The 72,089-nt window shown below is 39.5% G+C and overlaps 2 protein-coding genes and 1 non-coding gene across 3 annotated transcripts in view; 1 reads left to right on the forward strand and 2 right to left on the reverse strand.

The window, feature by feature from the left end:
• Positions 1-8,731: 8,731 nt before the first annotated feature.
• On the reverse strand, positions 8,732-8,863 carry LOC126024843 (small nucleolar RNA SNORA51). The gene has a single exon (XR_007500942.1). It is a non-coding gene; the product is annotated as a small nucleolar RNA SNORA51 (small nucleolar RNA).
• A 5,197-nt stretch (positions 8,864-14,060) lies between these two features.
• On the reverse strand, positions 14,061-44,253 carry SUCLG1 (succinate-CoA ligase GDP/ADP-forming subunit alpha). The gene is made up of 9 exons (XM_049784938.1): positions 44,151-44,253; positions 38,470-38,573; positions 32,554-32,670; positions 28,897-29,109; positions 28,692-28,749; positions 25,519-25,602; positions 22,574-22,725; positions 16,277-16,465; positions 14,061-14,290 (listed from the first exon to the last, which is right to left on the reverse strand). Exons 1-9 carry the CDS (start codon positions 44,239-44,241, stop codon positions 14,264-14,266), a joined length of 1,035 nt encoding a protein of 344 aa, XP_049640895.1. The 5' UTR covers positions 44,242-44,253; the 3' UTR covers positions 14,061-14,263.
• Positions 44,254-64,899: 20,646 nt separating this feature from the next.
• DNAH6 (dynein axonemal heavy chain 6) overlaps positions 64,900-72,089 on the forward strand; it is a 234,817-nt gene continuing 227,627 nt past the window's right edge. The window contains exons 1-2 of the mRNA XM_049784607.1: positions 64,900-65,129; positions 67,090-67,315. Coding sequence (XP_049640564.1) covers positions 64,900-65,129; positions 67,090-67,315 — 456 coding nt within the window. The remainder of the gene's footprint in view (positions 65,130-67,089; positions 67,316-72,089) is intronic.

Genomic DNA, 72,089 nt, shown 5'->3' on the forward strand with positions numbered 1-72,089 from the left:
AGCTCTTTTGTCTTTCTTTTTTAAAATAATTTTATTAAGACCAATGTGAATTACAAGTCTTTCACAGTTGTATTTCAGGTACCTAATGACAGTGAATTAGGGCCATTCTCACCACCATTGTTGACTTCTCTCTGCCATGCAGAGTTCCCAGCATGCATCCTACCTCCACCCCTTAGCTCCCTGGACTGCTAGTGTAACAGGTCTTTTTTGTGTATAGCTTGGTGTATTTTAGGTCTCTTGATTCTATTAAAATTGACTTTGATTTGGGTATTTAGGTTTGACCATTTTTCATTTCCACTCAATGCTCCTCAGACTGCTTGGCCCCTGGTCCCTTCAGCTATTTTTTTTCTCAGTTTGCAAATTATAAACTTAATTATGCTAACGTTAGAGGAACGATATAAAGGCTAAATATTTAAGAAAAAGATAAGATTACATCTACTCAGACATCACAATAAACAGTAAAATGTAGTTAAATTCCTTTGTGCATATCTCTAGATATTTATATGTTTATGCTTATAAATATAATGCATTTATATATAAATTTAGTTATACAATTTATATATATTTAGTTAACTATATATACATTTATGTATACTTGGTTCTTAAAATTCTCCAAATTCAAAAAGAGAACCTGAGTTTTATTATGTAAAAGAGTTACTCAAGACTCATGAAATATTTATAATTCATCCTCTCCTCACTCCCCAGGGAATGATCCTTCTGTTAAGTTTTATTGGGGCAGGTGAGTTTAGAATTTTATGGCTTTCTATCTGATGTCTGTGTAGATTATAAACAAAAAAGTGGTTTCAAATCCATGATGCAGAAATAAAAATAACATTCTTTTTAGACATAAATACTGTTATACACACTTCTTCATCTAAATAAAAACTTTTTATTAAAAAAAAAAAAAGAAAGAAAATGTAGGCAAAACCTTGAGACTAAAGGCATATTCAAGGAGGAAACACCACTGTCCAAACAAATGAAAGCAAAGATAAACAAACAGAACTACTTAAACTGAAAAGATTCTGCACTTTAAAGGAAACAGTGACAAGGATACAAAGGCCACCCACAAAATGGGAGAAAGTAAAATATACAAGTTACTGGCAGCACTTAACAAGAAAAAAAAACTAACACAAACCAAAAAATGGGGAGAAGAAATGAACAAATATTTTCTCAAGAAGATAATACAGATGGCCACAAGGCTTGTAAAAATTGCCTCCACATCACTAATCATCAGGGAGTTGCAAATCAAAATAATAATGTGGTATGATCTCACACTACAGACTGGCACACATCACAAAGAACGAGAACAACCAGTGCTAGCAGAGATGAGAAGAAAAGAAACTCTCATTCACTGCTGGTGGGAATACTGTCTAATCTAGTCTTTCTGGAAAACAATGTGAATATTCCTCAAAAAACTGAAAATTGAGCTCCCATATGATCCCAGCAATACTACTCAGAGGGATATACCCTAGGAACACAAAAACACAATACAAAATGTCATCTGCATTTCTATGTTCAATATTGAACTATTTATAATAGCCATTAATTAACCCAAGTGCCAGAAAACAGATGTGTTGCTAAAGAAACAGTGGTACACCTACACAATGAAATGCTACACAGCTGTTAGGAAAAATGAAATCATAAAATTTGCCTATACATAGATGGACATGGAGACTTTTTTGCTGACTGAAATGAGTCAGGAGGAGAGAGATAGACACAAAATAGTCTCATTCATCTGTGTGATTTAATAAAAAATAAAAGAAGTATGATATTAATACCTGAAGATAATATAGATGAGGGCCAGAAGGACCAGCCATGATATGAAGCTTACCACAAAAAAAGTGGTGAGTACAGTTAGAAAAATAACTACACTGACAACTACTGTGACAATGATCATGAGAGCGAGAGAAATAGAGTACCTGTCCTGAAGACAGGCGGAGGGTGGGGGAGAAGGAAAATGGGGAAATTAGTGGTGGGGAAGTTTCACTGGTGAAGAGTGATGTATGTTCAATGACTGAAATACAACTACTAGCATATAATAAGAGTGCTTAAATAAGTAAATTATTAAAAAAATAAATCTTGGTTATGATTTTGAGTATTTACCTACATACTTTACAAAATAATAAAAGCACGTGATTTCTACTCACTGAGAATATGAAATGTAATCGTGGATTCATCTACTAGTGAAATATTAATGTAAAAACATTACAATATGGTCACTTTGTGCCTATAGAACACCTACTTATTCATTAGACACTCTAATAGGTCCTGCATATACAATGCCAGACAGGTGAATACAACACACTAGTTCTATGTTCATCAAATCTACAGGAGAAATAAATATCAGTTATATATGCCAAAAATATTTAGAAGAAGATACATGATTATGTCAAGATTAGGAATAGAGGGCTATTAGGAAGAACTGACAAAGAGAGGAAAGGATACAGACAGAGAGATCCAAAAAGATAGATCTAAAGGAGGTTGCATAGAACCATGTCAGACTAATAGTATAAGGTGAAGGGGTAGAGAACGCTTCTAGAGAAAATAACACTGGATATGTCCACTAGTGCAAGGATATTTGAAGTACACGGAGACTGTTATGAAAACCAAAGGCAGAGGGCCAGAGAGATAGTACACAGGGCAAAAGAGCTTCACTTGCATCTGGTTTGAGTCTCTGTACCCCATATAGTCTTCCAAGCACTGTCAGGTATGATCCCTGAGTGCAGAGACAGAAGTAAGCCCAAGAATGGGCCAGAAACAAAATAAGCAAGAAACAAAATATGCAAAAAACAAAGGCAGGTGAGTGTGGTTGTAGTGAGTGAGCTGTTTGTTGGAAATAGACCAAGGAGTGAAAAGAGTCTGGGGAACAACCATGTAAAATGGAACCTTTTAAACTGAGCTTGAAAACACACAATGTGAAACCAAAACAATAGCACAGCTGTAGGGTGTTTGCCTTGCATGTGGCCAATCCTGGACAAACTCCAGCTTGATTCCTGGCATCCCATATTGTCCCTGGAATCTGCCAGGAACGACTTCTGAGTGCAGAGCCAGGAGTACCCCCTAAGCGTGGCAGGGTGTGACTGACAAGGAAAGAAAGAGAAGGATGAAAAGGAAGGAAGGAAGGAAGGAAGGAAGGAAGGAAGGAAGGAAGGAAGGAAGGAAAGGAAGGAAGGAAGGAAGGAAGGAAGGAAGGAAGGAAGGAAGGAAGGAAGGAAGGAAGGAAGGAAGGAAGGAAGGAAGGGAAGAAGGAAGGAAGAAGAAGGAAGGAGAAGGAAGGGAAGGAAGGAGAAAGGAAGGAAGGAAGGAGAAAGGAAGGAAGGAAGAAGAAAAAAGAAAGAAAGAAAAAGAAAGAAAGAAGAAAGAAAGAAAGAAAGAAAGAAAGAAAGAAAGAAAAGAAAGAAAGAAAGAAAGAAAGAAAGAAAGAAAGAAAGAAAGAAAGAAAAGAAAGAAAGAAAGAAAGAAAGAAAGAAAGAAAGAAAGAAAGAAAGAAAGAAAGAAAGAAAAAAGAAAGAAAGAAAAGAAAGAAAGAAAGAAGAAGGAAAGAAGGAAAGGAAGGAAGGAAGGAAGGAAGGAAAGGGAAGGAAGGAAGGAAGGCAGGAAGGAAGGAAGGAAGGCAGGAAGGAAGGAAGGAAGGAAAAGAAAGAAAGAAAAAACACAACCTGTGGCCTGCTGGGACTCAAAGATAGATTCTAAAAACAACTTCATGGGACAATGTAAGTTTTGTGAAATCTGAAAAGTGTGAAGCCTACAGAAACAAATGAAAAATGAAGACATGAAAGACCCAGGATCTTGGAAGAAAAGAAACACATAAAAACTTCAGGAGATTGTGAGCTGGAAATGTCGTACAGCAGGTAGGATGCTTGCCTTGCACATAGCTGACCAAGGTTCAATCCTTGGCACCCCATATGAACCCCTAAACATCACCAAAAATAATTACCAAGCACAGTGCCAAGAATAAGCCCTGAGCACAGCTGGGTGTAGCACAAAAACTAAAAAAATAAGAATAAAAATCTTCAGCGCTTGTTGTTTTCATGATAACCTCCCCTCCAGTCTTGTTTGGGGAGAGTAAGTCTTCCACACCCAAGGAGACATATCTTTTATGTCTTCTATGCAGCAAAGACTAGTATAGAATTCCAGGGATATAACAGTGATGAAGCCAATTATACTAGACCTCAGGGATTGAGTACCTTGAATTTGTTTTCACAATTTTCAAGAGGCCTTACCTCACTCACCCTTGTACATCTAGGCTAATTACCTGGTCATTATGGTTAATGACCTACTGAAGAGTATAAAGTGGCATAAAAGCAGCACAGAAAAATTACCATGTGAGAAAAATGTGTGAGGGCATCTCTAGCATTCTACTGTTAATCACACACACACACACACACACACACACACACACACACACACACATACAGTAATTGGTTAGATAGATTTTGTAAATAGAGATACAATCTGGTGAGGGAAAAAAGAAAGAATGTGTATAGTTGGGTTTCTGAGAGAGCTGCATCTATCTTTCCCAGTAGAAAAGACTGGGAGCAAGATTTGGCTCTGGCATTGAGGAATAGATTTCCATGAAGTAGTTCAGTAGTAATGACTCAGGGCAAAGAGGAAGGTGTTAGGTCATCCCTCACTGTTTCAAGTACTTTTGAAAAAATACACTTTCTCAACAATTATCTTTTGTGAAAAAGCAGAGTGTAAACTAATTTGAGGTCAGAAGGAAGGTCCAATTGATTTCAGATATCCCTACAGTGAAGGTCAAGTGGGTGGTTTATAGATTTAAATACATTAAACTCAGGGTTTGAAACTTTATTTCTCCCCTTTTCTCATTTCCCAGAGCAAAGCAGCATCATAATAGCATGAGTCCAAACTATATAATGTAGTACCATTCAGTGTAGTGCTGCTCACCCTCTTCCCAACTGATGGAATTACATTGAACACACCCCAAATTCCTCATGCCTCTGTCCCTTGCAAATTAACTTTATGATACATAACAATGGCATGTAATAAAGAAAGTTCTATTAAGAAAATGTTCTGGTCTGTCTGTTTTTGAGATTACACCAATAGGCTTTAGTATATGACTCTAGGTGACTGGGGCCTTGTACCCTTTCATGCCACCTCCTATCCATTAGGTATAACAGAAATATAAGGCAATTTGGAGTATATTAGGGGCATAAAGAATCTAGAAAACCACACCTTCGAGACATCATCAAAATGAAGAATGCAAAAGGAAGCGATTTTGCTGGGGTTTGGATTTTTATTTCTCAACTTTGTGCATAAAACAATTCCTTTGAGCCCTGCAGAGTAAGGTCTAAAAAGTACCATTTTTTTCTTGAATATTTATTGAATGCCATGAAGGTGTAGGGCATGACTCCAGGAGACACATAGAGTCATAAAATGTAAGCTTTTGCCCTTCACGATATACAGTCTTCTTAGGAGGCTTAAGACAGAGAGAGGAGTTAAATAAATAACAGGCCCTGCTGAACATCAAGAAGAGCACAGAAAATTGGGGAATGGCAGTCCAACATCAAGCATAGTTTCTTAGAGCTTGAGAAAGAATGAAGGTTTAAAGAATATGGAAGAAAAAGAAAGGAAACATCTTTAGATTAAGTGTAGAATTGAGTAAACATTGTTAGGAGGTAGATTTTAGGCAGCCAAAAGATCAGAGCTAAAGCAGAAATGGGAACAGATGTCTCAGGATTCATAGGTCAAATCCAGTCTTCCACATTTCAGTAAGACCTGCAATTTAAGAATGGTTTCTGTATTTTCTTAATGACTGCAATAGAGTTAAAAAAAATTGTTACATGTAAAAATTGTACAAAACTTCCATTTCAGAGTCGACAGGGTTTGGTGGAAATACAGCCATGCTCACTTGCAGAGTCTTCTCTGCACTTATTTCCTCATCAGAGCAGAAGCCTCTTGTTGGCAAAGTGGGAAATATTGGCTATATGTTCATCACAAAATAAATTGTCACCCTTTGGTTTACCTGAAGTGTGATTACTGTAATGGATTGAAGAAATTCTTGCAATCTAGGTCATGGTGAATCTTACTAGGCTTTGGAGCTCTACCTTCACTCTCTTAATAAGGACTCAGGAGAGATTTTTGAGTAAAACTATAGAATAAGAAAGAGTGGGAAACTAAAGACAGAGAGCAAGTTGAGTCAAGAAATAATCAAATACTTAGCCAAAGTAGGAATGAATGTATTAGTAGAAGGATTGGTGTTGAGATATCTTATGCCTGAAAGCCAACCATGAGTAACTTTGTAATTGCACAGTAACTAAAAAATAAAATTTGTTAAGTGTGAATGGGTGAATGTCTTAAATAAAGCTACTTCATTTATTTCACAGGACCCTAAAGATTTCTAATACTGCACCTACTTGCCTACAAAGCTCTTTCTGTCATTCAACACCACAGATGGTCCAGTAGTTATTAACCATGTTTTTCCCTGAGGAATGATTCCAGTACAGAGTATAAAGCAAATCCACTAGTGTTCCCTTGAGGGCATCAGGTATTGCCCTTAATGTACCCATGCTGCCCTACATAGCACATGACCTTTCATTTCTCCTGAACTTCTTCCCCCATTAGCGTAAATATTGTCCAATTGTGAGAGACAACCATGATTCTCCAGCGACACATTTTCTGACCTTCTCATTCCTGTCCTGTCTTGTCTTGCTCTGTACAGTCAGAAACTGCTCTGTGTACTGCATATGCAAACTGGTACACCCTCCCCCTTTCTGCTGAGTCAGCCAGTCCTTCTGACTGAGCACAAGAAGTTCAAGCATTTATTTCCCTCACTCCTCCCAAACAGATTTTACCTTAAACAATGACTATGTTCCTGATCCTAGGCTGCTCCACCTTGGTGAATATTTTTATCGGACACCACTCAGGAACAACCCCAAAAACTAAAGGGTCAGCTAAGAATAAGTGCTGAAGAGAACTCACATTTAAGCAAGTCCTAATACACAGCTCAGGGGTCAAAGAAGGATTTATGGCAGAACATTCAGAGTCAGAATGTCAGAATCAGAACAAGGCCAAATGAACCCATTTAGCATGAAAAACAAAAGGGACTGACCAGGGCTGTCAGTTAGTCAAAGATCAAATGTCCACATGTGGAGGCCTTGGGGTTGATCACTGGCACTGGAAAAATAATCCAAATACAACTATTCACTAGCTTACTAATGAATGATTATGCTTGTCTCAAGTCAGCAGACCTGACTTGCCTGAACAGTGCAGATGGCTTCAAGGATGAGGTAAACACAAATTTTGTAACTCTCATGTAGGGCTTGGGGCTTTTCCTTACTATGAGGTCAATATTAAAACATATCAGTCTAAAGAGGTAGTACAGTGATTAAGGTGGTTGCTTTGCATGTGACTGTACCAGCTTCAATCTCTGGCACAGAGATTTGATTCCTTTTATTCATTTGATTCCCCCAAGCCTGCCAGGTATGATTTCTGAGCACAGAGACAGGGCTAAGCTCTGTGCACTGTGGGGTGTCCTCAAAAAAATTATTAAAAACTATAATGTACACCTAGAAGAAATTAGGTCAAGGATTCTAACTCTGAAGAAGTTAACTAACTCTAACTCTGACTCCCAAAGTATTTATATTTTGGGATTGATCCATAAAGTTCAACAGATCCAAAATGTATATTTAGAACTGGGCATTTAGAGAGCTTGCCTTACTGGCAAGACAACTATGTTAGAGTGCTTGCAATTCAAACACAGAAGGACCTGGGGTCATAGACGGTTTTAACTTCCAGCTAGTCTAACAATCCATTGATTTCTCAACCCTCTCTCTTATTGATGGGGAAATACAATTCCTTAATTATATTTGCCCATACTAACTTGCCATCCCTCTGCCAGGCCTTGAATTCAAATCAATAATATATACAGCAATGCTGCATGACTCCTAGGAAATCCTCACAGCTCTGCCTTCTGAGAAAAGAAAGTTTGACTTCTGAAGTGCTGATCAGAACAAGAAAGGCCTGCATGATGCCTCCTCATATGTCTTTTTGATGTTTGTCATCCATGGTTTGCAAAGAGGGAATTTGGCACCACATTTTCATAGATGCTCTAAGATTCAAGACACTGCATTCAGGAGTCAAAGTCCAAGGCTGAAATTCTTAAAAATTCTGATATCTTCATCCACAATCAGTTTTGGGAATCTGATCTCCAACAGGCTTTGAATAAAAAAGAAACCTCAAGTCTCTTGGCATAGGATATGTATCATTACTCTGTGTCACTCACTAAGCTGTAGCTCTCTGTAAATCTGACAAGTTCCTTCTATCTTCTCTCCCTTGATGATCTAGTCATTCCAATAACTTCTTTTAATTCCTACACAAAAACAAACCAGAGTGTTCTGGGCTTGCATTTGATATATCACTCACTTATTATTACTTAAGAAATCTCAAGGTCAACCCATCTTCAAGTTTCAACACTTCCTCTCCAGTTTCAGGGTCTCTGTAGTCTGCTGTTGAAGCCAGAAACTGCCCTCTGGTCTCCCCTCTCATCCACACCAACCAGATCCATCACTGGCCAAGCTTACCCCTGACACATCTGTCAAGTCTGAATGTTCACTCTTTTCCTTACCATCATTTTGCCCCAGGAAAGCATCATTTCTCACATGCAGTAAAACCATGGATTTCTGACTAGAATCCTATATCCATATTGATGCCCCAAAACTCTCAAAAATGCACTTGCTGCTACTTGAGGTTTTTGTTTTCTTTCTTTTTTTTTTGTCCCCCAATTTACAGTACAGACCAGGCAAAGGGCCTGTGTTGAGGTGTAAATGGGGTGCATTTACTGTACCTCCTCTTTCTATACAGTCAGGTAAAGAACACAGCCTGTGGTAAGAATTGGGAGGCCTATCTTTTCTTTCCTTTTCTTTTTTTTAATTATATATATATATATGTATATATATTTAAAAAAAACCTTCACCAGTGCTACTTGAGTTTTTAATTTCTTTCACTGCTCTTGGAATAAGGTTTAAAAAGTCATGACTGTCTTTAAGATTTCTTCTCATTTTAATTTTCCAGCTTTGTCTAGAGACACATTATTTTATTATTATTATTATTATTATTATTATTATTATTATTATTATTATTTGATGCTCAGGGGTTACTCCTGGCAAAGCGCTCAGAAATTGCCCCCGGCTTGGTGGGACCACATGGGATGCGCATATGGGGGATCGAACCACGGTTGCGATCTTTCCTTGGTTAGCGCTTGCAAGGCAGACACCTTACCTCTAGCACCACCTCACGGGCCCCAGAGACACATTATTTTTCATCATAGCCCAGCTATCCTCAATTTCCTTTTTCTTTTTCTCCTTAACTTTTCTAGGCTTTTATACATCCTGAGCCCTCTGTCTGAAGCACTCATGAGACTTTGTGCTTAGCAAATAACCCATCCCTGTATTTAGCAGATGCAACCCTAAAATACCATATCGTGTTCTCATGGCATCCTGGATCCCTGTGCTGTAAATTGGGAACAATAACTTGATCATGCTTTTGACATCTTTGTGAAGACCATTATTATACAATTAAAATGTGTAGAGCATTTTAATAATATCTGGTGTCTGGTGTAGGGCAATGAAGGGACAGCTTTCATTATCTTCATCATCTTTACCATAACTACCTCCATTGTTACCATCTTCATCTCATTGTTCCCATTATCATCTTCTTCACCAGGGTTTGCCAACACTTGGCTCTCGAGCCGCATGCAGCTCCGGGCCAAAATGAATGCGGCTCTTTGCCCCTTATCATTCTTTTGTATACTGTGGCTCTTCGCCAAGTTTGGATTTTGTTCTGCTGCTTCTAAAGAGGGACCTCTGAGGAGAGATCTCCGAGCGTCCCGTCTCCCATTCCTCGGAAACAACTCATGTGTCTCATATTGGGTCACATCTTGCCGTTAGTTCTTAGTGTGGAGGACGCAGCACACCCTCACCATCACTGCAGGATTTTGACCTTCACTCAAAATGGCAAAATGCAATATGTGTTTCATAGATTATTTTTAAAAGTAGATGCTTTTGTGTGAGTGCTTGTCTATTTTGGCAGGTCACTGTGTGGTTTGGCTCTCTGACTCTCACGGTTTAAAATTTTGGCTCTTGTGTCAAACTTGTTCGCCACCCCTGTTCTTCACCAACATCATATGTATGATCTTGCATGATGGCCCATCATCCCTGGGTATTGAAAGTGCCTTTCTTCATCTTATTCTATCATTAAATCTACATATCTATCCGAAGTATTTGGTAGTTTGCAGTTATGCATATTTTCAATAAACATTTGTTGTGTCGTGAATTATGCAAGACTAGAATTTCCTTCTAAAGTTCCTAAGTCCAAGAATGTACTTTATTAATAAATAACCTAGAATCTTAGAGCCCTATGCTGATAAAGATTGAAACTATAAAGATCCGTCACTACCTCATTCCTGCATCTTTGCTGTGGCTTTCTCATTTCAATTCAAACTATTTATTGAGCATTAACTATGTATCAGACATGGTTGTATGTGCCAGGGGTATACAATGAGTAAGATAAATTCTTACCTGCAGGGGACTAATTATAAAGCATTTACCAAGCAGAAGCAGGGTACAGTTCATCCATATATTTACTACCTTAGGGAGGCCCTATAATAAGATAAAGAATGAAACACTAGCAGCAGATATGTTCTTTCCAGCCTTGAGATATAAAAAGAAAAAAAAAAAGACAACCTGGCATTGTGAAAAGGCAGACACTTTGGATTGCAATTAAGAACTTGAAACATTCAAATAAAGCCCTCGGCAGTGTCTGTCACATGGTAGGTGCTCACTAAATGAGTACAGGGGCTGAAGGGACATGGAAAAACACTGCAAACAAGCATAATAGGCCTTTATCAGAAAAGCTTTAGTCTTTCTCAAATTCTTAAATTTTCAGGTCCCTGGAGTCCCAGTAGAAGTGATGCCTGAGTAGAGTGTTAGAAATAAGCACTAAGGACACCCAGGTATGACCCAAAATGTATTTATATGTATATATGCATACATATATATTTATACACATATATGTATATAGATGTATATATTTGGAGGGGGCATAAGATATGTTGTCACTGATTATACAAGTGAACCCAGAAAAAGAGAGACAAATATTCTGCTCAAATATGCCCAGGTACCTCAGAACAGAGGTGGTCATGGTTTAGGGATAAAACAAAAGTGGGTGGTTTTAGAAACTATTGTGACGAGGAAAAAAATAGAATGGAGATTAATAAAAGGACAAATGAAATAATAGGGGGCAGAGGTCAAGGTGATTCAGATACACTGGTGGTGTTAAGAAGGGACAGAGCTGTTTCCAAACCATAGGATAGAGTCAACACTGAATTCATGAGACCCAAACTTTAACAACCAAACTTTAAAAGGTGCCTATCAAGATGGCAGGCTGAGAGGAGGAGGCGCAGAAAGGAACCTGTGAGCAGTTGATGGAGGGAGGTTGACATTGGTGGTGGGATTAGTGCTGGAACATTCTATGTCGGGAAACTGAACTATGAATGATTGTAAATCAGTGCTCTAATTGAAATTTTTTTGGTTGGTTTGGTTTAGGGACCACCCCAGTCACACATAGGCATTACTCCTGGCTCTGTACTAAGAAATTACTTATTTCTTCCAGGCTCAGGGGCCTACTTGGGATGGAAGATCAAACCCAAATTAGCCATGTGCAAAGCAAATACCCTAACTGCTATGCTATAGCTCTGGGCCTGTGTTTTGTTTTTTGTTTTGTTTTGTTTGTTTTTTAATACAAATTCTAGGGGCCTGGAGTTATAGCACAGCAGTAGGGCATTCGCCTTGCAACATGGCCGACCCGGGTTGGGTCTGAGCTTGATTCTTGGCATTCCATATGGTCCCCTAAGCCTGCCAGGAGCGACTTCTGAGCACAAAGTCATGAATAACCCTGAGTGCCACTGGGTGTGGCCCCCAAACCAAAATAAACTAAATAAATAAAATAAAAAAGTTCTAGTCAGGGAAAGAAAAAAGAAGTGAATAGGAAAGAGCAGATGGACTAGGAGAAAGGATCGAGCTGACTCTTTGGGTTTAGATATCAGATGTGTAAAAGAATAGCTAACTGCAATGGATGCAGGGGACAGGCTATCAATGCCCTGAAATCAGGGTGAGGCATCAGACGAATCCCCTGTCTGGGTCCTGCCCCTCATGCTAAAGGCACCTCTGTCACAAAGCCTGTTAGACCAAAGGATCTATTTGCTTTATAGTGACGTTATTTGCTTTATAGTGCCTTCCTCCCGGCCATCAGTGACCTTCATGGCATATATCCAGATATGTCCAATCATTTTATCAGAGATACATTTATCTCCAATTAGTATAAAATAATCACCATTTATGCTAGGTGACTTAGTGTAGTAGAAGGCAAGTTGAGAAATAGAGCAACAGCAATTCACAGCAAAACCCATTATAGGGATTATCTTCTCATGCCCCAAATTATCCTAGACATGACCTGTTGGAACAGGGCTACTAGCCCTGCTTTCAACAGAAAGAACGTTTTGACCAAGAACTACTAACCCCAAAGCCTCTCTCCCTTAGCCTGCATGGAATCCTTTGGGCTGTGATTCCATCTCCTGATTCTGCTCTTGGCCTCACTGGTCATAGATGCTCCCATAGTTCCCGGGGGCCTACAAAACTTCCTCTTCCAGAGTTCACTGGGCAAACAGGTGTTCATTCATTTCTTCATCTTTTTAAAAAAAAAAAACAACTCAACCCCTTTCCTTCGTTGCCTTGACTGAGACTTGCCCTCCTCTTTGCATAAATGGTACAATCCCAGTCCAAAGGTTCCAACATACAGGCTTTGTGCAGGGTCATCTCCCCAAATAGACTTTTTCATGGCCTTCTTCCTATTTTGATTAATCTGTTGTTTTGAATTTTGGTCCTCATCAGGAGATACTCAGGCGCACTCCTGGTTCTACACTGAGAGATCACTCCTGTGAAGGTTCAGGATGAGAGCCTAGGCTGAGAGCATCCAAGGCAAGCACCTTACCTGCTATACTATTTCTCCAGCTCACTTCCCAGTATTATCCTTAGAAGTTCATTTTGTCAAGGCAGTTATATAATTTGAGCTTTTGTTTTTCCCTTTTCTCATCTCCTAATGGTGGGCACCCCCTGTATTATTTTGATTTACCCATATCATTAATATTTATCCACTGGAATTACAGTTTAGTAAGAAGCTTCCTTATATACCAAAAATAGGGTGGCTAACAACTTCCATGATTTCTTGAAAAGAATGTCTTAAACCTTAGAGAAATGTAGCCTTGGAAGGGCAAGAGTGAAGCTCCTAAATTTCCCAATGAAGGGGGCTGGAAAGAAAATAGACTGTAGGATGCTTGCTTTGCACACATCTGGCCTGGTTTGATTCCTGGCACTCATATGGTTCCTGAAGTTACCATCAAGAATGATCCCTAAGCATAGAGCAAGAAGTAAGCTCCAAGCACTGCCAGGTGTAGCCCCCCAACAAAAAGTTCCCTAAGAGCATTTGCTTACAGCCCTTATAATGACAGTAACGGTGGCATTGAAGCATTTCTTTCTAATCCTCAAACACACTGCAAGATGAGGACTTTATGTAGTCCCAAGAAAACAAGAAATCAAAAGAGATGTCAGACTTTTCCTTTTTAGCCAGGCTTCAAACTAAGGAAAGGCCTCCCTCAGGGCAAGTGTTCTATCATACACCCCCTAACCACACACTAAAAATTTTATACCCCCATATTCTCTTTTTTTTGTTGTTTGTTTTTGGGCCACACCGGTGACACTCAGGGGTTACTTCTGGCTATGCACTCAGAAATCGCTCCTGGCTTGGGGGACCATATGGGACGCCAGGGGATCAAACCGTGGTCTGTCTTAGGCTAGCACAGGCAAGGCAGATAGATAGCTTACTGTTTGCGCCACCGCTCCGGCCCCCAAACCCCAATATTCTCAAAAGTGAGTGTTCTTTCCAGAGCTCCTTAAAACACATTTATGTACACACATGTATATACTTCCATCCTCTCCATTCCTCCTAGTCCCCACATTGAAACAAGCGAGTCTCCAAAGCCACACTCAAATCAAACATCAGCTTTATTGGCCATCTCTGTTTTACAATGAGGTCAAATATCTCGGCAGTGGCCATTCCAGGCTGCTTTGGTTCTTGAAAGGCCAGCGCCAGGGAACAGGCAAATGGACAATGAGGACAGCAAATTGCTGCATCCCACCGCTGCAACCGTCCTTCCACAGGTTTGGCGAGCTCATGTTTGTTTTTCCTTTCATAGCATCTTCCGTTTTTCAAATTCCTTCAAAAACATAAGAGAAAGGAAATGGGTAAGAAGAGAAAAGATCCAATTTATATTCATGGTCAAACCAGTTCCAAACCTTTTTTTTATATCTTTTGAACAACTAAAAATTACAGAAATAAGATGTACTGGGATGAAGGAACTTGAACACAAAGGAACAGCATTCACGTTAGCTATGTCTGCTTGAATTTTATTAATCTTGATGCAGAGCTCTAAATCTATGTTGCTGAAATGAACAGGCTGAAAGGCTTTGAATTCTATGTAATTTTTCTACTTTAGAATTATCAACAGGAGTTGACAAAACTGACAGTAATATCCAAACCTTTAATATTATACATGAACTATACTGTCCTTTTAAATAAGACAATGAAAACAGATTTAATTCGCTTCTTAGAGAATAAAACAAAACAGATTTTGTAAGTATATGAACAAAGCGTCAAAAACCTCCGAAATAGCTGAAAAGAAAAATATGGAAATTCCCATTTCTCTAGCTGCTACATAATGCATGGAAACTTGCTGCCACTTACTGGAATAAAATGGTACCACATGCCTCCAAGGGTGGATTTAGAATCTGTTTTTTCTCTTTCCCTCTGTTAAGTAAAACTCATTTTCACATAATCATAGCTACCCAGCTACCTTTCAAACACAGAACCATACTCCAAAGTCAGGCTCATGCGAATACTCAGCATGGCAAAGAGTCCATTTTATTATCCCTAAGGCAAAGGCAAAGAAGATTTTGCTAAAACACTATTCCCTTCTGGGGATCCAATTTCTGTGCCCTTTTTTAGCATCCTTAGCAGTTTGTTTTTCACTTTTTGTTTGCTCTTTTTTGCCAATGTGGCAAAAACAGAAACCCTTAAATGAGCAAAGATATATGATAAAAGTCCTTACAAAGATGGGGGCTGGAAGAGAGACAGTCACGTAGAGTGCCTGCTTATAATATTCTAGTCTGTATATCACATGCCTCTTGGCCCTTGCTGGGCAACCACCAAGACTATAGCCCTGGTGGCCCTCAGCACAGCTGAAATGCCTGGCCAAGATGCCAAGAGGCCAGAGCAGAATTGCCTCCTTGGGTCCTTGCAGTGAACCCCCTTGCTCAAGAGACCAAGAATTGCCACTAAGGCCTCCAGATCTCCTGAAAACATGTTGGGAGCCTTCCTGCTCCCCAAATGAAGTTATTATAAAGAAACTATGAAATTAAAAAAATCGTGAAATATTTTGAACCATAGTGTTCCATCAAACAAGAGAAAAGCAAATCAAAATGCTCGAGGGGTTAAACCTTCAACTCATAAACAATAATGGCATCTCAACATAGTGAGGGCCAGAAAATCCAGGCAGAAACCTCCCTACTGCTTCCATGACATCTGTCTATCCTGGCACCTCCTCATCTAATTTTCATTCCACACTCAGCCAGCAGCTCTTTTCCCCAGCAACAGAAACCCAGAGATCATAGCAGCTCTATAAACTTAAAGACCCACCATAGGATAAAAAACAAACACAAGACAATGATCTGCACACCCAAAGAGAACATGGCACTTATAGGCCTAAATCATTTTCTTTTCTGTTTTGGTTTTGAGGCCATACCTTTAGGTACTTAGAGCTTACTCCTGGCTCTGCTCTCAGGAATCACTCCTAGTAGTGCTCAGGGGACCATATGGTTGTCCAGGATAGAATCCCAGTCATCAGCCACTTGCGAGGGAAGTGCCCTACTCACTGCACTACTGCTCTGGTCTCTATGTCAAATCTTTCTACTCATAAAAGAAAAATTCCAATGTTTAAAGTCAAAATATTTTCCATGAGAATGCTGGTCATGTCCAAAGAGCATGTTAGGATGAAAATGGAGCAGCTAGTCTTTTAGCTGCATGTTAGAAATAAACGGATCAGGCTAGAGGAAAACATCAGTTTCATTGTACGAGCACCCTCCATCCATGGCCCTGTACAGGAAGCCGATTACTTCAGGGCATGCAGTCCACTGATATACCTCACCTTGTAGATGGTGGTTCCCAGCTGTGCAGGAGACATGCTGACGACAACTCCTGCACTCTGCAGGGCAGAAATCTTCTCTTTAGCACCACCTTTTCCTCCAGCGATAATAGCCCCTGCGTGACCCATCCGCCTGCCAGGAGGTGCTGTTAAGCCAGCAATGAAGGAAACCACGGGCTTGGCCTTGGGACCCTGGAGAGATAAGATAGTTCAGATGCTTGAAAATAGAAATTGATTTGTACCTCAGATCCAGGGATTTGCAAACAAATGGCAAATGGCAAGGCCAGGGCTTGCGTTTATATTAAGAAAATCAACACAAATATTAAACTGTAATCAAAACTACAGCATTCTCCCTTGAGATGTCTCAAATGTGGGTACCAATGCAGGAAAATGACACTGAGTAAAATGTTTTATGTTCAGCAATTAAATTTCTTTTTTTCTTTTAAAGCAACTAAATTTCAACTTCACTGGCAAAAAGTGACTCATTGTAAAATAGAAAGCATGTTTGAAAATGTCTGTGATTTGTGAGAATAAATTAGATACGAGAGGCTGCTTTATTTTTATCTGACTGTATTTCTTAATTCACCATTAGTCCATCTTAATAAAGCACAAGATGAGACAGAAAGGTACATTGGAAGGACAAAGGAGGAGGATTCACCAGACTCAACGTCCTGGTGATTAAAGTGACACAACTTGGAACGAATCATTTCTCCCCTCTAGACTTGCTCCCTCACCTAAGAAATGAACTGGCCAAATGACATGGATGGCCAAGTGCCTTTAATCCTCTGAAATTCTATACAATCTAAGTCTGAAGATCAAGACTAGTTTTATTCAACAAAAATCCATCTTTTTGTCATGCAACCAAAGTGTACGTAGACCACATTGCATTAGTTTATGAGGGCAAAACCCACACAGAGGAAATAATATCCATGTTCTAGATTTATAATTAGACATACAAGTATAATTTAATACCTATAGTGTAAATACAGACAATATAAAGTGTGTAGACATCAAGCGTTTCAGAAATATCCTAAAGCAACACTGATTATAGGACCAAGTTCCCCATGGAAGAAAAGAACAGGTTTGTAAGTGGAATCCCTAAGCAATTGTGGAGCCAGAAAAAGGTAGAACTAGGACACATGTGAACTCCAAGGGCTTTCATTCCAGTACAATTACCCTCTGTCAGCAGCAGGTCCTGAACTCATGTGGGACCCCTTGTAATTAATGAGGACTAAGTTAACTTACTGAGTTTGAGGATTTAGAATTTTATAGAAATTAATAGTTACTATATCAGAAATTTAAACCAAAGTTTATTAAAAACAAGTTTTTAAAACTATATTTTAAGACACCCTTCTAGTGAGAGATGCTAAGATGTAAAAATTATTTTACATTTTTGCATCTTAGATGTCTGAAAACAAACCAATGAACTTTAGTTACTTGATTCTATTATTCTATTTATTATTTTGACTGAAGTGCACTGAAGCCTGGTCTCACACATATATAGTTGAAAAAGTTGTTAAGCAATATTGTAACAGTCAGATAATTGCAGATATTTTTCTTTTATACTTTTTTAGGGGGAAGAGATACCCAGTTATGCTCAGGGCTTACTACCTGGGATCTACAGATATTTGTCTGTTATATTACACAAACCTATTCAAGAACTAACCTTTGGGATTTTGTTTTGGTTGGTTGGTTTGTAGTCTTTGGGTATTGGGGCCACACTTGGTGGTACTCAGAAATTACGACTGACTCTGTGCTCACTAAAACACTCCTGGCATGCTCAGGACACTGTAGGGGATCAAACTTGGGTCGGCCATGTGCAAGGTAAAGTGTTCTACCTGCTGTACAATCTCTCTAGCTCTTCTCTTCTGTATTTTTACCTAAAAGAGCTCCATTTATATTAATCAGAAAACTTGAAATTTTAATATACTCAAAATCTAGTAGCAGGAAGTGATCAGTTACTCTGGAGATGGATGTGGTATCAGAACAATATATTCTTAGAGAAAAACGTAATTTAAAAATTTGGGAAATACAAACTAAAAATCAAATCTGCAGGTCAGAACCAAATTACAGCAGGTAGGGAGCTTGCTTTGCACATGGCCAACCTGGGTTCAATCACCAGCAACCCATATGGTCCCCCAAGCACTGGTTGAAGTGATTCCTGAGCATAGAGCCAGGTATATTTAACCCCTGAGCACCATTGGGTTTGGCCCCCAAAACCAAAATAAATTTGGGTTTGTAAATAGTGAGAGATATGAAAGCCTAAAATCAGAAAGAACAGGTAAGACTATCATGAGGATGGATGAAGCTTGAATAAAAATACCAAAGATGGGACCAGAGAGATAGCATGGAGGTAAGGCATTTGCCTTTCATGCAGGACGACGGTGGTTCAAATCCCAGCATACCATATGGTCCCCCGTGCTCGCAGGGGGCAATTTCTGAGTGTAGAGCCAGGAGTAACGCCTGAGTGCTGCTGGGTGTGACCCAAAAAACAAACAAAAAAAAATACCAAAGACCCTTGTCCTCGGTTCCTGTCATATTACACAAGATCCCATTGTGTACAAATATACAAAAAAAATAGTTCTTGAATAGATTTGTGTAATATGACAGGAATCACGTGATGCAGTAGAAAAGTTGAGGGTCTGGGAATGAAGCCCACCTCTCTCACTGACTGCACACCTGCCACAATCATGACAGACCAACTAACCTGTGACAGTTTCAGTTTTTCTCTGAAAAACAAGGGATCTGATTCAAAACTGGAAGATAAAATTTCCACTATACTTTTTCTGCCAGTAATCACAGCCACTGGAACAAAGTTAACTCCAGGAGTAATATCAGTGAGTGCTCACTCTGGGCCACAGTATTGTGGGGTTCTCTATAAAACATCATCTGCACTGTTCCATCTAGAATTTTGAGGCCAGGAGTGCAGGGGTAGAGCACCTGCCCTGCATATAAGTGTAAGGCCCTGGATTCAAAAACCATCTTCATCATCTTATAAAACAATCCAGAAAAATTAGTTCCATAAGAATAGTCCAGGAATAGGAAGATGTGCCAAGTAAAACTATGCATGTTTAGCTTAGTCCCACTTAATTTCTAAACTATTCAGCACAGTATCTTAATAAAAAAAATTTTAATTATTAAAAAGATATTTTAAGGAAGCTAAAAAGAAATTCTAAACTAGTCAAAGAATTCAAAGGTGGGCAAAATATTTCTGCGTCACTTTAGAATAACATCATGTCAAACGTTCAATGCATCAAAAGTGGGCAAATTCTTGGCCCTAGAGTATAGGAATGATAAGCCCAGGGTAAGAGTAAAATAGGGGAGGGTTGGAAAAATAAAGCAGCAGGGAGGTATAAAGCAAGGGTCAGAGATATACAGGGATATATATGGCTATTACTAAACTGGGGATTACATAAAATGTGGGCCTGAACCAGAGCAAAGACACGAATTACAGATGATGCTCTGAATCTCAGATACTACCAAGATCTCAGCAACAGAACTTTGGAAACTGAATGAATGGAAACTACAGGATGAAAGAAACCAGAGTAGGAGCAGGAGAGATAGCATTGAGGTAGAGCATTTGCTTTGCATGCAGAAGGACAGTGGTTCGAATCCAAGCATCCCAAATGGTCCCCTAAGCCTGCCAGAAGTGATTTCTGAGTGTAGAGCCAGGAGTCACCCCGAGTGCTGCCTGGTGTAACCCAAAAACAAAAACAAAAAAGAAAATAAAAGAAAATAGAGCAGTTGGGGCTGGAGCGATGGCACAGCAGTAAGGCATTTACCTAGCACACGGCTGACCTAGGATGGGACCCGGTTCGATCCCCCAGCATCCCACATTGTGCCAGGAGTGATTTCTGGGCACACAGCCAGGAGTAACCCCTGAGTGTCACCGGGTGACAAAACAAAGCAAAAACAAACAAAAAGCCAGCAGGTTTTGTGATTTCTAACTTGGAAACTGCATTTAGTGTGACCTTCTTTAGATACAACAATCATTCACACTCAAGTAGTATGCACAGAAAGGAAATCCATAAAAAGATAAAGAGATGAATCAGAAGAAAAACAAAAGGAATAGAGAATAAACCAAGGCCACTGGTAACTACTGCAAAGTTACCAGTCAGGAGGGCAAGATCCAACAGAAGCAGGAGAAATGAATCCATGCAAATGTTGGCACTATTTTTTTGCTACTGAGTCATGGTCCTCAAAACAAAACCAGAAAGAAGGGATTATAATCTCCTTATTTCACCAGGAAGAAAACTGAGGCACAATGGAGTTCAATAATTTTTTAATAACTTTCCTAAAATCCATGAAACAGAGGCTAGAGTAATGAAGATTAAGTAATGCATAGATAGTATGAGAGAAAATCCAGAATATTGAGAAAGCTGACTCATATCTTATATTGCAACCAGAGTTTAAAATCAACATAGAGGACCAAATCGATAGCAAAGTGAATATGATGTTTGCCTGGCACACGGCTGACCCAGGTTCAATCCCTGACATCCTATATGGCCCCTGTACCTGCCAGGAGTTCAGAGCACATAGCCAGGAGTTACCCCTGAGTGCCATTGTATATGGTTCAGAAACCAAAAGTAAATAAATAAACAAATAGATAAATAAATAAACAGATAAATAAATAATGAAATAGGCATAGAAGAAAGCCATGTATATGAAAAATTACCCTTAAAAATTTTAATAGGGGGGGCCGGGCGGTGGCGCTAGAGGTAAGGTGCCTGCCTTGCCTGCGCTAGCCTAGGACGGACCGCGGTTCGATCCCCCGGCATCCCATATGGTCCCCCAAGCCAGGAGCGACTTCTGAGCTCATAGCCAGGAGTAACCCCTGAGCATCAAATGGGTGTGGCCCAAAAACAAAAACAAAAAATTTTAATAGGGGCCGGCATGCTGGCACTAGAGGTAAGGTGTCTGCCTTGCCAGCGCTAGCCTAGGATGGACCGGTTCAATCCCCTGGCGTCCCATATGGTCCCCCAAGCCAGGTGTGACTTCTGAGTGCATAGCCTGGAGTAATCCCTGAGCATTACCGGGTGTGGCCCAAAAACCAAAAAAAAAAAATTTTTAATAGCAAATAAATATGCACTGTTTTATGAATATCACCATATTGGTAATATGACTCCTTGAATTCCCCAAGATTATTTTTTTGTGGCAGTTAACTTCCATGCCTCTATTTCTTTTGTTTGTTTGTTTGTTTTTTTGGGTTTTTGTGGGGGGGTCACACCCAGCAGCATTCAGGGGTAGATGCTTCAGGGAAGATGCTTCTTTACATGAGAAAATTCTGGAAATCATTTGAGCGTTTTCCCTCAAGACCCACCGTAACTTCAATAGACACATACCCTTCCTTATCCCAGAAGTTTTAATTCCCTTAAGCCAAAAAAAATAGGATGCAACTCCACGTTACCTTTTACTTTTAATTCTAGGGAGATGCATCAAGGAAAGCATCATAGGACAAAGGTGACAAAGCTTCTCTACTTGCCCTCTGAAGAAGCTTTGCGTATGCTAGAAGGAAAGACTAAAGCCCAGGGAGAGGAAGATCCCAGAAAAGGGTACAATGGCAAGAATTTTTGAAGATCCAGATCTAGAAAAAAGAATTCAATTTTAGACCACAATGTAAATCTGTGGTCAAGTGAGGGTCTTCAAGTTGATGGAGTGAATGTTTTCCATTCAACTGGAAACTTACCTTCCCTGAAGTATGGGAGAAGGTAAAGAAAAAGATGAATAGAGAAAAGGAGTTGTAAAAAAAATAGAAACCAACCAGAGATAAGTTTTCTGAGTAGTGAGTAGCAAGTAGTGAAAACCAATATCAGAAGGCTTTTCCAGTTTTCTTTAAAAAAATGCAAATCTCGGGGCTGGAGAGATACCATGGAGTAAGGTCCTTGCATACAAAGGACGGGGGTTTGAATCCCGACGTCCCATATGGGCCCGAAGCCTGCCAGTAGAGCCAGGAGTGACCCCTGAGCACTGCCGGTTATGACCCAAACACCAAAAAAAAAAAAAAAAAAGCTAATCTCAGGTTCTAAGTTATAGTACAAAGGGTAGAGCCCTTCCTTTGGAAACAGATGACCTAGGTTTGATATTTAATACCCCATAAGGTCCTCAAAAACCTCCTGCTAGAAATGATCCCTGAGCACAGAGCCAAGAGTAAATCCTGACTACTACCACATGTGCATCCCACCAATAAATTTAAGAAAATAAAACTAAACAAATAATCTCTGAAAAATTAAAAATAACCCTAAAACAAGTCTGTACACTACTCAAACTCCAAAAGTTGTCCTTTTCCAAAACCATACTCACTGAATTATGCTTTTTCAAAAATTCTGCAGCGTTTTCTTCAGCATTACCACCAATTTCACCAATCAGTATGATGCCTTCTGTGGCTGGATCATTCAGAAAGATTTCAAGGCAATCAATAAAATCTGTCCCATTAAAAGGATCCCCTCCGATGCCTGGAAAGGTCAAAGAATATCAACAATGTAAAGATGAACTATAAAATTCAAGAATGTCTTACACTTTTTTAGTTGGTTTCTCAGAAAGATTTTTCAATGTATCAGCAGTTTTGCATTTAGCATTAAAAGTAACAAAAGGCTATATTTATGTTCAGATTACATGAATAATTAATAGTACTTGTTAGAATATTTGATTCCTCATTTTGTTTTAGATCCTTCGTCAAACCTTCCCTTCCCCTCACCAAATTCTAAAACAATCCATTAAAAATAAGCAATTCAAGGAGCCAGGGAGATGATGCAAAGGGCTAGAGTCCATGTTTTGAATACAGGAGGCCTGGGTTTCAGCTGCATTACCAGATAATCCCCTAAGCACCACCAAAAGTGACATCAGAGCAGAAAGCAGCCCTTGTGTTCTACTGGCTACTACCCTAAAACTAAAACCAGAAATAACTCACATTTTAAGAAAATGTAAACAGGTTAGATTGTTTTGTCATATTAAAAACATTTCTTGGGGCCAGTGAGATAGCATGGAGGTAAGGTGTTTGCCTTCCATGCAGAAGGACGGTGGTTCAAATCCCGGCATCCCATCTGGTCCCCCATGCCTGCCAGGGGTGATTTCTGAGCATAGAGCCAGGAGTAACTCCTGAGTGCTGCCGGGTGTGACCCAAAAACCAAAAAAAAGAACCCAAAAAAACATTTCTTTGTGCAAAGTGACTATTATTTAATAGTCCTCTGCCCACTACAGAGGAGCCATTCTTGAGTTTCAAGGATGGGGCCGTGTAGCATGGGTGATGATGCAGATACTTAAGCAAGAGCACATACAAAGACTGGGCCTTACAGACGGGATGCCACTCTTATTCATTTTAGGTTATGACCTTTTTCCAAAGCAGGAATCGTTTCCTACTATTTTTCCTACTTTTTTAGTGCAACCTTGCTTGAAGAATGAAGAGTAATAACATTTATGAAGCTCCACGTGTATAGCAAGTAGGTCATTAAAGATTAGACCTGCCATTTCTAAATCCTTACTTCTTCATGAGTGACTCATTACTGCTCTCAATGGACAATAAAAACACAGATACTGAAGATGTTTCAAAACAGTCTTGTTCTCTATAACACTAAGTTCTTGTTCTCCATTGCAAAAAGTTATCCTGTGTCTTAAGACTGCTGGCATATAGAAACGTTCGATTAATGCTTCCAAGACTGATTTCATGGATTTGAGTCTTAATTCCAGTGCTATTATGATTTGTATTATAAAAAGATGCAAGCTTAAAATGACATTTAAATATAATTGAGAGAGAGAGAGAGAGAGAGAGAGAGAGAGAGAGAGAGAGAGAGAGAGAGAGAGAGAGAAATCGTCTGCATAAAGGAGGGGGGATGGGAGAAAACTGGGGATATTGGTGGTAGAAAATGTGCACTGAAAAGGGGATGGGTATTGGACATGACTGAAACTCAATCATGAACAACTTTGTAGCTTTCACTCAGAATGGGTCAGTTAAAAAATTAAAAATAAATTATTTTAAAAAAACAATCTAAGAATTTAAAAGAATATTTAGAGAAATTTTAAAAAATTAAAAAAGGGGCCCAGATAGCTCAGTCAGTAGAGCATCAGACTTTTAATCTGAGGATCAAGGATTCAAGTCTCTGTTCTTCTTATCCCCCAAAAAAAAATTTAAAAAGGAACCAGAGTGATACACAGTGAGTAGGACCTTTGCCTTGCATGCAGCTGATCAGGGTTCAATCCCTGGCACCCCATATGACCCCCCAACTCAAGTCTGCCATAAGTATTTTCTGAGCTCAGAGACAAAAGTAACCCCTGAGCACTTGATATCCCCCATAAAAGAGAGAGAGGGGGAGAGAGGGGGGAGAGGAGGGAGAGAGAGAGAGAAGAGAGAGCCTATGAAACCTCACCTATGAAAAGAAATACCAAACTTATTTTAAAACATAATACCTTTTTTATCTCAAAGTAGGAGGCAGGAAGAATACAGCACTGAGTGACAAAGAATATGCACCAAATACTTGAGGCACCATGGCCAGAGAGACAGTAGAGCAGGTAAGGTTCTTGCCTTGCACACACCCAACTGGGTTTTCATCCTTTGAACCCATGTGGTTCCCCTAGCCTGCTAGGAATTATTCCTTTGTAATAGAAACAGGAGTAAATCCTGAGCACAGCCAAGTATGGTCCAAAATAAAAACATACATGACATCATGGGTTTGATCCCCCAAACATATAGAAATCAAAGGCCATACGACATAGCAAAAGAAAAGAGATATTTTCTATCTACCTCAACCTGGATTGTTTTCCCACCAAAGAAATTAAATAATAGCACTTTCCATTACAGAGGTGCCTGGGAGGGCTGTCTTAAGAATGAGATCATTTATAGCAAAGAACATTCAGTAAGTGTGAAGTACTTAACAGCAGCTTATGATGACAAAAACGATAATTATAGTAGCAAAGTCTTCATACAAAGATCCATTTATTCAGAACAAGCAATCTAAAGGCTATTTTCTGGAACCCTTAGAAGGTTCTGTAGGAGCCACAACTTCAAGAGTGTTTAGTCATCAATGTGGAAGTCATATTTTGGGTGACAAATTCCAAAAAATATACTGTAGAGCTTTCATTTACACAAATTAAATTCAAAATAATAGCATCTTTTTAATAAGGTGACATTAAGACCTTTAGTAAATGATAAAAAACAATTATTTTATATACTTAATTAATATAAACTATAAAGTATTCTAATAACAATACTTTTAGAGCATTCTAATAAGATGATCTTGGGAAAGTCCCCTCACCTACACACAACGTCTGCCCCAATCCAACTTGTGTAGTTTGGTGAACCGCCTCATAAGTCAGGGTGCCAGATCTGGACACAATACCTTGGAGAAAGAGAATTTTAAAATTTTAGCTTTGTTGGTATATAGACTTTCAGATGGTACCCTAAGTTACAAATATTAAAGTATATACAATCTACCCAATTTATCTCCCAAAGAAAATGAAAAGAGAAGCCTTCTAGAAGATGTTAGGTTAGACATAAGAGAAAATTCATTACCAGTAAGGATTTTATCTCTATAAAATACAAGAAAGACTGAAATTACCTCTTCATAAGATTCTGCTCAAAGCAACAGGACTGAAAGGTCAGATTTAGAGATACACAAACTATTAAACCACCAAAACCCAGTCATTTACCTTCCTCCCAACTATTTTTTCTAATAATTTCCAATATAAAGGCTTTAGAAACAATACAAATAAAATGGGGGAAATAAGGCTGAGCTCTTTAAATTTAGTTCACCATCATATTTTTCTAGACCACAGCACATGAGAGGAATTCTGAACAAAGGATGGACATATGGAGACAGGCTAGAGGCAACTAGTAATCTCTTCTCTCCTTCTTTGTGTTCAACTATTCTCCAAAACAGGTCAATTAGTCTATGCTACATCTATATATGAAGGCTGTATTTATGTATATGTACATATACATATACATATATATTTAATAAACATAAAACATTACCTGGGCTAATCTCTATAAAGATTTGATGATTTATAGTTATGGGCACCTTACAGAGCTCAGTAGTGATCAGGTAGGCCATTGCAGAGATTATTCCTTCTGCATTAATTTTCATTACTCTTTCCACATTAAGTGCATGGCAGTAACAGTGGCAAACTGGGCCAAACTAAGAGTACAGAACCATAAATAGAAACTTCAATAGCAGCTATACCACTCCTAGGGATATACCCTAGGAACACAAAAATACAATACAAAAATCCCTTCCTCACACCTATATTCATCGCAGTACTATTTACAATAGCCAGACTCTGGAAACAACCAAGATGCCCTTCAATAGATGAATGGCTAAAGAAACTATTATGGAAACTATTATGCTGAGTGAAGTAAGAGGGAGAGAGAGATACACACAGGATAGCTTCACTTATCTATGGGTTTTAATAAAAATAAGACATTATTGTAATAATGTCCAGAGAAGGATGGATCATGATATGAAGCTCACCTCAAGGAGGTGTGAGTGCAGTTAAAATACTAACAAGTACCACAACAATGTTAATGTGTGAGAGAAGTATAATGCCTATCTCAAATACAGGCAGGGGGTATGGGATATGGGGTACATTGGTGGTGGGAATGTTGCACTGGTGAAGGGGGGTGTTCTTTTTGTGACTAAAACCCAACTACAGTCATGTTTGTAATCACGATGTTAAAATAAAGATAAAAAAAATCTAAAAAAAAAAGATATAGGGGTCTCTTCTGGGGTTGTAAATGCGAGTGAGCACCAGGCAGCTGGGCCCCTTGTTAGATGGTCCTTACTAGTCAAAGGAGCAGGTAGTGGCACCCAGGAGAACATCTTTCCCAGGGGCAGGGTGGGGGAGATAAAGGAAGGGAAATGCCCAACTAGTCAGGGTTGGGGTAGAAAGCAGGAGTAGGGTGATGGTGGGGTGACCCTGGATTGGGAAGAAGACAACAGTGTCAGGCAGGTTCAACTCAGGGAGGCTGTTCTAACAGGCCACAGAAATTAAAAAAAAAAAGAGAGAGAAAAGAAAAAAAAAACCTTCAATGGCTACATGACCCAGCCCCTCCTATAATTCAGACACCTGTTGATCTTCTAGTAACCTCTCTCATAAAAGATCTCAGTAGAAAATTTACTAGGAACAGCTCCCATCTCTGAAGAAACATTAGTAATAAAGAACATAACCTTTAACCCAGTGCTATAAATAATTCAACTGACATTTACTCTTATGTTGGTTCTTCTTACTTAGTAGTAATAATCATGGTTTATAAATAAAGAAGATTTACATGATCATCAATTGTTCTGAGAAAACAGTATAGTTCAGAGTTAGATATGAAGAATCTAAAATTGGGCATAATGGTCAACTTTGAAATACTTGGCTATTTCCTTAAAGAACAAAAGAAGTAGCAATACAATTTTTCCAAAAAAGACAGAATGCATAAAGGGCAATCATTAAAATGCATAATTCATCTATCTGGCATCCAGATTTTTGAATATCCCATAATAAGCAATCAAGGACAGTTAATAAAATAATATGCAAACTGAAGTGGGAGCTGGAAAGATAGTACAGCATGTAGAGAGCTGGCCTTTTATACAACTAACTCTGGTTTTATCTCTAGCACCACACAGTCCCTCAAGTCTGACCCAGGAGCACACCCTGAATATTGTCAGGCTATGACCCAAAAGCAAGCAAACAAACAAAAAGCACACACCCCCCCAAAATAGAAATAGATAAGTAACAAAATAAAATACATAAATAGCACATAATCCTATGAAAATGTACTAAATATTATCAAGAAAACACAAATTAAAATTATGCTATCATTTTGCTCTCAGAATGGCTAAAATTAAAGACAGAATATTAACATTCATGAAGATGGAATACAAGTGGAATATCACTTTGCTGTAAAATAAACAATCACTTCACAGAACTCCAAAAATTTCTGAAAAGTTGATCATACTTGCTTTCACTTAGTCACTCCATACTATTTTACCAAAGTGAATGAAAATATGCCATTTTAAAAAACCTTATAGACTCAAGACTCAATGTGAATACAAATACCCTAAAGACTCAATGTAAATACAAATACAAAGCTCAACTGTGAATACAATGTAATATAATTGCCCAATGAAAGTATGAACAAACTAATATAATCAATCAAGTCAAATTAATACTGATACATGCTGGGAACACAGAGAAGAATCCACAGCATGCTGAGAGTGGGGATGAGGGGAAGAGGGGAATAAGATCTTTAAGAACTGCTCCAGAATAATTAACTTCACTGAGTCTACAAAATTATTAATACTTCTCAAACACACTGATGGAGAATCAATAGACAACAAAAGTTCAATTAGAAAGACTTGCATGGTCACAAATCCCCTTGGAGAGTTTTGAGCATGGGGTAGGGTTGGGAAAGGGGGAAACTTAAAATCTTTAATAAACTCACCAATTCTTCCTTTCTTGTGAATATGACCGGGCATAATACCAATTTTGCATTCCGCTGGCTAAAAGAAAGTAAATCAAGAGTTTCAGAAAAACACAACGATTTGAGTCGCAGGTGACACGGGGAAAGGACTTAGACTTGGATGGGATCAAGCCTCCTGAGCCAAGCGGGAGACAACCCGGAGCTTACGTTTCTGTTTCCCACTCACGTTGATGACGCCGGGGCAGTTGGGCCCAATCAGCCTGGTTTTTCCCTGGCGCAGCAGCTTGTGCTTGACCCGCACCATGTCCTGCTGTGGGATTCCCTCCGTGATGCACACCACCAAGGGCATTTCTGCCTCGATAGCTTCATCGATGGCGGCGGCAGCAAAGGGAGGAGGGACATAAATGACAGATGCGGTGGCCCCCGTCTGTTCTTTGGCCTGCAATGTGAACCACAAAGCATTTAGGCCCCACACACTAGACAAGCAGTTCTGTACTATGACTGCAATCACGACTGTCTTAGTGAAGTTTGGAAAGACACTTCATTCCTGCCACTAAAGTGGGGGCAGAAAAAGAGCAACTCAAGTCTGGCCTCCGTGATGCCCGCCAGATGGCCCCTTTCAATGGAAAAGCTCAGAGACACTGCTCAGTAAACATGATTTGCATTTAGTGTCCCTGGACTCCCACCATCATGATTACTTATTGTGTTCTATAAGACTGTACCATCTATCCCATCACAAATACAATAGCCAAAGAAAAGATAATTAGTGAGCCCAAGTCTCAGAACTTGGCTCCCAAATGTCTGCTTAATAATGTAACCATACTTGATAGTTATTGAAAAGAGGGAGATATCCTTTTGGGGGGAGCCAGAGGGATTCTTAAAAGGTGGGGTCCAAGGACCCCTCCCAGCAATTCTCCCTTAGTCAGCTGGGAGGTTCATTATGAGGGTCCCAGGACAACGTTCAGACCCTTTGATGCTGAGAACTACCTAAGCACCCCAGCAATGTTGGACCCACAAGTACCACCTCCAGCAATGCTCAGGAGCCAAATAATGTCTTATATTGAATTAGGATTGGCCACAGGCATGTGCCTTAACCCCTATACTATCGCTACAGTCCTCCAAGTACTCTTGTTTTAACAGATACTTTTAAGTATATATTTTTTAGAAATAAGCCAATAAGAGGGGTAGGAGCAATAGTACAGTGGGTAGGCACTAGCCTTGCACATTACTAATCCAGGTTCGGTCACTTGTATCCCATATGGTCCCCAGAGCACACCAGGACTTATTTCCTGAGTGCAGAGCCATGAGTAATCCCTGAGAATAGTTGAGTGTGGCCAAAAGATAGAAAAGAAATAAATAAGCTAAGAAGCAAATACACAGATGGCTGTGGACTGAATCAAATAAGCATTAGGTTCTAATCTACACCTCACAATGCAAAGAATTTACAGACCATTAACACAGTTGCTGTTCTCTTTATGCCTGGTTTTCTTTGTTTTTCACCTGCTCCCTAGACGAGGGGTCCTCAAACTTTTTAAACAGGGGGCCAGTTCACTGTCCTTCAGACTGTTGGAGGGCCAGATTATAGTAAAAACAAAAATTATGAACAAATTTCTATGCACACTGCATATATCTTATTTAGAAGTGAAGAAACAAAATGGGAATAAATACAATATGTGGCCCGCGAGCTGTAGTTTGAAGACCCCTGCGCCTAGACAGTGACTCTGTCTACCCATCTTGATGTGTGGCTATCTCTCTTATGCACAGGAAACTCCTTGCAGACAGAGACAGTGAGGGAGCCCCAACTCCATACTATTCTATGAGTGCTTGCTTCTAGGCAGGTTTCAGGTAAGGCTTCATACCGGCTAACTAGGTAGCCCCACTGAGGTCAAGAGAAAATGACTTGGTCAAGTCACATAATAAAGGGACAGAGCAATTTTATTGCAACATGTCCAATCTTTTTAATGACAGTATACTCTCTGCGGAAAGCATTAAACGATAATTAAGCTGGTAACTAAGGGGCAGAATTACATGCAGCCAAGTCAAATTTGAGTCCTGCATATCATGATACCACTGGGTGTGAACCACTGGAGTGGTCTGGATAATTCCTAACAGTAAAGATCTTGGGCAAAAAAATGCATTCAAGTGCTCCTACGTAGCACCACTGACCAGATTGGCCATGAACCACTAAGTTCCATGAGCTTAACTTGGGAGCACTACCCCCATGCTCCAAGAAAAGATAAAAACCTCAAATTTCTCAATAAGATGTGATGAATAGACTGGAGATGAGGGGGAAAGGCATGTGCCCAGACACTGGTAGAGGGAAATGGGCACCTGGTGGTGGGAGCAGTATTGAAATGTTGTATGCATGAAGCCCTCAATAAGTTAATTAATGAAAATCAAACCTAGAAGGCTTTGCCAGGAACTTTACCATGGATAAAAACAATGAGACTTCAGGACTTTCAGTTTTGGCTCAGTTGGGGCAAAAATGAATGGTGTCTGGTATCTGGATGTCACCCATGAAGGATGCTCCAAAGCTCCCATACTACAAACAGCCCTCCAGCCTTCCAGTACGCCTCTAATGAGGAAGGTTCTGCCATGTTAATGAGCACCAAATCACCCACAACAATGTCAAGGTGGAAAATGATTCCAAAATGACTCAGAGTGATAACCAAGAAGCAGGGACATGTGGCAAAAACAAGGCTAGAATCAAAAGAAGTCAGGCTACACATGGGTTCTTCAAATGGGAAACATAGCCTACAATACCTTACCTTGTGAGGCTGAAAATCCTGCCAAAAGTGAGACTGAACAGAGTCTGGGCTGGCAAGTGACAGTGGATGGAAACCATCCAATTAACTCATTCAGAGAATGCTTCGTGACACAGGATAGGAGAAATAAACTGTGTGTCAAAAAACTACACAGAAGTCCTAATGTCATATCTCTTTATAATGAATTATAAGTGAGTTGCTTGGCAACAAAATTTTCCTTTCAAAAACAACACCAAAAAAGCTCATTATGAAAGCCTTGCATACAGGAATTTTGGAAACCATTCTCTATATTTTAAGGTCATGGATTCAATGAGAATTTAAGCAAGGACACAAGAATGTAAAAAAAAAATTACAGCAAAATATTTTATTTTAAAATATTACCACAGGGGGCCCAGGGAAATATGCAGCAGGTAAAGCACACAGCTGAGCCCTGGTTTCAAACCCTGGCACCCCCTATTGTCCTCTGAACCCCACCAAGATAGATCCCTATGCGTAGTCAAAAATAACTGCTGAGCACTGTTGGGTGTAGGGTACCCATTCCCCCCCAAAATAAAGAAACCAGCAATTTGAGAAGCAACTAGGATTCTTGACTTATCCATCTGACCTACCCTACTCACTCTGAGCCATGCTAAATCTGCAACTTACCCGTAGTGACACCATGGCCAGGACCCCCTCGCACAAGCAGTGTCCTTGTCTTTAAAATGGGAAGAACAGTGCTAGCTCAGAGGATTGTGATGAGACCTGATAGAGGCCTTGATATGAAGCACCTGGCAGAGAACATGGCAAACAGCCCAATCTCAGTAAGTATCAGGGGCAGATACTGGCATATGGACTGCTAACATACTGGAAGAAGAGGTCAGAGAAAGAGAAAAGCCAACTGAACTCAGCTCAATTCATTTCTCAGAAGCTGATATGTGTCTATAAACAAGAATGACACTGGCTGGGAAGCAAGTATCTCGAGTCAATCTGACTCAACTGGTTTTCATGGTGCTGCAGATGCCTTTATGATACTGGATTGTGAAATAGCGAGTGACTCTCCCTTTAGAAACTCATAGAACTCTCTATAGAGCATGAGCTCTCTTCCCTGCTTCTGCCTTCCCTTGCCACGGTCTTATTACCTCCTTCACAGTATTGAAGACAGGTAAACCCAGATGTGTCTTTCCGCCTTTGCCTGGGCTGGTTCCTCCAACTAACTTGGTGCCATAGTCCAATGCTTGCTGGCTATGGAAGGTGCCCTGGGGAGAAAAAAAAAAAAGCACAAGACTCATGAGAAAAGGCAGATGGGGAAGCATAAAGACAAATTAATCTTCAGCAAAGTGAAAAAAGAAAGATTCCAGCCAGGTTATTTCCCAGAGTTTTGAGAATAACTCACACCCAACATTGTTAGCAACTTCCTAGACCTAGACTGAACCCTGGCTTTACAGACCTCTGCAAAGCCAATACAGCTAGTGTTTCAAAAAGGAGATGAGGGAAGAGGCTCCTTCTTTCAATAATTCCTGGTGCTCTCAGGCCCTCCTTTGTTAGGTGAAAATCCTGTATCAGTCCTTACAGTCACATAACCACTAATTTCTCATTCCACTCAGGCATCTGGCAAAATTAGAGCACTCATTACATTCAATTCTCCAACTACTCTGATTCTGCACCTGTTCAGACCAACAGAATCTGGAGAAAGATTGAAATCACACTAACTCACGTGCATTGAGGGACAGCTAACCCAAAGGAGTTCGCAGTACTAACATGTACAACATGTACGACATGTACAACATGTCGTATTCCCTTGGGCAGGCACTCTCTCTCCTTCTCAGTACACAGACCATTCAGCCATGTTAACCCCTCTCATGCAAGACGTTCTGTGCCTTATAGAATACTCAGGGGCAGCCTCTTCTTCTCATCAGATGCCAGTCCTGCCCCTCTGTCAGCTGAGGTGGTGCCAAAATGTGTTTGGGATCGCAGACTCTTGTCTGCAAGGTCTCTGGAGTTCCATTTCCCTAGCAACTCCTACTGTGCTTATCTTTCTCTCTCCTTAGTCTTCTCTGTCCCATCTAAATTACATCTAAATGACTGCCCTTAGTCACACACACACACACACACACACACACACACACACACACACACACACACACACCCAAGACCTCTATTTCCACATTCACTTCATGGTCATATTGTCAGCTGCTCACCTAACACTCCACCTCAAAAACCAGCAGGAAGCTCCTGCTGTGTCCCAAGCTCCTGATTACTGCCCTGCACAGCCTGTCCATCCTAAAAACCACTGTGCTCCTAATATGGTCAGACCAGGCAATCCTCCTTGATCTCCTCTTCTCTCTCTCAGCCTCTGCTGCCCTCCGTTCCCTTCACTGTGTGACTCATATCCCAGCTCTTGACTGCCACCCCTTACCCAACATCACCATCCACTGAGAGAATAGCTATTCTCCCTTTCAGGCTACTCTCAGCCCAGCAGCCAGCATGATCCTGTTCATACACAGGATCATTCACAGAGAAGATCGGGAGGTTTTCCAGGTCATTCAGTATAAGCCAAACTTCTGATACTACTCAACAGTTTGCAGTGTAGCTGCCACCCAGGCCAGAAGTCCTCACCTGCCTGATCTCATCCACTGCTCGCCCACCCTCCTTTCCATACTGACTTGGCAACTGCCACACACAACACATAACACACACCCCTCCCTCAGCCCTTTGCCTACACTATAATTCCCCTGGATGATGTATCTACTCAGTTAACTCCAATATGTGCTTCAAATCTGGACTCAAACTCGACTTCCCCCGACCACTGACAAATATCACTCTATTCCCATCCACTTTCACAAGACCAGGCACCTGCCCAGAGCTTTTACTAGTTTGTTCTTTTCATAGCATTTACTTGCATAACTTACTCATTAATTGGGCTGGTGTTTCTCTCCTCCCCTTTTACTGCCACTACAGTGTAATTCCATAAAGAAAATGATTTTTTTTTTACTTGGCTCCTAGAGAGATGACATCTAAGTCAACAGACAATAAAGTCTGTATTCAAGAAATGCATGGTTAAAGGTGAATGAATCGATATGTGTTCATTCTACAGGGACCTAAAAATGCTAGCCCAACTAGTCAAATTCTAGATAAAGGAATTAAAAATGGGAGCTATAAGGACTTCAAAAACTTTCTGGTTCAACTTCAATTTTCAAAATAGGAAACTCAAGGGGCAGGAAAGAGTACACAGGATGGAACGCTTGACTTGCATGTAGCTCACTCAGCAGACTCAGGTTTTGATCTACTTACCCACCCCTAATGGTTCTTATTTTGTTTCTTTGAGGGTTTAGTTATTTAATTTTTTTGGTGGTTTGTTTATTTTTCCTTTATTTAAGGACCATGGTTACATACATAATTGTAGTTGCGTTTCAGTCATTAAAAAAAAAAAAAAAAAACACCCCTGAGCCCTGTCTGAGCACAGAGCCAGGCATAAGCCAAAAAGAAAACACAAAACAAAATAGAAATTAGGTCCTGGGCATGTTAACTGACTTGTCTAAAATCAGGAACAAGCTACTACTCTCCACAGCAGCACTATTCAAGTATAATCTGCAGGTTCTTATTGCCAATCCAGTCAGTTAAACTTACACAAACACACAAAAACACCCCCTAAAAAGGACAAGAAAAATTTAACTTGATAAAAAAAAAATCAGTAAAAGTGATGTTCACAAATAACAGTGATGTCCACAAACTTTTTTTAAACAATAGGATACTGCTATGATTTAATTTATTTATGAAAGTATTAATCTGCATTCATTTAGAAATTAAAACTAGGGGCCAGAGAGATAGCACAGTGGTGAGGCATTTGCTTTGCATGCAGTGACCCGGGAGGGACCCGGTTTGATCCCCAGCATCCCATATGGTCCCCCAGCCTGCCTGCCAGGGGCAATTTCTGAATGCAGAGCCAGAAGTGGCCCCTGAGTGCTGCTGGGTATGGTCCAAAAACCAATCAATAAATCAAGTTAAAAATAAATAAATAAATAAATAAATAAATAAATAAATACAAGGGGCCCGGAGAGATAGCACAGCGGCGTTTGCCTTGCAAGCAGCCGATCCAGGACCAAAGGTGGTTGGTTCAAATCCCGGTGTCCCATATGGTCCCCGTGCCTGCCAGGAGCTATTTCTGAGCAAACAGCCAGGAGTAACCCCTGAGCACTGCCGGGTGTGGCCAAAAAACCAAAAACCAAAAACCAAAAATAAATAAATAAATAAATAAATAAATAAAAGAAATTAAAACTAAATACACAACTAAACTGATCTCTCACAGCAAAGTTAAAGAAGCAGTGACCTGTACTATTAGATAAATTCAACTGAATCAGTTTTTCAGTCCCAAAGTAGAGCTAAAGAGGAATAAAACTTTCTTTCATCTAACATTTTCTTTCCTTAGTTTTCCCATTAGATTATCCCATGCACAGTTAAAAAAGAAATAGGTTGGGGCCGGAGCAGTGGTGCAGTCATTAGGGCGTATGCCTTGCCTGTGCTAGCCTAGGACGAACCATGGTTCGATCCTCAGTGTCCTATATGGTCCCCCAAGCCAGGGGCAATTTCTGAGTGCATAGCCAAGAGTAACCCCTGAGCATCACCAGGTGTAGCCCACAAACCAAAAACAAACAAACAAACAAAAAGAAATAGGTTAGCATTGCAGAGAAGTCAGGAAAGGACAGGGCAATCTTCCTGTTGGAGACCTGCATTGTTGAAATCCACTCTGAAATCAAAATGCCATCATCTATATGTAGAATAAATAAGCACACACACAAATGCCAGACTGCATGCTATGTATGTAGGATTCATTTGAAGTTCATCCCAGGAAGCAACTTCTCAGGAAAGAGCTGGAAGTGGCCTCTGAGTACCACCCATCAGCTGTGGTACTCAAAAGAAAATAAAAGAATGACATAATTTTAAAACAATGTCTAAATGTTTTTTTAAGTTGTATTATTTAAGCATCATCCTCCATCCTAACTTCTTAGTCTATGGGTCTGGGCACATAACAAACTAAGGGGATAGCAAAAATATTGTTTTGACATATGATTTATTATCAGTAAATGTTTAATTTGGGTACCTATCCAAGCTGAAGTATTATTTAATAATTTACTTATTAAATTCAAATTGATTAAATTAAATCCAAATTAAATTCTATCTATCCCGGGCCACATAAAAACTTCTCAGGTACATGGGGCCAGCGAGGTGGCGCTAGAGGTAAGGTGTCTGCCTTGCAAGCTCTAGCCAAGGAAGGACCTCTGTTTGATCCCCTGGCATCCCATATGGTCCCCCCAAGCCAGGGGCAATTTCTGAGCGCTTAGCCAGGAGTAACCCCTGAGCATCAAATGGGTGTGGCCCGGAAAAAAAAAAAAAAAAAACTTCTCAGGTACAAAGGGACTGTGAAAGGGAAAAGTTTAAGAAGCCCATTGGAAGTTGGCACTGAGATTTGTCCTGCCAGAGTTTGTAAATGAAGTTTCTTATCAGCATACAGCCCTCTCCATTCATTGTTTATTGTTTATGCCAACTCCTTATAGTACAATATTGCTGAGTGGTAGGAGCAGACTCCACAATCACCAAGCCTAAAACACATGTCGATACTCCTGTTGTAGGTTACCAAAATACAGTACAACAGGTAGAAAAATAATCAGCCAGAAAAATGATCAATTTTGACGTTACAAAAAAAGATTCACACACTGATTTTATCTTGCTTGCACCTCCTTTGATAATAAAGAAAAAGAAACTTTGGATTAAGTAATAAGGGAATATTCTCTTCCATCTACCTTGACAGAACTGCAAGTCTGCAGGAGCGTTATATGAAAAGCACCCAAATGGTAGCTATTAAAATTTAAAATGATAAAATTAGGATCAAATCTTTGATGCCCAGTTTTACTTTTAGGCTTCTATTTAATAGACATACTTGTCTGTCGGCTATAAATCCGTGATACAAGTATTCCTGTAAAAATAAATATGTTTGTAAAAGCAAGAAAAATACCTAAAAGGATGCCAATCGGCTTAACAGAGAGGTTACAGAGAATTAAAATAGCAGATAGGAGCTGGCATCCTGCATGGTCTGCTGAGCGACACAAGGAATGACCCCTGAGTACCAAGCCAGGAAGAACCCCTGAGCACCACTAGGTGTGACCCCTGAGCCCCCCCAAAAAATGAGAGGTACTAGAGTGACAATACAGAAGTTAGGTCATTTGCCTTCATGCAACAGTTCCAGATTTGATCTCAGCACCCCCAAGCTCATCTTGAGTAATTCCTAAGCTCAGAGACAAGAGTGACCCCTGAGCACCGCCAGGTGTGACCCCAAGAATAAACAAACTTAGAAAGCAGAGAAAGGGAGGAGATCATACTGCATTTTATTGTGGAATCATAGGCTGATCCCTTCAGATTTAATAAAAATCCAATGATAAAGACAGGGGATAGGAAAAAAAAACATGAATATAAATGAATGAGAGCAAATTAAAATACTTCAGGCTATTCTGCCTTCAAAACTCCTTGAAAACCATTAAGCCATTGGCCCAGAGAGCCAGGATGTGTCACATTTAGGGGTTTCTTGCCAGGCACAGCTTAGCTTGGCCCGGGGGAGAAAGGCCTCCCATACTGAATGTAGATCTGTATTTAATTGTGTTTTGTGTTAATCTAAGCATAAAATTCTACTTTATCTAGCTTTTTTAAAAAAAAAATCATCTTTTCCATAAAGGAAAACCAGTGGTATTACAGATGTTGAGAGTAAGTGAGTTTCCAACATCATATGCTCACAAAGAGGAATTTTCAAGGTTAGTTTAAACACAATTTTCATCTCAAGGGTTGACAAACTGCATCTTATCTTCTGAGATTGGACCCCAAAGCAATAGTGTATACTTTCTACACATACCTTTTATAATACAAAAATCAGAAATTTTCATATAAAAATTATAAATTAAAAACATTATATAAATTATATTAAACATACTATGTTTTAAATTTATTACATAATATTACAATAGGTTCAGTTTCTTTGTATATCTACAAAAATATCTTGCTACACATACCTGCTTACCAGTAAAACCCTGGCAAATAACCTTCGTATTTTTGTCAACATACAGATGTTTTCGAGAAGCTGTATAGGAACAATGTCGAGCTCCATTTGGTTGCACTGAAAAACAAAAAAAAAATTTATATTACAAAACCACATGACAGCTTTCTATTTATCTAATTGCAAAAAAAAAAAGTCTCTAATGCAGGAACTATCTTGTGATTCTGATAACTTTACAAGTCACTTTTTCAATGAGACATGCAGACTATAAACATTTTTTTAAAAATCTATTCTCCTATTCTCCAGGATCCAGAACCAGTTTCACTGTATAAAGAAAACTAGCATTCAAAAACATGTAGATCAAGTTAAATCCAGATACAGGTGTTATTCCTACAAATAACATTTGCTAAGCAACCACCAGCTCTTCCCACTTCACTCAACTCTTTAAGCCAGTTTGGTATCTGTAAATAACAGGTGAGCTGCAACTAAGAGGCAAACTTTTTCACAACAAGTAAGAACTTTTTGCAACTCATTTTCCAATAGTGATAAACTTCTTAATTATGTGAAATTAAAGTTTTTCTATCAATCAAAAGTATGAAATATTCAATATACGGTGAGGCATTTCATTTCACTTTACCAGCATTTTAAACTGCCCTTTCATACTTAACATTAGGTTGGTCTGAGGCTGCCCCCCACCCCGTGGAAGAATTTCCCAGGGCCAATGGTTGATGCCGATACACTTTGGACCACATCCAGGGAATGTGGAGTCACTTTGTAGGTTTGTAGATTTGCTGGGAAGCCAAATCTTGCGATGGCCCCAGGGAACAGTTGAAAAGACCCTGGGGCATGAGCTTATCATTTTAATCCACTTGTCAGGACCCAGTCAAATCTTTTGATCTCCCTTAACCTCCATCTGCAAACAGAATGGCTGCCCACAGGGACACTGTGATACTGATCAAATACAGCAGTAAACAGGCTAAAAAAGTCTTCATTCCAAGTTCATAGCCCACATGGTCGCCAAGTATACCATTTTCAAGTATGACATGGCTACTTTATGTAAGCTAAAAATTATCAGTATTACCACTATTATCATTGGTATTGAATGAAAAGACCAGACTGCTCTGTGATATTCACTGTGCCAGGCTATCTATCAGGGGCTAGCAGTTCAGAGGTGAATAAGATGGATTCAGGCTCCATCCATATGAAACAGGCTGTCTGTGAGCCAGTTACAGCACCACCAGTGTTAGGGCCAGAAAGATAATATAGCAGGTAGAGCATTTGTCTGGCATGCAACTGACCTAGATTCAATTCCCTGTACCTCATATGATCCCCGAAGCCCTGACACACACACACACACACACACACACACACACACACACACACACACACACGTTTCTCAAAATGAGGAATGGGGCACTGAAATAATGCAAGGGGGTCCCTAGCCACCCTAAGTACAAATAGGGAGCACTTTCTTTTTATTTGATGAAAGAAGGTAATTTCCAAGAGGATTCTGAGTGATTGTTTTAATTTAAAAAATGGAAAGTGGGCTAAATAACTTAGAAAAATCTCTGCATTAAAAAAGGAACAGAAGTAAGAAGAGCAATAAAGGCTGCAAAGGGAAGAGTCTGAGGAATCTAAAAAAGATGCTGTAATAAATTTGGATCCATCAGTCACAGTGAGTTCTCTTTCCTAAAGAAAGCAGCCTCTGATCAGATGGCAGCAGACTTAAGGATGTAAACAATGGCCCAAGTTGCCTGCCCAGTAAGGGCACAGAGCACGGCCAGTCCAAGCAGTAACAGACTTCAAGCAAGAACCAAGGATTGTTCATGAAACATTCATCCTCCAAACTGCCTCTCAAAAGGTGTCCTTGTTTGTTATCTATTCATGGCTGTAGTAGTAGAGTTAAAAGCACAATCATTAAACAGAATTGCATCCTCAGCCAACAGACACTTTTTTTTTTTTATAGAACCTTACAATGCAGCGGACTAATTCAGCAGACTAGCCTTACCCCAAACCCATTCAAATGTAAAACTAGGGCCAGAGAAATATTATAGCAGGGGTGGTGAACACGCTGGAGCCGCATGCGACCGGCCAAAACGAATGCGGCTCTTTGCCTCTCATCATTATTTTGTATACTGTGGCTCTTTGCCAAGTTTAGATTTTGTTATGCTGCTTCTGGGGGACGGACGGGGATGGGACGGGGACGGGACCAGTGTGTCACATGCTGTGTCGCATCTTGCCGTTCGTTCTTAGTGTGGAGGACGCAGCACACCCTCACCATCACTGCAGGATTTTGACCCGCACTCAAAATGGCAAAATGCAATATGTGTTTAATATATTATTGTTCAAATTAGATGCTTTTGTGTGAGTGTTTGTCTGTTTTGGCAGGTGTGGTGTGGCTCTCTGACTCTCACAGTTTAAAATTTTGGCTCTTTGTGTCCAACTTGTTCGCCACCCCGAGTAAGTTACTTGCCTTGTATGTGGCCAACCCAGATTCAATCACTTATCTCTAAGGTCCTCCAAAAACCACTGAGCACAGAGCCAAGTGTGTGTTTATAGTACTGCCAGATGTACCACCCCCAAATAAGATAAAATAAAATAAAAATAAAATGCAAAATTATGTATTCAATATTTACTTTAAAATAAGGTTTATTGGGCCCAGAGAGATAGCACAGCAGCGTTTGCCTTGCAAGCAGCCGATCCAGGACCAAAGGTGCTTGGTTCGAATCCCGGTGTCCCATATGGTCCCCCGTGCCTGCCAGGAGCTATTTCTGAGCAGACAGCCAGGAGTAATCCCTGAGCACCACCGGGTGTGACCCAAAAAAAAACAAAAAATAAAAAAATAAGGTTTATTTGGAGCCGGGAAGGTGGCGCTGAAGGTAAGATGTCTGCTTTGCAAGCGCTAGCCAAGGAAGGACCGCGGTTCGATCCCCTGGCATCCCATATGGTCCCCCCAAGCCAGGAGCGATTTCTGAGCACATAGCCAGGAGTAACCCCTGAGCATCAAACGGGTGTGGCCCGAAAAACCAAAAATAATAATAATAATAATAATAATAATAATAAGGTTTATTTAACTATAAGTTACTTAATCAAGTCTAAAACACTGATTTTGAGAAGTCCCACTTACTAGTAAGACAAGACTCATTTATTTCAATAAACCATCAATTATATAGCACAACCCAATTTTAAAAATCCTTAATATTTAAAATGCACATAAACAATTACAAAATGTCTTATTTCCCCTACAGAGATCCTGATTTATAACTCTAAGGAAGAACAAGTTTCTCTAGGTGACAAAGATGCATGTAAGACTACTTTATGTTTCTAAAATAAAGACTTGGTTTTTCAAGGAAATAAGATATGAAACATCAATGTCCAGGGCTTCCTCTGCTAAACTACAACCAGGTGTTTTCAATCCCCAGCACCACATATAGTACCCAGCAACATCAGGAGTGCTCCCTGAGCACAGAGCCAGGAGTAAGCCCAGAGCACCCCTGGGCACAGCACGGCGCGCGAGCACACACACACACACACACACACAGACACACACACATTATTTTCATTTCTTTTAACTTCCCATTTCAATTGGATTCCCAGTCCACCCCCCACTTATTATATATATATATATATATATATATATATATATATATATATATATATATATGTGTGTGTATGTATATATATGTACACAGATACATATATACACACTGCACTACAAAACTGTGTTGAATCTATCTCCTGGGCAAAGATCTTTCTTTGCTCAGGTATTTCTAAATATTTGAGGCTGTCGCTCAATGCCAACAGGACTCTTGAAGGCGTCTAGAAGAGTTTGGGGTTTTGTTTTTTTCTCTAACACAAATCAATATTGCAACACTTATGACCTTTAACACAAATGAACCATCATAAACTGAAATGAAGAGAACACAGGGAACAACATTTCCCCCCCCCAAATTCTATAGTATATTCGTGCCTAAGTAATTTGTGATAGCCTTTAAAACAGTTCACCAGTCTCTGTTCCTTTGGATCAGTGGTCCTCAAACTATGGCCCTCGGGCCACATATTGTATTTGTATCTGTTTTGTTTCTTCATTGCAAAATAAGATATATGCAGTGTGCATAAGAATTCGTTCATAAGTTTTGTTTTTACTATAGTCAGACCCTCCAATGGTCTGAGGGATAGTGAACAGGCCCCCTGTTTAAAAAGTTTGAGGACCCCTGCTGAGTTTGGATAATCTTCCTTTCTTTCACCTCTCCTAGTACTTAGACACAAGAAGTCAATGGAGGCAGAGATTTTTAAAATCTCAGATGAGTAAAAGGAAAGGAGAAAAAAGGTTTATTAATCCATTTAGTCATCGTTTTTGTTTTTCTTTCTATTTGGGGGCACACTCAGCAGTGCTCAGGGTTTACTCCTAGTTCTTCCTGACAGTACTCAGCATCATATGGGATACCAGAGATGAAAACTGGGTCAGTCATATACAAAGGAAGTTCACTACCCACATTGTACTGTCTATCTCATCACAGTCCCATTTTTTTGTTTGTTTGTTTTTTTGGCCAACAACACCTCAATTGGCCTTTCAATCATACAATAAGACTCTCCTAAGTAAATTTTCTCTATTTGCCAAAGTCAGTTACTTGTTCCCATGCAATTTGGTATTATTTAGTAGCTTCTGAGCTCACTCATTAGACATTTAGAAGAAAATCTTCAAGAAATAATTACATTAAGGCCAATATTCAGAAAAGAAAATAAGAAGCAAAGCTGAAGAAGAAAAAACTATGTTCAGTTCAGATCGATTACAACCCAAGACTTCATAGAACTTGTTTCCCGTATTTTGTAATGAATCCAGATTAGCCTCTCTGTCAATTCTAGGATGCAGGCTTTGTTTCATTTGGCATCTGACAACTGGTGTGACACTTTTTTTTTTTTTTTTTACTAACAATCACCTGGAAACGAAAGCATAATAAAATCTTACAAGTATTATTGCCTCAAGCAATATGACATTATTTTTCAAGTAAGCTGAAACAAACTATGAACCTTAGAAAAGTATCCAAGGTTTATTATATAGATTAGTAAGCCAGACGTCAAGCCCTGAAGTAGCTGACTCCAAAGTCTCTCTACTAGCTACTCACAAACACAAAGACTTTGAACACAAGAATTTCGAACTGTCAGCGTTACTCAAAAGACTAGAACCTTGGGTAATAATTTTTTCAAGAACGGAAGGGTTTGCCTGCGCACGGTGTAGACATATTTAACCAACATATTTGCAACTTATATATGTTATATATTGCAACATATTTGCAACTTCATCCAAAGCGTCTCAGTATCTCTGGGCTCTGCCTATTCTGGGTACAGAACCCACCTACCTACTACTGCTCTACAATCTAGTTGTTCCTTAAGATTGGTCTAATCAGTCCAAAGGCCAGCTGTACCCCCACTTTCCTACTGAAACATTCTGCCCCTGCTTTTCTTCCCTCCTTGCTGAGTTTATCCTGGACCTGTCAAGATGCATGCCCATCACCCCCACAAATCTAGCAAAGCTCTCTCCAACCCGTGGAGGGAAGGAAGGCACCCCAGCTTGGGACTGGGTCTGTCCCAGAGGGCCCAGTTTAGCGATCTCGGGGCAGAGACGCTAGATCCGAAAGAAAAAAACAGAGCTGGAACTCGCGGACGACTAGAAAAGAGACAGCCGGCAGGACTCACGGAGGAGGAAGCGTGACAGGAGGCGCGCGACCGCGAGGCCGCTGCTGCAGGAGGCCATGGTCGTGGTGGCAGCTGCAGGGGCTGCGGTCATCCACCAATGACACTCCCAGGCCCCCGGGGGCTTTGCATGGCCGGTGCACCGAAGCGGGTGTCCAAAACAGTAGCCTGAATTATTTTTCTCTTGCTAGAGGCCTTTTCGTCAAAGAATGAAACAATAGGTCGATAAAGATGGAGAGATACTACTTTTAAAAAAATTAAGGAAAAGTGGATAATAATAACTAAGTAAATGTAGGTTCGATACAGCATTATTTATAAGGCAGCTTAAGGAGACACCCAAGCAAGGCTGTTCGGCGCATGGAGTTATGGGAAATGTAGTTTACAGCCTCATTGGTCGCTTACTTGAGAGCTGCCAGGAAAAGAAGTCCCTGGGAAAGGGCTATTTAATGCTGGAGGTAAGTGCGGCAAAGGTTGAAGAAGCAGTCAGTCGACGTGTAAAGAGCAGAGCATAACTTCCCGAATCTCGAGAGCAATTCTACCACCTGACCTTGCAAGGACTACAGATGTTAATTTTGAAGCTAAACTCAAAATGTAGCTAGTGTTCAAAGGGGAAGGATGAGACCTGAAGCTGCAAACACTACCTCACTGATTCTTCATTTGCTGAAATATGGTTATTTTAGATAAACCAGGTGTCTTGCAAAGTTTCACACTAAGAGAGACCCTTCCCTGGGATCATGTAGGACTAAATAAAGTGAAGAGTCAAATGTAGCTCTGTTTGAAAAAAATAATAACTAAAAGGATAAACAAAATATAAAATCATCCTCCTTGCTCCTTATATTCCTCATCGTTATCAAAATTATAGCTTAGTTTACTTAGTCATAATTTGCATCCGGCTGCATAGCATGAGATGGATTGTATCCAAATCTATTACCCAAGAGTTCCTCTCTGACCCAGATATTTCGGTTCCAGGTTGGACTTCACTGTACACAGAACCCCGCCCTCACTTAACTCAATCATATTCTTGCCTTTATTTAAATAGTATATCAGAATTTTCTAATTAGAGCCAGCATGAAAAATCACTTCAGGGGCCTGAGCTATATATATATAGCACAGCTTGTCTTCCACGCAGCTGAGCATGGTTTGATTCTCGACATCCCATATGGTCCCCCAAGCCAGGAGCAATTACTGAGCACATAGCTAGGAGTAACCCCTGAGCGTCACTGGTTGTGGCCCCAAAACAAAAACAAAAAAAGAGGTTTTGAAGTATTTATTAAGATGTGCAACTAAGTATGGATTAGGACATTTTTATTTAAAATGAAACATTACCTATAGTTTTTAGGGGGTGTAAGGGCTCAAATTCCAGGCAAATATGACATGCAAGGGACTAAATAAAGCCCTGTATTATCTCTCTGATCCCTTTATTTAAGTCAAAATTGTCTGTGGATTATCATCTACACACAATAACAGTTCAAATAAAAACAAACAATCCCTGTAAAACTAGAAATTCACAAGCCTGCATTGATACCGAAAATCTAACCTAAGAATACTCAAGAAAACTGGAAACTGGAAAGCAGTCCTGAACCTAGAGATTAATACCCATATCCCATTATATAAAAGAACTGAAAGAGACAAGACATGAGCTTAGAGCTGATTTTTGTTGTTGCTGTTGTTGTTGTTGTTGTTGTTGTTTAGTTTTTCCTACAAAAATGGAGGAGGTGGCACCTAGCCAGAGAGTACAAGACTGGGACCTTTACTGTTTGTCTGCCCCCTTTACCACCAGCCTGCAAACAAAGCTTCTAGACTCAGAGGCATGAGATGTACATGCTGGGCGCCTTCCCAGAGTCCTTTCAACCCAACAGCCCAAACCAAAAGCACGAGTCGCTGGGCTTGAGATGAAAGCTTGGATTTTCCTCACAATTTGGGTTGTGGGAAGGTACAGGCATGGTTGTAAAGTTGCATTGCACCCAAAGAGCCTAGCCTGGCTCCACCCCATAGCCTGAAAAGCAAACAGGCTTGGTGCAAAGGCTTATGGCCACCTCCATAAGAGGTGAAGATGAAATACTAAGTTTTTCCCAATAAATTTAGGAGGAGGCATTCATTGGGGGACCTGTGGTAAAGGGTTTTGCTAGGTGTCTCTCCCTTCACTCCTGCAAACAAAGCTTCCAGATTCAGAGCTACATATGCTACAGGATGCTGTGACCTAACAGCTCTTCCAACAAGATGCAAATCAAAGGCACAAGTCACAGTGCTGCAGTGATATTTTGGAGGAGCTGGAGATAAAAACTTTTATTCTCACCAAAAAAAAAAAAAGTGCAAAAATGCGAAAAATAAAATAGGGGGGGGATTTTAGATCTGAATCTTTGTTTTTTTTTTGTTTGTTTTTTTGTTTTTGTTTTTTGGGCCACACCTGGCGGTGCTCAGGGGTTACTCCTGGCTGTCTGCTCAGAAATAGCTCCTGGCAGACACAGGGGACCATATGGGACACCAGGATTTGAACCAACCACCTTAGGTCCTGGACCAGCTGCTTGCAAGGCAAACACCGCTGTCCTATCTCTCCGGGCCCAGATCTGAATCTTTTATGAGTGTCACTGAAATGCTTGAAATAAATGAGGATGAAGTTTAGCTGCTGGTCAAAGCTACTATTGCATTATCCATCTAATTCTACATGCTTCCAAAGCTTCTTTTCTACCTTTCCCTGCTACCTCTAGGTGCTTCTCAAATACATGGAACACCAACCCCCATGTTGTAATTGGCCTGAAGTAATATACCCTTACTTGCCCAGGCATATGATTTAGCTAGATCTTGCCACCAGTCTCTGCTCTCTTCTGTCTGGTCATAATTGATTATCTGAATACCTTTCTCTCTCAATTTACCAAATCCATAACTTGAGTTTCTCCTATTTATTCCCACTTCATGTGTGACAACTGTTGGAGTAAAGGAGAAATTAAAGTTAAAAAGGGGTAGCATGGATGGGATCCTAATCAAAGAAAAGATGCTAGATATTTCTTTTTCTCTTCCTGTCACCTCTCTTTCTCCTTTCTTTTCCTTCATCATCACTTCTCTCCATTTTACTCTCTTCCTCTTCCCTCTCTTCTCTCTCTTCTGTCATGTAGAAAAGATCTAAATGACAGGAATTGATTCACCTTTATCGTGGACTTCACAGAACCACAAGACAATATATTTATGTTCTTTAAGTTGGTATTTCTCAGCCAGGGGGCACATTATTCCCTGGAGGTCCCCAAGATATTTCAAATGGTCCACAGATAATAATCAATGTAAATGGAGAGTCATGGCATAAGACCGGGAAACAACCATTAGGACATAGTGGTCACAGCAAGGAAACAAAGTTGGAAGGAGTCATGTTTAGAAAAAGATCAAGAAGCACTGACGGGGCCGGGTAGGTGGCGCTGGAGGTAAGGTGTCTGCCTTGCAAGCGCTAGCCAAGGAAGGACCAGCGCTTCGATCCCCCGGCGTCCCATATGGTCCCCCCAAGCCAGGGGTGATTTCTGAGCACATAGCCAGGAGTAACCCCTGAGCGTCAAACGGGTGTGGCCCAAAAAAAAAAAAAAAAAAAAAAAAAAGAAGCACTGACATAAGGGATGCAAGAAGATGAAAGCACCTTCCTTCACATACTCCCAAACTTTTCTGGAAATTCTTACAACTTCTCATCTCCCTCTCATCTCCCTCCCTCCAAGTAGAGGAAGTTCGGGGAATAATTACTTATCTCAAATCTACTACTTCCTTAACCTAGGGATCCTTTCCTGGCCTTCAAGACATTTTGGTTCTAAAAGATATTATTTATGACATTCTTGAGGTTCTAAGGTAGTTTCTTTCCTGGAATAAATAAATTGATGAGAGAAAAAAGTATTGATCTTGGTAAGAAATCATTCAAATAAAAAGAAAATGTTGAAAGAAAATAAAAACCCAAGTTCATATTACGAAGTACCTTCTTGCTACAGCCTGGATCTTCCAAAGGATATGTGTGTGTGTGTGTGTGTGTGTGTGTGTGTGTGTGTGTGTGTGTGTGTGTGTGTGCGCGCATGCGTGCGCACGTTCCGTGCATGCACACACAGGCAGGCATTTGACTCTATCAGACTCTATCTATCTAATCTTCTCTGGTATCTTAGCTTGGACTTCCAGAACCAAGCTCAATAGTTCTGGAACAACAGAACTGTAACAAAAATTTTATTTTTTAATACTATATACATTTCAGGAATATAGCTCCACACCTCTGTAATTACCAACAAAGCTATTTGTTTCATTCCTGTTATCAAATTGTCCCCTAGATCAACCTTTGTCAAAGTTAAGATAAATTAAAGAATTTAAGTAAAGTTAAAGTGCCCCAGGGGGGGCTGTGGAAAAATGGGGAGGTTGGTGAAAGAACCTCAGGAGCAATTGGAGAAGCTTTCTCTGTTTTACTATTTTTTTAAGAAGCAGTAGACCAGATACATTTGAGAATCTCTGTCTCGTATGCCGTGCCTCTCCCTCACCCAGTAACTCTGTTTTTCAAAGCATCTATGAGTAATTTTTTTAATTTGTAATTTGTTGAGCTTGGTCATTTATATTCCACAGATGAAGAAAGCCACCAGATGCTTGTCTTTCACTTTCTAAGCAATTTCACTTCACCTAATCACCTCAATTACATCCACATTGTCACAAAACACAGCTTTTTAAATAGCTGAGCTGTACTCCATTGACTTTCTTTCCAAGTAGGTGTCCTCAGTGATATTTAATTAGTGCCTGCTTGCTCTCTCAGGGGCTATTTCCCTCACACACTTTATTCTATTGTGTTTTGAGGGTGTTTTGAACTACAGAACTGTATTTATCATAGCTCTAGAGCCTAATTTCTGTGTATTGCCACATGGACACACATAATTAAATATGAGACACCAAAATATTTAAAATTTGTTTTAAGATAAATGTATGATGTATTATCAGTAAATTAATTTTGTATATCTATGTTGTCTACCTGTATACCTAATATTACTTAAAAATATCTTGAACAAAAGGGGATATGAATGGGAAAAGCGTAAGAAAACCAGCACTAGAACCTGGGAAAACCAAGTTGCTAACAGGGTGAGGGGCCTTTTCTGGCTTTCTTCTCCTTATATTAACAAATAATAATAAAGGGACTGAACTAAGTGTCCAGGGTATCTTTTATGAGGAAATTAATTCTGTTGATGAGGCCCTTAGGCCCTATTACTTTTCTAGGGCCCACAGCTTAATACCATCACAACAAGAGTTAGGGTTTCAACATATGACTTCGTGATGGGGAGGCAAAATAAACATTCAGCTTGTGGCCTCCAGTCTCAGTGATACCAACTTCTTTCTCAGTAAAGAACTGCCTTCTTGGGGCTGGAGTAGTGGCGCAGCAGTAGGGCATTTGCCTTGCACATGCTAACCCTAGGACGGACCACACTTCGATAGTCCTATATGGTCCCCCAAGCCAGGAGCGATTTCTGAGTGCATAGCCAGAAGTAACCCCTGAGCATCACTGGGGGGTGACCCCAAAACCAAAAAAAAAAAAAAGAAAAAGAAAAAAAGAACGGCCTTCTTGTGGGGAAAATGGCCCTTTATAACCAAGAAAGACTGGGACTGCTAAGACAATTTAAACCCTCATACATCTATATAGTAATCCCTTCACAAAATAAATATGGAGACTGAGGAACTTGTATCTTTGGTCTTATTTATGAGGGATAGCACAATACTTAATAGTTGTAAGAAAGTGAGGAAAAAGGATGATTTATAAAAGATGAAGATTATTTTCATCTGAAGTGCAGTTTCAAAGAGAAGATTCACATAGCACAATTCCAAGAATTAGTTACCAATACTGGCTGATTTGAGCCAAGGTAAGCTCTCCTCTCTCCCCATACAAGAACTGACATTGCTAGTTTGGCTGCCTTTCCTAGGGAAAGACAAAAGACGTTCTGAAGGACACTCACAGGACCCTTGTCAAAGACTTGCAGTTCTAGAAAAGATTGATGTGCTACTCAGCCTTCTGAAGAGGAGGTTATCTCTGCATGTGATCACTTACAGAAAATGTCAAGAGCTTCAACCTCTCCTTTAGAAGAGATGATTTCCAGATATAATTTGTTCTGCATACTTAAGTCCCACATTGGTTCCTCTGGGGAAAAAAAAAACCTCCACTACTTTGTGCAAGAATGCCTCCAGGGACAAACTCCAATTGAAGCAGAAGGAAGAAAGTAATGTTGAGCATAGCAGGAGCCATCCAACCGCAATCTAGCCCCAGCATTAGTCTTGACCAAAGTTCTTTAGATTTGACTGAATTCAATGATATGGCCATGTCTCTGCATTTCCCATGGATCACAGGTTAAAGGGAGAAGCCCTAGGAGGAGCATTATTTTGGTCGAAGAAGTTTTTCACATCATAAAAATTCTAGAAAGAGCTGATTATAGGGATAGGGATTGAGCCAGATAAAGAGGAGACATCTTGTCCTTCATTGAAGGTACATATGACTGGCCCATCACAGTATTTACCACTTTTTACCAGTTGTCTCTTCCAGGTTAAAGTGATGAGAAATCAATGGTTATTACCCAGAAAAACTGTAAAGAAGACAGCATGGTATCTATACCTCTCCCATTCATCGACCTTTCTTTTATCTCTGAAATATAACTAGGTTCTTTTTCCCTAGAGAGTCAGCACTCTCTTGAAGCCATAGTCTGCGCACTCCCACACAGCTCAAAAATGGCAGACCTTTGCCCTCTTTCTCAGGGCAATGCTTTCCCCCCAGAGATTAGAAACTCTGACCCAGAGTACAGTTTTGAACAGATCTCTCTCTCTCTCTCCTCTCTCTCCTCTGTCTCCTCTCTCTCTCCTCTCTCTCTCTCTCTCCTCACGTATCTCTCTTCTCTCTTTCTTCCTCTCCTCTCATTCACACACATACGTATGTGATTTGAGTTTTCTAGCAACATATAAAAGCCAAAGATACTAGGAAAAAAAATTCCCTGAGATCTTCAGTGTAGCTGAGAATACTGTGACTTTTTGTCCCACTCCACAACATGGTGAATCAAATTAAAAAGAGGGTTCCAAGAATTATGACTGAAAGTAGAGGATAAAAGAGCATTCTTGGGAAAGTGAAGAACAAACTTCAAAGTATCAGAGAATGATTGTGAGTCTTGAAAGCAGAATATTCCACCAAAACAATTCCAAAGGCCACTAGAATACAGGGTGATTCTGGTAAAAATTATAGTTCACCTGTGTTCAGTATTTCCATGGGGTGAGCAATGAGAATTGCCTTTTCGATCTGAACTATATATACCTGTGAAATTCATGAGAATTGTAGCCTTTGGAGCACAATACCACCTGACGTGAAAAGATGTGATGCAGGGGCTGGAACAATAGCACAGTGGTAGGGCATTTGCCTTGCACGGGGGTGACCCAGGACAGACCTCAGTTCTATCCCCAAAATCCCATATGGTCCCCCAAGCCAGGAGCTATTTCTGAGTGAATAGCCAAGAGTAACTCCTGAGCATCACCAGGTGTGGCCCAAAATAACAAAACAAAACAAAACAAAAAGATGTGCTGCAAAAGGAAGTATGTTTCTTTAGTGCTATACCAAGAAGTGTCTAAAACAAACACTAAAATGGTATTTCATTCTCTCAGATGAATGGTTTCATAGTTAAAAAAGTTATATACTTGTTCATAATAAGAATTAGATATATTTTCTGCTTTAGGAGTAATACTTTGCAATGTCTTTCAAGGGTTGCTCAAGAGACTCTACAGTTTGGAAAAAATATAGTTTTTATATTTTGTAGAGGAAATTATGTAATTGGATTCCAAATTTTGTGAATATTCATGTTAATTTATAATCCCTATCTGTTAAAGGTGAACTTTTTTTTCTAACCTACAGAAAATTTAGATGCAAAGTTTTTGGTCTTATTGCCCTGTTTTAGAGGTTTATTTCTCTTGGAAATCCCTGTACTTCTGTTTCTTTACTTATAAAAAGAAGGACCAGAGCAATAGTACAGTGAGTACTATTTGCCTTGCATGCAGCCAATCTGGGTTTGATTGAGTCTGCTAGGAGTAATTCCTGAGTGCAGAGCCAGGAGTAACCCCTGAGCACGTTGGCTGTGACCCACAAAAAAATTAAAAAATAAAAATAAAAAAGGGGAGAATAGTATTGCTTATCTCAACAAGAGCATAATATGAATTAAATGAGACAATCCATACAATAAGTAATAAATATTGCTTATAATTATTACAGGCTCATTTTAACAAAAACTCAGGGCATGTCTTCAGACATAGGTCAAACAAGTGTGTGGGTTTCCAGATTTATAGTTTCACAATTCCAACCAAATCTTTCAGGACTATGTTTCTGCCCTTATTATTTTTGCAAGGACTTTGGGGATAATTAAATAGGGAAGACTAAAGAGCAGTTACACATGAGGTGCCAGTGGCACAAGGAACAGTAGGTGGCAGGCACACCAAGCAGAAACAATAGCACAGGAGTGATTCTAGGCCCAGGAATCTGTGTCCTGATCTTTATGCATCTCTGCAAAGTCCTACTTTATTACTTTAGACTAAAGATTCTCAACTTCTTTTTTGGGGGGAGGCGGGAAGAGACAGGATTTTAACTGAAGAATACAAGTGAAATTCCCCTTTGCTTGTTTACTCAATGCTGATGTGTGAGGAACACAGATCACAAGCATGTGAAACAAGACAGTGGATCTCACTGTCAGCCAATCCAGTGGTCACATATCTGCCCCAACACTCACCACATTGTCACCTAGGAAAATCAGCTAATCTCTCCAAACTTCAGTTTGCTGATTCATATTTAAAGAACTCAAGAAGAAACGTGTATGATTGGCTTTGTTGCTCATCTGCAGAAACAGCGAGATAAGACATTTAGTCCTGCCTCCCTATTTTTTCTCTTGATCGTCAAGACAATGTTACAGCAACACTTAACCCAGTAGTCTCTGTTGTTCCACCAGAGAAACTTTGCACAGGCTCAGACTGTGGAAGACCTTGTCAAAGGCAGCATTGCTGGGACCTCTCCCACTGAACAGTGCCATGTTGACCTTGGGGTATCAGTTCAAGCCTTGCCCAGTTATATGTTATCTTGCAAATCCATCATCCTTCATTTCTGGTGACCTTTTTCTCCTCAAACAACTACAACCCCTCTTCTATACCTGCCTCTGAAAGTGGTGACCTTTGGGCCCAGTGAGCCCAGCCTTCTTTGTTTTGTTTTGTTTTGTTTTGTTTTGTTTTTTGAGGGTCATATCCGGCAGCGCTCAGGGGTTACTCCTGGCTCTACACTCAGAAATTGCACCTGGCAGGCTTGGGGGACCATATGGGATGCTAGTATTTGAACCACCATCCTTCTGCATGCAAGGCAAATGCCCTACCTCCATGCTATCTCTCTTCCCTGAGCCCAGCCTTCTTATCTAAAGGAAGCTTAGAAGGTCTCAGGTGACTCCAGACCAATTCTTATGTCCTTGTATCATGACATAAGTGGCAGTTAGTTTTTCTGAAGAGGAATCTCTGGGGTGAGTACCCTTTGTATGGTCTACATAAAGCTACACATGTTTTATACTTAGATATAAAATATGTATTTTAACAATTATCTCACAAAATTATTATGGGAGCAGCATAGACAGAAAGTACAGGGCACTTGTACTTTCCCAGCAGATGGAAGGTCTTTAAGAAATATTAGTCCATCTTCTTTTCAATTCATTTATTTTTATGGTAGGGTTGAAATAATATGTAAGTACAACTTCTAGGTAAAATAGATGACTGAAAGTTCTGAATTTTCCTAAAAGTGAAATGAAACCAGCCCAGAAAGTTAAAATATTAAAAAGCTGAATATTCTGTTTATGACTGAAACCCAACTACAAACGTGTTTGTAATCATGGTGCTTAAATATTTACAATTAAAAAAGACAATATAAATTGTATTTAGATTAAATTATTTAAGCAAAAATAAAAATAGAAAAATTAAAAAAACAGAAGTTGAGTACCTTGGGGACAAAGTGATAGAACACTGGAGGGGGTTTGCCCTACACGTGGCTGTTGTGGGTTCAATTCTTGGCATTCCTGATGTCCCCCAAACCTGTCAGGAGTGAGTCCTAAGTGAAGAGCCAGGAGTAACAGTTGAGCACTGCCAGATGTGGCCCAGAAACAAGAGAGAGAAGAAAAAAGTCCAATACAATCAGTTCTTTTTACTTTTTGGGGGGAGGGGGGACACACCTGGTGATGCTCAGCGCTCAAGGTTTACTCCTGACTATGTGCTCAGAAATTGCTCCTGGCTTGGGGACCACATGGGACACCAGGGGATCGAACTGCAGTCTGTCCTATGCTAGCCCCGGCAAGGCAGACACCTTACTGTTCCACGCCACCACTCCAGCCCCACCATCAGTTCTTTTTTTTTATAAAAACGATGGATAGAGAAAGAGTGAATGTGTGTGTTTGTGGGTGGATGAGAGAGAGAGAGAGAGAGAGAGAGAGAGAGAGAGAGAGCACTTTACCCTCCAGAGAAATCAAAACCAGTTATCTTCCTAGTCAGCCTAGAGGATCTGTCCAGTCCAATCATTCTCACGCACAACAGGCAGCATCCACGTATACACAATTCACAACTCTATTTTCTCCGCTTCAATAAGCAACTCCTCAGGGTAGACTTGAATGTCACGGATCACATCCTGGCAGAAGTAGCTCAGAATGACACTTTAGGTTCTGCAGCCAATGTTTTTATCATAAGAGGCAATCCTAGTGTGGTTTCCTGGAATATGGCTTCAGGGAACAGTATTCATTTTTTTAAGTTTCCACCTGTCAAACTGCTCCATTACAGATAAGTCTGGCTGAGGATGTGGCTTAGGAATAGAGCCCTTGCCTTGAATGTGTGAGATCCTGAAATCAATCCCAGACAGCTAAAAAAAAAAAGAACATATTATAATAAATATCCCTATTATAAATACACACATCACACAGATACATAATCAATTGAAAAAAGATCAGGTCTGGCTTATCATTTTTTGAGGGGGGTGGTGACACCTGGTGATGTTCAGGGATTACTTTAGGCTCTGCTACAGGAATTACTCCTGGAGTACATTAGTCTTTCAGTGACTGACAAGGGCCATCATCTATATTTCCTGAGAACACCCAAAAGGCACCTTGTATAACAGAGCAAGAATAGAAATTTAAACTACCTACTCACCTGAGTTTTGTTGACAAGAAGTGAGGTTTGGACCTTGGTGTGTGTGTGTGTGTGTGTGTGTGTGTGTGTCTGTGTGTGTGTGTGTGTGTGTGTGTGTGCGCATGTATGTGTGTTCTATAAGTAAGAGTCATATACAACAAATTTATTTTTCACAGTTCTGAAGATTGAAAGTTCCAAGAACAAAAGTGGTGGGGCCCCATTTCTTATTCAAGTCAGATACAATTCCATGTTTGTAAAAGGTGGGGCTGAACTGATAGTATAGTGTATAAAGTGTTTGCCTTGTACATGTTTAACCAGTCCATTGCAGATACCATATATGTCCCCCTACATCTCTGCCAGGATTGATGCTTAAACACAGAGCCAGGAGTAGTCCTGCCAGGTGTGCCAGGTGTGGCAGGAGCACTGCCACTTGTGGCCCACCCTCCTCAAAGGACCCAAATGCATTCTGAGACTACTAGCAGGAAACAAACGTTATGTGGTATAAAAATAAAAGTTCTAGGAAAATATTGGATGTTCATTAAGCCCATTTCTTCCTCAGTTCATGTGGCTACCTCTCCTGAGCTTCACTTCATCTGCTAACTGCCTGCTAGTCTGTGGTTCCTTCCATCTCATGCTGTCAGTGGTCACTTCACTTGCTGCCACATTGATAGTGCAAGGAAAGGGGAGTGCCAAAACACACTGTTATGGTCCAAACTTAATTTGCCTTATTGTGTTAGTTGGAAAAAGTCAGCAGAGGAGTCCCCAAAAGAGACTCTCTCAAGTAGTTAAATTATCTTGTCTGCTGGTTAATAACTATTGACTAATTGACTGACTTCCTTCATGGCCCAGGCAGAGGTGGTTCTCTTCCAGATTCGTATGGCTGTTTGCCTTTCTCAGAGAGAGAAGAGAGTTTTCACAGAGGACATGAGTCCAAGTGCCAAGGCAAGTCTCTTCTCTAAAACTGCAGTGTTCCCTGGACATTATGGTAGAGAAGGAATTTAGTGATTAGAACCAATCAATCACTTGTTTCTTCAACAAAGGTTTACTCAGCAATGCCTAGACAATGCCTAGGTATCTGGGCCAGTGCTCCATGGAAAGCTACAATGGGGAGCAAAGCATTCTAAAACCCAAAGAAATAAGTTCTTCTCCAGGGAAAGAAAGGGAGCCAATAAGAAATAGTGCATAGCAGTAGGGCATTTGCCTTTCACACAGCTGACCCAGGTCTTGACCATAGTTTGATATCCCCCCCCCCCCCCCGCGTCCCACATGGTCCTCCATGCCAGGAGTATTTCTGAGTACATAGCCAGGAGTAACCCCTGAGCATCACTGAGTGTGGCCCAAAAAAGTCAGAAAAAAAAAGAAAGAAAGAAATAGTGCAGTCAAAGATCTTACCATTCCTTCACTTCACATAAATTTATTTCTCTAAGTTATTTATCTGCCATATGTATAAATATGTAAATGAGCTGGAGATGTGATTTAAATGGTAAGCACATACCTAGCACATGTGAGCATGCTGGATTTGATTCCCAACCCCTTTCAGGACCCTAGGTAGGCCTCAGTATGTAACCAAGAACAAAAGATAGTAGCTACATTCTGGGTATCAGAAGATCTGGGATTTGGTTATTAGTTAAGCTTTTAAATGTACACATTACTTCTGTAATCACTTCAAGTCAAATTTTTTGTCCCTTCTATTGTCCAGAAGTATTTTGAGAATTAAGTATGGTATTGAAATTTCACTGGACAATAACCAAAAGTACTATGAAAATGTTGGACATTATATTGTCTGAAAGTCTCCATTTTAGGCACATTAATAAATACTGGTATACAAATATTAAGGAACTGCGCTGGAAAATAAAATCTCTGAAGATCTGAGGAAATACAACTTATCCCTGAAAGTTAAAGCATTGTTATTCACGAGCGATGTTATTCATGCCTCATAATCACATCTCATGTTGTGGCTCTGGATGACAAATAGTAATTCCTACAAAGCCAATGAACCTTCCCCCATAATTTTGGCACAAAGACTCGTTCCAAATTTATTTTCTACATTAAAGCCATTTAAAAAAATTTGGCAAGATTTGTTACTAGACCTCAAGTGCCTTCAGACAATCAACAAATGATGTGGGCTATAAATAGGACCTAAAATCAACCTTTGACTATTTGTACTATTTGTACTATTATACTATTTGAAACTTGGCCTCCCTAAAGCCAAAGAGCAAGAAGAGGTCCCTTCTCTAGGACAGTAGGAGAGTTGCTGACAATACTCTTTGGACCTGAGACAAAGTCTTTGTCTTTGAGAAGAACTCAAAAGAGAAAACAGGGGACAGGGGCCAAGGGGACTTGGGTGCATTGGGTCGGTCTGGGGGTTGGCCACGTGCAAGGCAAATGCTCTACCATTGTGCTATCGTTCTGGCCCCCTAAAGTGAACTTCTTTTTTTATTTTTTTAAAGTGGACTTCTTAAAAGAATTGTGTCTTGGGGAACTGGTCTCTGGGCTGAGATCTTTCTAACATAGGATGGGGCAGGCCTAGTACTGATTGGCCCCTATCTCTCCCCGATTTTCAAATTAGAAGTACCTGGACATACCTTCAGCCCCAAGAAAACTGAGACTTTTGGGACATCTTCTCCTTGTGTCAGTATTTTGGGAGTGAAGTTGGAAAGAGAACTGCGTGTCCTCATCATGGTTTTCTGGTTAATCCAACTGTTTTCAGCCCAGAAGAACCCCGTGCTCAAATGTGCCTAGTGTTTCTCACTTTAGAGATATTTTTGTTTTGTTTTCTGTTTGTTTGTTTGTTTGTTTGTTTGTTTTGGGGCCACTCTTGGCAATGCTCAGCGGTTACTCCTGGCTCTGTGCTCAAGAATTATTCCTGGTGGTGCTCAGAGGACCATGTAGAATGCTGAAGAGTGAACCTGAGTCTGCCAAATGCAAGATCAGCACCTTACCTTTGTACTCTGGCTTTTTAACCTAGGGACTATCTGAATAAAGAATCATTTCTAGGCTCTGCTAGTACAGGGGAGCATGGGACAGACCTGAAGATCTGACTACTTCCTTAAAAGACTATCATCCAGCCTCCTCGTTTAAGCTTCTGTTTCTAGAGAAGACTGCTACTGCCCATTTCAGAGTCTGGGAGGATTCTGACCTGTACATCAGACTAGTTTTCTTTCCTCACCATTGTGTAGAAGGCCTTTCTTTATCCACTTGATGGTAACTTACCATTCCTATTTTCCTTTCTACGGTCCAGATTAAATCGCCAATGTCTCTTCTCCTGTTTTTACAAGTTTAAAATTTTTAAAAATCCATTTTAGAAAAAAAGAAGAATTGGATATTTCAAATGTCATGGTTGTCCAAAAGTCTCCAATAATAACCTTTTAAAATATTTCTTATCTCAAAGTCTCTCTTGGGATCGGAGTTCAGGTTAGAACCAGGTTATAGAGATTCTTAATTTGTTATTTTTACCCCCATATGCTTTAGTAGTATCATGTGGCATTGTTCATTTTTGTATACAGAAGCACATTAAAATGGGTAAATCTTATATATAGAAAGAAGTTCTTATTTAATAGGGATAGGAACTCATCATTTTATAGTATGTACTATAACCACCTGAACATTTGTCATAGTGACTTGACTTAGGCTTCAGTTGATTGAACATTGACCATGCAACCCCAAACCTTGAATTCCATCCTTAGAAGTGGCACAGGTTTCTGCACCAACACCAGAAATCAAACTTCCACCTGGGGAAATTCTAATGCAACCCTAGCACCAACTTGCTCCAGGGTGGGTTCATATGACACCCTGATGACTAGAAAACAGTAACAACTTGCTTTCACGACTGGTTTCCCTGCCTCGCCACCTAACGGTGAGATGAAATCAAAAGACACCCCATGACACCCTGGCTTCGACATAGGATCTGTGCAAAAACCAAGATCTCTAATAACAGAAGCCTGACTGTCACAACCCTAATTGAGGAGAACTTTTTCTGGATCCATGAAGAAAAACTAGGGGTATGCCTGGATTCTGTAGTCAGTATTATGACAGGATGATTTATGAGTAGAGACACCCCTGGTATTTTTTTTTTTTTAGGTCAAGGATATTTCCTTTCTAATTTACCCAACATTTGCTGTACCTATGCAAAAAAAAAATGCCACTCCTTTTCTAAAAATTCTATTTTTATCTTCTAGATAAGAGCTCCCACCTTTTTTTTCAAAGAACATTGAGATATGAATTACCTTGTTTTACCTCATACTTTTGCATTTTTCTACAAATTGAGGAGAGAGAGAGAGAAAGAGAGAGAGAGAAAGAGAGAGAGAGAGAGAGAGAGAGAGAGAGAGAGAATGGGGCCTAGGGTTCAAGTGGTCTCAGGTGCACTGATGGAGGAAAAAAAAGTGCCAGAACTAAATATCCAAGCCAAAGTCAATGACAATAGAATCAAGAGACCCAAACCTATAACAGTCTAAGCTTAAAATGGACCTGTGAGCCTCTGGTAGGCCAGAGGCTAAGGGTGAAGGTATGGGATGCATGCTGGGAGCTCTGGTGGAGGGAGGTCAACACTGTCCCTATGCTTAAAATCCAACTATGAAGGACTAGTAATTCACAATGGTCTCAATAAACATTTTTTAAAAAATATTTTGTATCAATAACTCAGTGGCTTAGGGAATAGGATTCCGAGATCTTCCTGCTATTGTTCACTGCATGTCACTCTCTTCTTACCATTGAAAGGCACAATTTCTAGCTAGTAGTTTTCCTAATTACATATCTCAAAAATGAGTTAAAATTATGCTAGAGATTGCAAAAATCACAACGGAGGCGAAAGATGACAGCAAGGAGACAACTGACAGCAAGAAAACATTTCCCAAGAAAATTTAATCTACTGAAATTAGAATGGTAATTTATCTTGATTGGAGACTACTTTCTATATTTACTATTTTTAACACTTTCTGTAGTTCTTTTCTCTATATAATACACATCAATCTTTTTTTCTAAAGGACCAGTTAGAAAATATTTTCTACTTTGTACAATTTTTTGACACAACTCAACTCTGTATTTTAGTGCAAAATCAGTCAACAAAAATATATCAACAAATGGATATGGTTGTATTTTAATAAAACTTTATCCTGCAGCAATGTTTCTCTGCCTTTTCCCATACTGTAGCTCTATTTTGGATTTGTTTCCTTGCTGTGATCATTATTCAATCACTTAGCATCTTAATCTCAAACTCTGCCACTGCTGCCCACGTTTACATGATTTTTCACCTGTGGCCTCCCTTGGTCTGTCCTGAGGGCAAATAGTAGGTGGCTGGTTCACACCTGGCTATGCTCAAGGCCATTTCTACCTTTGTTCTCAAGGATCACTCCTGAGTGTGCTGAACATATCACATGTGGTGCCAGGAAAGGATCTAGTCACCAGCTTGTCAACAAATGCTGTACTCTCTGGCTTATGAAAGAGCATTATTGGCAACAAGTTGACAGGTTGGGAGATAGCAGGTTCTTCTTATTCATTTTGTGTGATGCTGGAGGTCACACTCAGGTCCTTATATACAAGTCTTCATGGCTCCATGGCTAAGTTACATTGCATGTACATACCCTCCTCTTTTAAAAAGTCTTCTGGGGTATCCAGGGATGGCTCAGCAGAAGCATTACGGCTGTATGACTGTCTTTTACTCACATACCATGAGTGTGAAGTCTGAAGACTCTGAAGTTTGGTGTCCTAATGCCAAACAGGGAAAACACACACACACATCTTTTTAAAATCTACCAAACTTTCAGATTTCTTTCTAGAATGTTGTACCAATTTGAGATCTATGAGTTGAAGGAAGTACAGGAAACTTAGATCCTTGAGATTAAGAATTACATAAGACAAGCATTGAAGAATTTTTGAAACACTGTAAATGTAATAGCCAGAAATCCTGAAGGTTCTGCAAGGGAGAAAAATGGTAGACAGGGACCTCGGCTGGCCATGAGCAACAACTACTTTGGGGCGATGTGAGGAGAGAGAAAGAGAGAGAGCTAGAGACAGAGAGAATGAGAGAATGAGAAAGAGAGGAGAGTGCTAGAGAATGAGAGAATGAGAGAGAGACAGAGAGAGAGACACACACACACAGAGAGAGAGAGAGAGAGAGAGAGAGAGAGAGAGAGAGAGAGAGAGAGAGAGGTGGTTCAGAGACACTGAATTCTAAGATAAAGCACCTAACTTGCAATCTGAGGCCGAGCATTTGATCATTGGTCCTTATCTGGAACTCTGCTTTTTGAGACCTTGCAACACCACAACAAAGTGTATTGTCTCCTGCCCATGCAGCCAGGGTTGTGCTTGTGCAGCCAAAGTGGGAAACAACCTGCAACAAAACTAAAGACGTACCTCCCCTTGGTCACACACACACACACACACACACACACACACACACACACACACACACACACACACACACACATGGAGAGAGTAAGCAAGGAAATGGAAGGAAAGAATTGAGTACTTAGATTCAGAACCTCTTTCTCTTTTGGCAGTACATGTATTTGAGCACAAGGTGGTAGTGAAGCAACAAAATACCATACCACAAGTCCCTCACTGTCCTCATTGTATTGGGGAGAATGAGCCACACCTTGCAGTGCTCAGGAATTGCTCTTAGCTCTGTGCACAGAGTAATACCGAGGTACTCAGGCATATGGTTCTAGGGATAAAATCACAGCTAGCTGCATAAAAGACTAGAACTTTAAACCCCTGTGCGCGCGCTCTCTCTCTCTCTCTCACTCTCCTCCTCCCACCCCTCTCTCATATCCCTTCAGGATATTGAGTAGACTGTGACCTTTGCTTAGGACACACACCTGCAGTTCCTAACTCTAAATGGTCACCAACTACTCTGAGAATCTCATAATGGACACTCACCAATGTGAACATAACTTGAAGCAGTTCACAGTCTGAAAGCATCTGTGTACAACCAAGGCTACACACAGTGAATTATATGGAGCTTTGACTATTCCCTCTTCATCCTTCTTCATATCTGACTCAGCAAAACCAGCTACAGAGAAAAAAAATAAGAGCAATGTGCCTGAAAATCTACCAACATTTTTAGCCTACTTGCATCTCTTTCCTCTATACATAACAGATGTCCTTCCCTTTACTAAAAGCTACATTTTCCTCAAGTATTTTCCTGAATTCCATCAAGTTCATGTCCCTCCACTTTATGCACTATCTTTTTTATGCTCATTTAAAAATAATAAACTTTTAACAATGCAAACAAATGTTTATTATTTTAAGTACACAGAAAAAAGTGCATGACATAAAATACCCATATTTCACATTAATTACATTTTTCCCAAATAGTTGGTGGGTTTGTATACATTTTGTGTTTTCAAAAGTATAACCAATGTGAACTACTTTATAATCCAACTTTTTAATGTGATATAATTAACATCTCTTAATCTTCATGCACTATAACCTACAGATGTGGTTGCTTACAGAGACATTTCTTTGCTATCTCTATCAGAACATTAGAGCAATGTTTGATGGCCATCAATCCTAAAAATTTTTATTTACAGAGCCAGAGAGATAGCATGGAAGTAAGGCATTTGCCTTGCATGCGGAAGGTTCGAATCCAGGCATCCCATATGGTCCCCTGAGCCTGCCAGGGGCGATTTCTGAGTGTAGGGCCAGGAGTAACCCCTGAGCGCTGCCAGGTATGACCCAAAACAAAAAAAAATTTATTAACCAAGTCTAATGTGTAACCTGGAAGTCTGTGTGATTAACAAGCTCTGAATTTGAAGTATAAGACAGCAATATCATTTAAGTTCAATTTTTTTTTTTTTTTTAGTTTTTGGGTCACACTTGGCAGCGCTCAGGGGTTACTCCTAGCTCTGTGCTCAAAAATTGCTCCTGGCAGGCTCACAGGATCAAATGGTATGCTGGGAATCAAACCCAGGTCTGTTCTGGGTCAGCAGCATACAAGGCAAACGTCCTACCGCTGTGCTATTTATCCAGTCCCCTTAAGTTCAATTTTAATGTTTTAATTTCTATTCAACAAATACACACATTCTATAATTTACCGTTCAAGAAGTTTTTGTTGTTTGTTTGGGGGCCATATCCGCAGCACTCAGGGCTTACTCCTGTCTCTGCACTCAGAAATCACTCCTGGCAAAACAAACAAAAAACAAACAAAACAAAAAGCAAAAGAAAAGAAAAGAAAAGAAAAGAAAAGAAAAAGGAATCACTCCTGGCAGACTTGGGGAATCATATGGAATGTGAGGGTTGAACCCAGGTTGGCCAGATACAAGGAAAATGCCTGCCCACTATACTATTGTTCTGGTCCCCACCCAGTTCAAGGAGTTTTGAAAAATGTCTACAACCCTGGAAAAATAAAAACAGAGGTAAAAGACACTTCTATCATATCAAAAATTAATGCTTTCCATGCCAATATTCTACACAAGGCCTAACCCAGGCAATTATTGATCTACGTCCTCAAAGTATGGTTGACTTCATTTTCTAGAGATTTATGTTATTGTCAAGACAGTATGTACTATTTTATTGCTCAGCATGTTTTTTAGATTTAACTATTAATATTTCATACATCTACAGTTGGTAAGACCCATGTATCTGTATCTTCCTATCCATTCACCTGATGATGAGCATATGTATATTCAAGCTTTGGGTATTACAAATAAAACTATGATGAATAACCACATAAAAGACTTTATATGGCTGGGCCTGGAGTGGTGGCACAAGATGCAGGGCGTTTGAATGCACACACTAACCTAGGACAGACCGTGTTTCGATCCCCCATCATCCCATATGGTCCCCCAAGCCAGGAGCAATTTTTGAGCTCATAGCCAGGAGTAACCCCTGAGCATCACCGGTGTGGCCCAAAAGTCAAAAAAAAATTTTTTTTATATGGCTATATGCCTTCTTTTCTCTTGGCAAATAACTGGGACTAGAATACCTGATCATTCTTTGGCTGTGTTCTTCTATGCTTGGCAAGTTACTATCTGTACCTCTATAGAGTAACTTCACCACTTTGCCTTACTAGGAATGGAATTGCCAATTTAGAATTTTAAGCCATTGAGCATAGCATAATGTAATATACTTTTCCCAGAATGTCATAATCTCAGATAAGGTTTGTACACCTTAAGTTCAAATTTTATTTAAACTTAATTTTGTTTCTCTGATAATGGATAATCTTAAAGTTTTCTTTTATTGTGAGATATGCTTTCCTTTGCTACTTAGACTTAATATTGAACTAAATTTAGACCTTTCTCCAATATTCTTTATGCACTTCAATCTTTCTAGTATTCATTTCATTCTTAACCGTTTTATAGTTGTTTTCCTTTCAGTTCTTTTATGTTTCCATATTTATATTTAGTTTAATGAAATTAAATTTTATCTTATATGCTGTAGTAATCTTATATGCTGTGATATGGTTGCTGACAGAGAGGGAACCCAATTCTATGCACCTTCATTTCATGGGCTCCTGATTCATCTTACCTAGAGAAAGTTAGAAGAAAGCGGAGATCAAGTCAACTTGATCAAATCACTTGCTTGAATATACAAATGAGATTCCTGCAAAAGGGAGAGACCACGAGGGTGCAGGATAATGGAAGGAACAAACACAAGTTAGGAGCCAATGCTCCTAACTAGGCCTAGGAAAAGAGTGTATATCCGCCAGGCTGCAGCAGTTCCCAGGTCGGAGGAGGACCTGGGCTGTCCAATCATGGCGGCTGGAGCACTTTCTAAGTCGCTGATTGGTGGAGGTTGCAGTGCCGCTACGTCCCGCCCAGCCTCTGCAGCTCCCCGGGTGCTAGGCAACGGTAAACGCTCCCTGCTGGCCTGCAATTTTCTGCACCAGGTTTTGCTGTATCCCTGAAGACCCTCGGAGAGGGCTGCTCTAGTCCCACTAGGGTGAGTCTTGCAGAACTGAACTGGGGCTCCCGCTTGGAGGCCAGAAATGCAGCTTGGCTTTGAGTTCTTAGGGAAAACTCAAGAGATGGAGAAAGATAAATTCAGGCTTTCGTTGGTATTTGTGGTGAGAAAAAAAAAGGCTTTTCAGTGAAACCTTCCAACTCCTGATGGTCTTAGAGGTTGCAGAGTAAGGAAAGTATTTGGCAAATGTTAAAATATTTATTTACATGGATCTCGTCCTTTTTAGTTTCTGAATTTGACCCCTGAGCACAGAGCCAGGAGTAAACCCAGAGCACCATCTTGTGTGACACCAAAACTGGAAGGGAAAAAAAAAAAAAAACACCAAACAGTACTGTTCTCAGTATTAATGAAGGTCGTTTAACATGAACCCACACCAATATTGTACTCCGTGATGAAAACTGAAAGCTTTTCCTCTAAGATAAGCCTATAAAACTAGAATGACCCCTGTTCACCATTACTATTTATTCAGTATTAAAATATTGAATAATATTGGAATTACTTACCATCACTATTAACATAAATACATAAATACGATAAATTATATTTAATCATTAATTATTTATTAACGTGACAATTAACATAATTAACATAATCGGCATGCTTAATTATGTTTAATTTTTAATTATTTGTTATTATTAACATGATTATTATTAACATGATTCATTTTGGTAAAAAAAAGTTAAATTATCATTTTTCACAGATGACATGTTATAGGCTAGGTAAACCCATAGACTAAAATAAAATACCTCCTAGAATGATCATTATTTATGTTTATACACTTAGTAAGCTCATAGACTAAACAGTAATATGCAGAAATTTTAGGCAATGAAGTAGAAGAGATAATTTTTAAAAAGCCATTCAAGGCTGTGTTTAAAAACCAAGCACTTCCTGGGAACTAATTTAACAAAGGAAGTTAAAGACTTATACAATGAAAATGTAAGCCACTATTTAAAGAAATAGATGGTTGTGCTCGCTTCGGCAGCATATATACTAAAAAAATAATAAATAAATAAATAAATAAATATATACTAATATATATATATATACTAAAAAATAAAGAAATAGAAGACACAGGGAATGGAAGTACATTCCCTACTCCCTGATTGAATGAACTGACATTTTTACAATGACCTCATCCAAAATACTATAGATTCAATGCAATCTCCATAAAAATTCCTGTGAGATTTTTTAGAATGTAGACTAACTACTGATGGCATTTATATGGAATAATAAAACTCACCAAATTGACAAAACTATCCTGGAAGAATATTAGAATGTTTGTATTTTTCTATCCTTAAAAACTATTATAAAACTATAATAATAAAAACAGCATGGTACTGAAATTAAGGCAGGTTCTCAGATCAATGAAAATCAAGTATATAGATGGACAGCTTGTTTTTGACAAAGGAACCGAGTTCATGAAGTGGAACAAGATATTTACCAAAATATCTTGGGTAACTGATTACTCCACATTCAAATATGTGAATCTTGGTTCCTAATCCCACAAAACATATAAAGGTAAATTCAAAATAGATTAAGATCTCTCTATTGATATAAATCCATGTAATACATTGGGGGGGGGGAACAAGCAGAACTCTCTAAGATAAGTCTCTCAAGATATCCTCCATTTGGTGAGATCTTTCTTTTCTTTAACACATGGAAAAACCCAGTGATACTCAGGGCTTACTCCTGGTTATGATTTCAGGAATGACTCCTGGCATTGGTGCCAATAATCAAACCTGATTCAGCTGGATGCAAAGCAAGCAAATGCCTTAACTGCTGTACTAACACTCCAACCTGAGCCCTTATTTCTCAAGTTCTCTCCATTAGCCCCACGAATGCAATACTTTTACTCTATACTTTGTTTTTCTTTTCTATATCCTACCTTTTCTAGGATGGCTTCTGGTCAATCAGGGAGTAATGTAACTATAAGAAATGGAGAAGAGGAGGATGAAAATCCTGTACTTAAAAGACTGAACACCGTAAGAGAGAAGGGAGGACTCAGTTTAGTAGCACCTACAGAAGATGAGTCATCCAAACATATCTTGACATTTAAACATTCAACCAAAGCACAGGAGAAGACCAGAAAACGACAACAGCCTGTAAAACTGGAGCCTCTGGTAGGTGTAAAAACCAACATTTAACTAGTTTGGGGATATAGAGAAACTTTCAAAATTGAGGCTATAGAAGTCACTTCCAGAACTTTAGTTAACTAAATCAGATATAAAACTTGAAAATACATTTTTTTTAACTGACACCAAAACCATTTTTACAAACTAAATTGAGCTTTAGGCACTGTTTGAGGTTGAAGAAAACAGAGGCAAACAGTATTCTATTAGACAAATTCTAACAGGTTGTAAGGTTTACTGTATGTATTAAGAAACCATTTAATACTGGGAACTTTATAAGAAATATGTTTTAAAATTATATAGTTTTATAACATTATTTTCAAATTGTCCTATTTCCTTAAAAAGTATGCATGTCTGAATGTACTTAATTTTAATAATTCCTACTTGAATCTACATATAGGAAGAGGTAAAAGTGCATACAGCAAAAAGTGAAAGTTCTTAATGACATTCTAAAATGTTAAATACCGTTATTAATAGATGTACCCTCGGGCCGGGAAGGTGGCGCTAGAGGTAAGGTGTCTGCCTTACAAGCGCTAGCCAAGGAACGGACCACGGTTCGATCCCCCGGCGTCCCATATGGTCCCCCCAAGCCAGGGGCTATTTCTGAGCACATTGCCAGGAGTAACCCCTGAGCGTCAAACGGGTGTGGCCCAAAAACCAAAAAAAAAAAAAAAAAAATAGATGTACCCTCGTGCTGTTTCATGTTTAGATTAAGAAAATAAACTACATGCTAATCTTGAAAGTGATTATTTTAATTAAGCATACAGAAATCTTTCCAGTTCGTTCATGCACAGTCTATACTAATGGTTTCACTGTAATTCTTTGCATGAGGGGACCTTTCTTTATTATTATTATTATTATTAATATTTGGTTGTTGTTTTTTTTCCTCGTCACATCCCATAGCCCTTTGGGCTTACTCCCAGTTCTGCGTTCAGAATCACTACTGGAGAGGAAAAGTATAATAACCATTTCCAGGGCAGCACTTACCCACCATACTATTTTCCTGGACTGATCATATCCATTATCTTTTTCTCTACTGATGGCAGTATAGGATCAAGGATTCTTTGGTAAAGATTATCATCCAGTGCTTTGAACATTGTATTCCATTCTCTTCTTGTTTGTCAATATTTCATTTAAAGAAACGGGTTGGACTTTGATGTTGCTTGCCTTGTATTTGAGGCTTTGTTTCTCTCTTGATGCTTTTAAGAAATCTCTCAGTTCCTGTCATTTTGAAATCAGTGTATCTTGCTGTTTAGTTTGTAATTGCTTTGTTGCTCTTTGGACTTCCTGGATTAGTGCACAAGTCCTTTCTGAGACTGAAAAGTTCTCAGCTATTATTACTACCACTAGCCATTTTTCTTATCTTTCTCCATTCCTCTCCTTCTGGAAGTCTACAATTAGAGGTTATTCCTCTTGCTCTCTTCCACTAAATATGTATATCTAACTTTCTCATTTTATAAAAAACTCCTATTAACTCTTCTTATGATGATGTTGTCTGAATTGTCTTTGTTCTGTGTGTATGCTTTTTTAATTTATCCCATTCTGCTGCTAAGTCCCACTCTGCTTAAGCTTCTGCCTAAGTGTTCTTAAGCTTCTTCATTTCTATTTGAATGGGCTCTTTGATTTTTTTCTATTAATATTTCTTTGCATTTATTTAATCTCTCCCAGTGATTTCCTTAGTTCGAGGAGCATTGACAGAATTATTTTTTTTAATTTTTTATTTTTAATTTTGAGAACAAAGATGCAAAGAAGAGGACAAGGTAAAGTTACAGTGGAAGGACAATCACCCATAAACAGAATTCTCAGTAGTCTTATTGCTGATATCTTAACTTTGAACTTTCAGCCAAAGAACATTAAGAAAAATAAAAAGAACCTATGTACAATTGCTTTGTCCCTCAAGTCCCCAGATTGTAGTACATAATATTTCTTAGCAGCACACAAAGCAATCTAAAGACATAACACTTATGTAACTCCTTAAACATTGAAGGCAAAGTACTTTTTTACATTTCCATGCACATGCATATTAGTTTAAGTTAACCTCAAAAGTTTAAGTGGTTTGTTTCTCTTAAGGATTAGAGTCAAAGGAGCACAGTAAAAATGGTGTTAGAGTGGCAATTATTGTTTGTATAGGCCCACCAAAATATGAGGGACATGGAATGGAAAAGCTTTGGCCTAAATACAAGGAGACCCTACCCCTGAAGTTCTCTGGCATAAGACCAACTCTAGGCTCCAGGCAAACTAGTTTGTCCAATCCAGGTCATTGTCTGTAGAGCCAATACACTTTTATTTTTCACGCAGTCTCTGTTGTTGGTATCATGTTTCTGTATTAAAGATCCTGGAATCTGCATATCCTTAATTGCAGTCAGGATGGTGCAGAGCGTCCTCTCATTTCACCTCACAATTAAAGGGGCAATGCAGTGAACCCTGTCCTGTAAGCAGGTCCTTGTTGTTGTCAAGTCTTCTTAGTGTTAAGGGAAGCACTCAGGGATTACTCCTCGCTCTGAAATCGCCCCTGGCAGGCTCAGGAGACCATATGGGATGCTGGGAATCAAACTACCCTCCATCCTGGGTTGTCCACATGCAAGGCAAACACCCTACCACTGTGCTATCTCTCCGCCCCCCCCTTTTTAATCTTTTACCAGTTTTATTTTCACATACCTGAAAATTAGATTTTTTAAAATTTTTTGAATATCTTTATTTAAACATCATGTTTACAAACATGATTGTAGTTGCGTTTCAGTCATCAAAAGAACACCCTCTTCACCAGTGCAACATTCTCATCACCAATATCCCCTTCCTCCTCCCTGAAAAATTAATTTTGACTGCTCCTTACATGCTTCTTGCAAAACTGATTTCAAAGTTATGAATTTTCTGAACTATTTGTCCATGAAACTCAGTATGTTGTATGTTATTCAAATCTGTATTCAAATCTGTATCATTTGTTGAAATCTCCCTTAATAGATTATTTTTATAAAATGTTTATTTCATTATTTTCTTAAAACTATATTTCATTATTCTCTTCTGGCCCATAAAGTCTCATATGATAGATATGCATGAATTTTTACTTTTTTTTTTTTTTTTTTTGGTTTTTGGGTCATATCCGGCAGCGCTCAGGGGTTACTCCTGGCTCTACACTCAGAAATCGCTCCTGGCAGGCTCAGGGGACCAAATGGGATGCCGGGATTTGAAACACCGCCCTTCTGCATGTAAGGCAAATGCCCTACCTCCATGCTATCTTTCTAGTCCCAGATCTGCATGAATTTTATGTGAGATCCTTCCTATATAGTTTCCTTTTTTTTTTTTTTTTATCTTTCTACTCTTAGTATTCTGTCTCTATTTGGCTTTTGGCATTCTTATTTTAGAGACAGAACACTAAAAGTAGCAAGAGGTTTTCTATTTGAGTCTATTTTGACTGAGCACTTCAGGACTCCTGAATCTGGGTGCCTGCACTGAACTATGAGAAATTCTTTTATTTTATTTTATTTTTCTTGGTAGTGATGGGGGCATGCTGAGCAGTACTCAGGGGTTACTCCTGGCTCTGTGCTCAGAAATTATTCCTGGCAGGCTGGAGATCAAACCTGGGTGGGCCAAGGACAAGGCAAGCATTCTGCATACTATACTATCACTTGAATCCCTAGGTAATTATTTTCTATGATTTCTTTAACAGTTGTTTTTTCATCAAATTTGACTTCTTGTTCCTCAGTAACTCTGATGATTCTGTTATTGTTCCTGTTGACTCATTCCATAGTTCTCTGGTATGCTGTTCATTTGGAATGAGTCAAACTATTTTGTCCTCCTCAGCTCTCCACTTTTGGCAATTGCCTATTTATTCTCTTTATGAGCTTGGTTTCTGTTTATATTGCTGATAGGTTTTAATTACAAGTAAAATTGTAGGAAGATTATAAGTATATCTACCTGGTTGAATAATATATGTTTATATCAAATATTTTTCCCACTGATGAACACCTAAGTTGGACTGTTTTAAAAAAATATTTTAGTTGAATTACTGTGAGATGAACAGTTACAAGCTTATTCATGATTGAGTTTCAGTCGTACAATGTCCAACACTCATTCCTTCCTATCTTGGTTACTTTAAATAATCATGAAGTTGCAGGTAGCTTTTCAAATTAGTGGGGATTTGCTTGTTTGTTTGTTTTTCAGTCACACTTGGTGGCCCAGGGATTACTCCTGGCTCTTTGCTCAGAAATCGCTCCTGGCAGACATGAGGAACCACATGGGATGCCAGGAATCAAACCACTGACCATCCTGGATTGACTATGTGCAAGGCAAACACCCTCCAGCTGTGCTATTTCTCTGACCCTCAAATTAGTGTTTTCAATATAACACTATATAATAGTATTTTCTATATATAAGTGTTTTCAAAATAGTGTTTTCTTCATATAATTACACAAACTTTTCAATTTCTATTCTATATAGTATTTCTAGTTTTAAGTCTTTACATAACTGCTATTTTTTTCTGTAGTGGCTATGCCAATTTACATTCCCATTATCAATGTATAAGGGATCCCTTTTCTCCATATCTTTATCAAAATGATTTTGGTATTAGGTATTCATTCTAACTGTGTGAGGTATATATCATTGTGGTTTGTTTTGAATTTCTCTAATAGTAATGAAGTTACTCATATTTTTATATGCCATGGACCATCGATACGTATTTGGAAAGTAGCATTTATTTCTATGTCCCAGAGACCTTTCATTTATAACGTTGCTTTTAGAAGTATTAATTGATTATTTAAAGTGAAGA

This window comes from Suncus etruscus, chromosome 12 (assembly GCF_024139225.1).
Source record: "Suncus etruscus isolate mSunEtr1 chromosome 12, mSunEtr1.pri.cur, whole genome shotgun sequence".
Taxonomy (NCBI): domain Eukaryota; kingdom Metazoa; phylum Chordata; class Mammalia; order Eulipotyphla; family Soricidae; genus Suncus; species Suncus etruscus.

Excerpts from the sequence above, each read along its gene's own strand:
- SUCLG1 (XM_049784938.1), bottom strand. The coding sequence starts at position 44,241 with ATGACCGCAGCCCCTGCAGCTGCCACCACGACCATGGCCTCCTGCAGC. Across the intron at positions 28,750-28,896 it reads ACTGCCCCGGCGTCATCAAC|CCAGCGGAATGCAAAATTGG; the intron begins GTGAGTGGGAAA and ends ACTTTCTTTTAG. Across the intron at positions 16,466-22,573 it reads TTTTGAAAAAGCATAATTCA|GGTCCCAAGGCCAAGCCCGT; the intron begins GTGAGTATGGTT and ends TTATCTCTCCAG.